Genomic DNA, 72,089 nt, shown 5'->3' with positions numbered 1-72,089 from the left:
GAAATCATGATTTGAAAAGACGTACCTAGAATGATTTCGCTTTTGCAACCATATACATACCTGGAAATCGACCACCTTGTCCATGCATCAAAGTAGGTTGCAGGGAACTTGGAGTGGAATACATACTTGATCTCAATAATCGCAGAGAGAGATTTGCTTCCTAGTATGAATCTGGAACCTTCAAAATTGAAAATTTTTAAAGGTCCAACAGTGACTCTTTCTGGGGACGTATGCTCCCTATGAGCATAGTGAGATCTCAGTTATCTCTGGAAAATCAGACTATCAGATAGCACCCCTTCTGTAGGTTCTCCTCTGAATTAAAATTGGGTGGCCCGAGGCCCCCCAAAAATTGACAATGTTCCCTTTCCTCTGTCAAATAACTAATTTTGGTTATGCAATAATATGCACCTTTTGACAACACTATTTGTTTTACCACTCCCACTGCTTGATATATTGTTCCTTTTCCTGCTATAAAACTATTTTCCAATATATTTAATTAACTTCTTTGTTATGTGATACACATAATCTCTTTCATCCTCTTTTATCAACCTTAATTGAAATAAATTATATTTCAATAGTATTTTACCCTTATTCTTACGTTCCTTCTCTTCCTCAAAATTTTTGAAATCTCTTTTGTCATATGTGAATTTCATCTGCATATGAGTTTCAAGACACGATTCAAAATTTCTATTTTTATATGTTGTAACATTCATTTAAGGGAAAATATTTGGTAAACTTTTTTCCCTTCCTTTTTCTTGCAAAGTATTCGTGTCTCCCAATGAAATGTCTAAATTGGGATTAACACAACCTATGTTGCAATTTTTCAAACTTTTTATTCCTTTGGGATTATCTTCCATATAGTTCATTTTTACCGTATCCTTAGTTTTGAAAAATATCTTATTTTCCTCAAATAGTAGATTAGGACACCCATCACATATGATTTTACTATAATGTAAATTTGATAAAACAATTTCTATCTTTAAACACATTTTATTTTTCCTTGTGTTTTGGACATAACTTACCCTTTTCACATAAAGACTTAGGGCACATGTCCCTTTGAACAATGTCATGTAGAGACATTATTTACTTTTCTCCCATAGTTCCACTATATAATGTCTTTGGAAAATTAAAATTATTTCCAAACACGACTTCTTATGTATTTTCTTTAATTGATTTATTTAAGAACATATGTAATGCCCCGCCAGGAAACCCCGAAGGGATTAAGCCATAACACAAGAATAGAGTGCAATTTTTTTTTTTTAAGTTACAACACATAAGATGCAACAAGATATCAAAGATTCAGATTACATAGCGGAAGACAACAACTAACACCTAAAGAGTTTCCCAACGAGATTACTTAAATTTCACAATTCACTAACTCGCACAATTAATCCAATAAGCTAATTATCTTAACAACGAGATAATTCATATTCAGGATAATTTCTTTCAAAGATGGAAATATAAATCACAAGCGAAGATTCATCCATTAAGATCCATTCATCAACCTCATTCAAGCTTTTCAATTTAAAATTACAAACCATACATCTACAATTTCTAATACACTAGGATTTCATCATAACATAAGAGATCTTTCCAAGCATATTAAATTCCTTAACAACAACTGAGGATAATTCATTACTCTAAGTTACATTCTTTCCATATTCCATTTTATTGCATTTTAAAAGACGATTGCATACTAGCATCTATGATACTCTCATCTAAACCACTTACGCATTCGATCAACATGGCATTCAAGAAAGAACTGAATATAAGCATTTATAGTTAATTCCAATTATCCACTTAACCATTCTAACATAAGTTAATCATACATGATAAAGCTGAATAAAGGAAACATAAGAGAATACATCACATAACACCATAATGATCTCGGAGTTCACCCCTAAAGGGCTACATCTCCGGGTCTGCGCAACTGCAAGACCCCTCTGATAAATAATAATGGTTAAGAGTACAAGAGGTTACACTATACCATCCAGCCATCAAGGCGATACATAAACAATATACAATGACCGCATCGGCCAATTAATACATAAACGATCCTTGAAAAGAACAGGATCCAGCTGAACATAATCAAAGCTAAAACACGAGGTCCATGAGAGCATCCATAAAACTGAGCCATCACCACCCAAGGTCTAACATGAAACCGACACTCACAAGGGCAGAGACAAAAGGACGACTCACAAAGGTACTCTAAACAGGACAAAACGACAACACACTAGCGAACGTAGGGACAAGTGTCATCACACGACCTCGTATGGTTACCATGGCAAGTCTTCATAGGTCCCGGTCCCATACACTAGGTCACCCTGGCAACCTAATCCGAGCTTCCGGCCCATCCAAACCTCATGTGGACCCACACATCCTCTCGTGAAGACAAGGAAGATGGTTTGCCATTTCAGGCCTTCTCACAGCATGTCGAATCTATGCTAGCACTCGTCCCATGTGTGAGGCACATTATCTTATTTAGAGATTACATTCTAATCTATTTAGGTTATCACTTATTAGACTCACTTTCGATGGGTTACCCAGCAGCCACTTTGGGCGTGGCCCCCAATCGAAATCCACTTTCCCATACGACACTAGACTATACTCGGACAAACTCAAAACCAAGGAATAGACATGGTCAGACGAACGGAGTTCAAGAAGGAGAACAATCATCTGGTCAAACATGACTCAAAGATGAACACTTACTAATGGTACTCTAATTAGAGACCTGACAACTAAGGTCAACCACAATCATCATTCGACTCACACACAAGGAGGATATGACCAACTATGACAATATCACAATACAACAGTCAACTCGGAATCGAGGACTGAAACAGGTACACCAAATCATTTCATACGACAGGGTCCTACTAAACAAGCAAAACATGCCATTTCATAATTAAAGGCGAATACAGAAATTAAACTCGCAAGGCAGTAAACAGGAAAGACAATATTTCCTCAAATTGATTTAATCAGTACAAGTCGATCAAGTTTTCTACAAGATCTAAATCAGATTACAGTTATCTACCTCAACTAGGGATAAGTTGTTCTTGGTTTTCTAACTCCTAAGGTTCAAAGCATCGAACAGGCAAATTAAGCCATAATGAGTTTTTAAACCAATTCATATTAATAAAATTCAGACAACCATTAATCAATAAAATAAGATATTTAAATCTCTAATCAAAACATCATTAACATGCTGGTCTAAAACCGACCTCTACGATTTCGTATTTTCAATCCCAATAACATAATATTCCATTCGTTTTAAACAATACTACCTCAATTAGCCAACTTCCCTAATCAGCTAGAAGGTAAGATCTAGATTTATAAATCCAAGATCAATAAGATTATAAACAACAATATTCAATTGCGAAGAACCGTTGTAGAACTTAATTAAGAAAAGGGCATACGTCACGAAATGACGTTGAATAACAATTAGCCTATAACTCCATTATAAAGTTAATCAATATCAACTAACATTGGTCAAGATCAATGCCACCTTAATCAAAATTAAGAACTAATTACGACTAAGCATTAAAATAATATTCAACATATTATAAGCTTTCTTTTTCTTTTTTTTTGAATGGGAACAAAATACATTAAATGAAAAACCCCATTATATAAACTACGATTAACAATATAAGGAACACGCGTTTGAAAACGCGTTGGAAAAACGCATGGAAAAAAAAATGCATTGACAACACAGCGAGGGCGGTCGTGCCCTAACCCTAGCCGCAGGGCAAGGGTGTGGGCGATGCTTGCGGTGGTGCCCGCAGGTGCCGCGGCCCCCTGCGGCCACCGCCGTGAGCCGCAGGCACACGGCCACACACACACAAATGGAGAACCAGCATGCGGGGAGAAAGGGAAGCAAGGGGCGAGCGGGGGAGAGGGGAGGAGGAGCGGGTGGAGCTCCGCTCCCCGCCCTCCGAACCCCAACCCAAACAACTTCGTTTTATTAAAATACAACTCGCCCAGTTCGCTTAAAACAATAAACGCACAGTTCAATGATAAAATTAAATGTTTTCATTTTCCATTTAAACACAGTCCGAACTAAAATGAACGCACAGGGGTATAAACAAATATGTTTTAAATTTTAATTAGAACACACAGTTCGTAAATAAACACAAATGCCCAGTTCGGGTTTTATGACATTTTCGCCCAGCTCGATTTCATAAAAAAAAGAACAACGCTCAGGGGCGAAACAAATATATTTTCCTTATTTTCAAAACACAGTTCGAGCTTTATAAAACAAAAACGCCCACTACCAGGTTTGATAAAGAATTCCGATTCAATACAAATTCGGTTTCAACAAACTGAGATTGATATCACATTTCCATTTCAAACAAAACTAAAATTGAGAGATAATTCCTACCTGATCTCGCGTTCCTGGCAAGATCTGTTGAGAGTCCAAATCTCCAGCTCCCAAATCCTTCCTTCTCCATCCAAAATCCTCCAATTCCATCTCCAAAATCTTTCCCAACCAAAATCTCCTCCAAAAATGTCCATCCTTCCATTTTCCCCAAATTTGGGTTATATGGAAGAGTTGACCCAAAAATTCCATTTTTGGAATTAAAAAATTTTATTTACAAATAATACTCAAAAATTCATTCTTTTCAACTATAGCAACAATTTAACTTGCTTTTTAATTCAAAAACGATTTCTTCAATTAATCAAATTTAGCCGATCTAATCTCAAAAACCAACAGAATGCAATTACGTCTAATGCGATTAAATACCAAACTTTCTTTTTCAACAGCATATTCAAAATGCATTTAATATTCAAAATCAGTCATTAAATCGAACTTACTCCCAATTTAAAACAGGCAATTCATTAACAACGAACATCGCATAACGAATTCTCAATCAATTTAATCCATTAATCATCAATGCACAAACGCATATTTAATCAAGATAATTACTAAGGACTAATTAATCAAATTAACCAAACACACCAGGCATGCAAACCGAGAAGGTCAACCAAACAGACGACTCGCAACCCAAACAAAAAGGGATTACCGACGACGACTGGCAATGCTCACTTGAGCACGACTAAGGCCGACTAGGGTCTTACGACCACCTAATCCAACTCTAAGGATTAAAAAGGGTACACTCAAACCTGCACATCCAGGTGAAGACGAACCTCGCACTCATGCGGCGTTGTACCTGAAATTCCCTGCAACCAAGAGTCATACATGGATACATATATAAAAATTTAATGAAAGTGTTAGCTCGATACTAATATCACGAAATAGGAACATTGAATAACTTGCATACAACTTGTGAGAAAATCACATCAATAGCTATGCGTAAAATCAACATCTGACTATAACATAATATTACGATAAACTAATCAAGATTAAACCAAGGTTAGAGATTGATTACGGTAGGGGTACTACAACATAGGAAAATCCTTCCTATCTCCTTGGGAATCTCCCAGTGCTTCAACATGTAAGAAATCATATGGAAAATCACAATACATACCTTTATTGAAAGTATCTTCCTGAAAATCTTCATCATTGTTCTTTGCTAAAGCTCCTTCAAATCTGTATACTGAATGTAAATACACTTCATCTTCACAAATGTCCTCTACATAGGCATCCTTTTGTGCATAGAATGTATGTATATCTATTTCACAAAATGGATTAGAAAAGAATTCATTTCTTGGAAACCTTTCTTCAATTTCTTTTGGAGATTTGTTGTACTGAAGATCTGAAAAACTATTTCCAGGCACACATCCCCTATTATACTCATCACCGTGTATGAATTCTTTTGACATATTTTTCAGAGAATCATCACTTAGTTCATCAAATACACCCTGCATGTGCCTTAATCCATTACTCAGTTTATTCTGAAACAAATTTGGACCATTTTTCTGAATGTATTTTTGATATTCTATGTCTAATAATTTGGAAGTTTCTTCCACACCGAGAGATTCATCATTTTGATATTGCATATTGTCTATTTCCATACAGGTCCCATCAATAATGGAATCTTCTTCAATCTGATCCAAACTTCCTTCTTCATCAGGGACCTATGTAAGTTTTATCCTGCATTCATTATCTTCTGCAATTATTTCATCAAGTAGATACCTGAGCAAATTATACAACTGAGAGTCATACCCTATCTTATGTATCATTTTTAATAGCTCATAAAATGAAGGCTTGAAATTTGAAGATATCTCTAGATAAACTTTGAGCATCCTCATGAAGAAATCTACTACAGATTCATCTTCTTATCTTTCTATATTTAAAAATTCATCCAAGGGAGACACATAGGATTTTGCTTCCATAGTGTATTTGTGATCTTCCTCTAGCTCATAGCACATGCTTCCTTCTTCACCTGCATCATGAAATACATCAAGGAACCATTGCTCCAACTCCCTCCATGATGAGATGCTCTATGTAGGGAGTGATTCATAAGCTTCTCTTGCATTATCCTCCAATGTCCTAATGAATAGTTTCATCACATAATCTTCTACATAAATCTCATAATCCTTTATGAATGTATAAAATACATCCAAATGATCAATTGTTGATTCATCATATTCCCCATGGAATTTTGGTACAAGTTGTGATAGTTTAGGGAATAACTTATTTGGAATACATTGAAATCTACTCAGATCCAACGGCCTGATACCATCTAGAATAAAAGGCTTTCTTCCTTTTTCATAACAAGATTTTCTTCCTTTTTCTTTATGTCCTCAATCTCCTTAGATATCCTCATAGTTATAGCTTGCATTTCATTCTTCATAACCATGTTCTCCTGACTCAATTTCTGACATTGTTCCTTAAGTGCATTTTTCTCTTCATCATCTTGATTTTGCAAAAGTTCCTTCCTCCTAGCTTGAACAGATGATAGCCTCTCTTGTAGGACAAGAATAAATTCTTTAGTAGAATTCAACTCATCTTGTTTCTTTAAGTTCTTCAATCTTTCAGCATCATAATCTTCAAGTGCCATCTCAAGCTGCTTCTACAAAGCCATATTCAATGATTCTGGTTTCAAGATCTTCCTCAAGCTGTTAAACTTCCTCCGAGGCACAAGGCTCTGATACCAATTGTTGGAAACCAATAACACTGAGAGGGGGACGTGAATCAGTGTTATACCAGAATAGTAGATTTTAGCCTTAATAAAACATTCATACACCAACCAATATACCATATAAATAGAATTGAAAGAAGTAAAGAAACCAATAAGCCAAAAACATAAATGAGAACCATAACACACATATTTATATGTGGAAAACCTAAAAGAGGAAAAACCACGGTGGGATTTGTGACCCACAATATCAATTCACTGGCCATATGAAGAGATATTACAATATATGATGGGCCTGCACTTGCAGGAAGGCTTACAACCTAGAGCACACTACTCAATCACAATAGGAGCCTCACTGACTACATAACATTCTAGACAACAATCCAGAGAAGTGTGAACTACTAAGATAACATCTTATATGCTTAGAGAATATAGCTCCAGTTTAAGATATGTCTGTTCCGGTTGAAACCCTAAACCTCTGTACCAAAATAACCCTTACAATGAATTCCTCACATATATAGTCTCTCTGATATATTTCACATCATATCACATTTACATATCCATTCCACATGCCTATCCTTATTCTTAAATGATCTAACCAATCTTCCCTATATACCCTTGATGGTATGATGAAAGAATAAGTATCTGGTAGATTATTGAGAGGGGGGTGAATCAGTAAATAATAAAACTGATACAAACTTTCCAATCTCAATCTCAATCACACAAACTAAACTTATCAATGAAATACCACTGTCAAGATAAAAACTCATAAGAAAACTGGATGACTATTACAACAACTTAACAGTAAACAACATTAAACTTGTAAACATCCAAATGCTTTATCATATGTCAACATACTTCATTTCTCAATGCTTCCAGTTATCATGCCTTATCTGAATAGTTAAGTAGTTAATCAAATCAACCATAAGATCGTAACCACAAAAACATTCACCACATGACACAAGTATTTTTGACATGGAAACCCAAATAGGTAAAAACCACGATGAGATGAGACTCACAAGATAACTATCTGAACTCTTCTAAAGTTCGCCCTCTTAGGAGTCAAGCCTGTTAAAGCTTTTACAAAAGTCCTGTTAAGAACTAATCCTGTTAGGAATCACTCGGTTAAGGGATTGACTACAAATTCCTTGTTAGAAGAAAGTACCTTGTTAGGAGTAACCTCAGTAGAGGATTTGAAAATCCAAGCTAATGGATCACCTTGTTAGAGGATTTAATAAGTAACCAAGCTTGTTAGAGCTTACCCAGTTAGGGGATTTCAGTTCTGCTATAATTGTTAGAAAATAACAGGGGTTTTCTTGATCTATCTGAATAGCACTACACTTGCTTGATTAGATCCTTTTAAGCTCCTATCTGCCTTTACTCAAACTGTAGACTCATCTTTCAGTTCGGCAACCACACACTCAACGGATCTCTGCCAACACCTTCAAATAGACAACTTCATCGACCTTCTAAACAAATCAATTAGGTCGATAACACAACAAAAACCTAATTCTCTCATAGATATTACAAACAAGTTTGGTTCAAGTATGATCATTGGATTACATAGCAATCTCTACACATCAATCAATAAAACCTCAACAACTCCTTGATTACCACTTCATTGAGCTCAGTAACTCATCACACACTTTGCATTAGATGCAATACACTTTGCTCATTTCCTAGAGAAAAAAATGCACCAAAACATTTTGAACTTGTCTTCATAAAATGACCATACATGTCACCATCATTACCGCTCAACATCAGATCATAAACCAACATAACCAATTCAACAACCTTTAGGGTTTAACAAAACAACTAGTAGGGTTTACCGGTTACATTATATAGATAGGGTTTAGCCTTTTACACTGGTTACCGGTTTATAATGTCCTTCATAAAGCTCTTCCTACCGGTTAAAAGACAATATCAACAATATCAACAATATCATTACCAGTTAATTGACATCAATGACAACATAGCATATCATTAATGCAATCTTCATTCAAATGTCAAGAATCTCCCCCTTTAGCATTGATGGCAATACAAATATCAACACCATTGATTGTTGTTGTGATTGTGAATAGGAATCTTGGTTTACATTACCAAGTATTCACCATATGCTCCATGTCTTTAGCTTGTCACTGGTTCTCCTCTTCATAATCACATAATTCTTCTCTCCCTTTGACAACAATGCCAAATTGAAAGTTAAACATGTAATGTCAAATTTTACTATACAACAACAATAATCTGCAACTCAATGCTCCCCCAATGGAATAATTTCCACAAATACACCAATCCTTGTAAAATTTTGCAAGTGGTTCAGGGACTGATGCAATCAACAATATGCTCAACTAACCTCATGAAGGGGTACAACCCCTAGTTGTCTTCTAAGATACTCAAATGTAGTCTTAGGTAGAGGTTTGGTAAAAATATCTACAAGCTGCTCCTTAGTAGAAACATTCTCTAAGATAACATCTTTGCTCTACACTTTTTCCCTCAAGAAATGATACTTCAATTCAATATGCTTGGTTCGTGCGTGCAAAACAGGATTCTTGGAAATATTTATGGCACTTGTATTATCACATAAAATCTTTATAGGTTCTGAAATCTTCATCTTAAAACTTTCCAAAATGTACCGCATCCAAATAGCCTGTGTGCAATTCATATAAGTTGCAACATACTCAGCTTCAGCAGTAGATAGTGAAGTACAACTCTATTTTTTATTACTCCATGAAACAAGCCTTCCTCCAAGAAAAAATGCTCCACTGGTTGTGGTTTTTCAGTCATCAATATTTCCTACCCAATAAGCATTTGTGTATATCTTCAAATCAAAGTTTCCTCCATATGGATACCATAATCCATAGTCAACAGTACCTTTCAGATATCTAAAAATTCTCTTGGTTTCTATTAGATGTGTTTCCTTAGGATTATTCTAGAATCTAGAAACTATGCCAACCGCATGAGCTATGTCTGGTCTGCTATGAACAACATAGTGCAATTTGCCAATCATTGACCTATATTCCTTCTCATCAATAGACTTAGATTCATCTTCCTTAGACAACTTGCAACCTGTAACCATTGGTATCCCAACTGGTTTACAATCACTCATGCCAAATGTCTTCAAGACCTCTTTCACATATTTAGACTGTGTAATGAAAATACCATTCTTCATTTGTTGTATCTGCAAGCCTATGAAAAAAATTATTTCCCCTACTAAAGACATTTCAAACTCATTTTTCATTTCATCTGCAAAACTATTGATTATGATATCATTACCTCCAAATATGATATCATCAACAAATACTTCACTGACCAGTATTTCATGTCCTTTAGACTTGAGATATATGTTACTATCATCACAGGTTCTCAGAAAGCCTATCTTCATCAGATGTGTATGAAGCCTTTCATACCATGCTCTGGGTGCCTGCTTTAATCTATATAAAGCCTTATGCAATCTACATACAATGTCTTTCTTATCAGTCAAAGCATAACCATCTAGTTGCTCTATGTATACTTCTTCTTCCAATATCCCATTCAAAAATACAAACTTAGCATCCATCTGGTATACCTTGAACTTCTTATGGGCTTCAAATGCAAGTAAAGTTCTGACACCTTCTAGTCTTTTCTACTGGTGCAAAAGTTCCACCATAACCTTCTCCTTCTTCTTGTGCATAACCTTTTCAAACCAACCTTGCCTTGTTGTGAATTACAACACCATCTTCATTCAACTTGTTCCTGAAAACCCATTTAGTACCTATAACATTCTTATTTACCGGTCGGGGTACAAGGGTCCAAGTGTTGTTCTTCTCAATTTAATCCAATTCCTCCTCCATATCTTTAACCCAATGATCATCACCAAATGCCTCCTTATTAGTTCTTGGTTCAATGGTGGAGATCATGCAAGAGTTATCTCTTATTCTCCTTCTGTTTAGTACTCCAACATCCTTATCCCCAATAATCTGTTCAGGATTGTGATTCAGTCTCACATATCTAGGAATAACATGATCATTATCTTCACATTTAGCTTCTTCGTTATCATCATCTTCTTCTGAATTTATTTGTTCCGGTTGAACAAGTGCATCAGAATTTGCTTTGTCAGTTTTAGATTTCATAGTTTCTGGTTCAAAAAATAAAATGCAAGGATCTTCATCCTTTTTCTCTAAACTAGTTCCTTATGATACTTCAGGAAATTCATCCACTCGAACATCAACACTCTCAACAATTCTCTGTGTCCAGTTGTTAAACATTTGTAGGCCTTACTCTTGGTGGAATAGCCAAGAAATATACCTTCATCACTCTTAGCTTCAAATTTGCTAATGTAATCACCTCTCTTAATAAAACATTTGCTTCCAAATATCTTAAAATAGCTAACATCGGGTGATCTTCCACACCAATATTCATAAGGAGTCTTGTCCTTGCCGCTTTTCACTAAAACTCGGTTCATAGTGTAGACAGTTGTGCTGACAGCTTCTCTCCAAAAAGTTTTCACTACACCTCCTTGTATCAATATTGTCCTAACAGCTTCAACAATTGACCAGTTGTTCCTCTTTGTGATACCATTTTGTTGTGGTGTCCTTGGTGCAGAAAGTTGTTGTTTGATATTGTTCTCTTCACAACACCTAGTGAATTCCTTAGAAGTAAATTCACCACCTTGATCTGTTCTCAGACATTTTATCTTCTTACCGCTCTCCTTCTCAGCTAAGGCCTTAAATGCCTTGAACTTACCAAAATCTTTGGTCTTATCTTTGAAGAATGTGACCCACATCATCCTTGAGCAATCATCAATGAGGATCATGAAATATCTATCACCTTGAATGTTTTTTGTTCTTATTGGTCCACAAAGATCTGTATGAGCCAAATCTAACAAGTGCTCCACTGAAAAGGATTTTCTCTTGAAAGTTGAAGAAGTCATCTTTCCTAACTAACATTCTTTGCAAAGAGCATTAACTGGTTTGTCTAACTAAGGAAAACCTCTCATTTTCTTGGACTTACTCACTTTAACAATGTTATCAAAGTTTATATGACAAAATCTCCTATGCCAAATCTAGCTATCATCTGTTTTTGCAATTAAACATTTGCTAACTTTAGGATTAAGGTGAAATAGGTTACCTTTCATTTGCTTCTTGGTTGCAATCAATTCACCTTTATTGTCAAAGATTTTGCACATACCATTTTTAAACTCCAGTGGGTATCCTTTGTCATTGAGTTGTGCCACACTCAAAAGATTTTTCTTTAGACCTTCAACCTAGTAGATATCATCTGAACTACTCTTCCCATTAAGAGAAATAACTCCCTTACCTTTAACCATGCAGGGTGAGTCATTGCCAAATCTAACAACACCGCCATCAAATTCCTTCATGGAAAGAAATTTTCTTCGATCACCGATCATATGATGTGAACAACCACTATCAATGATCCAATCATCAAAGTTATCCATCCTAGACACTAATGCCTTCTAGTCTGATATCTCTTCCTTAATAGCTACAAACACAATATCTTCACTTACATCACCATCATATTCTTCATCAGTGATACCACTATCAACAACAATAAGACAATATCTTTTGCCTTTACCCTTATACTTCTTGAATTTCTCTCTCTTGTGTTCATTTTCACCATTAGGAAAATTAGCAGCTATGTGGTCAATCTTGTTGCATGCAAAACAACTTAAAGGTAATTTACCTCTATATTTATCAGTGCCTCTAGGAAACCACTTTGCCAACAATGCTTCAAGATCCACTAAACTATCTTCATCATCAACATCTCTATTGGAATTGGATTCATAACCATGACTAATATCTCTACTTTTTCTCATAGATGGGTTAGAAACAAAAGCTCTAAATGCAGACTCATATTTCTGTACACTACCATCATAATCGTTTAATTCAAAAGCAGTAAGTTTGCCAATGATGGAGTCAAGAGTTACCTTAGTTTTGTCTATGGACTTCAGCTCCTAAATAGATACAACTCAGATAGCATAGACTAGTAGTAGGGTTCTCAATACCTTACTGATCACTGTGGCATCTTCCACTTTCCCTCCTACACTCTTATTTTCACTGACTATCTCTTTTATCCTTTGACCATACTACTGGATATTCTCACCTTTAGCCATCCTCATGTCATCAAACTTTCCTCTTAGATTTTCCTCTTTATAAATCTTAACATGTTCATCACCGCTATAAATCTCTTCAATTTTTTGCCATACCTCTGGTGCAGTCTCTAGACCATGAACATCTACATATTCAGCATCAAACAAGGAACTAATAATGGCCTCTAATGCTTGATGATTTTGTTGTTGTTCTTTCTTCTGATCATCAGTTAGAATCCCAATGGGTGCAACATATTTCATATTGACATGTTCCCAATACTGACTTCCCAAACTCTTGATGTAAATTTTCATTCTGTCACTCCATATCCTATAGTTTTCTCTGTTAATCTTTGGACCTTCCTTCTTCATCATGATTTGCAAGATCTTTTCCTCAAGATGTTAGGCTAGATCTTAGAGGACCTAAGAAGCTCTGATACCAATTGATGGTATGATGAAAGAATAAGCATCTGGTAGATTATTGAGAGGGAGGGGTGAATCAATAAATAGAAAAACTGATACATACTTTCCAATCTCAATCTCAATCACACAAAGTAAACTTATCAATGAAATACCTCTGTGAAGATAAAAACTCATAAGAAAATCGGTTGACTGTTACATCAACTTAATAGTAAACAACATAAAACTTGTAAACATCCAAATACTTTATCATATATCAACATACTTCATTTCTCAAAGCTTTCGGTTATCATGCCTTATCTGAATAGTTAAGTAGTTAATCAAATCAACAATAAGATCATAACCACAAAAACATTCACCACATGACACAAGTATTTTTGATGTGGAAACCCAAATAGGTAAAAACCACAGTGAGATGGGACTCACAAGATAACTACCTGAACTCTTCTGAAGTTCGCCCTATTAGGAGCTAAGCTTTTTAAAGCTTTTACAAAAGTCATGTTAAGAACTGATCCTGTTAGGAATCATCTGGTTAAGGGATTGACTACAAATGCCTTGTTCGAAGCAAGTACCCTGTTAGGAGTAATCTCGGTAGAGGATTTGAAAATCCAAGCTAATGGATCACCTTGTTAGAGGATATAATAAGTAACCAAGCTTGTTAGAGCTTACCCAATTAGGGGATTTTAGTTCTACTGTAATTGTTAGAAAACAACAAGGGTTTTCTTGACCTATCTGAATATCACTACACTTTCTTGATCAGATCCTTTTAAGCTCCTATCTTCCTTTACTCAAACTACAGACTCATCTTCTGGTTCGGCAACCACACACTTAATTGATCTCTTCCAACACCTTCAACTAGACAACTTCATCGACCTTATAAACAAATCAATTAGGTCGGTAACACAACAAAAATCTAATTCTCTCATAGAGATTACAAACAAGTTCAGTTCAAGTATGATTGTTGGATTACATAGCAATCTCTACACATCAATCAAGAAAACCTCAACCGCTCCTTGATTACCACTTCATCGAGCTCAATAACTCATCACGCACTTTGCATTAGATGTAATATAATTTGCTTATTCCCTAGACAAAAAAACTGCACCCAAACATTTTAAACTTGTCTTCATACAATGACCATACGTGTCACCATCATTACCACTCAACATCAGATCATAAACCAACATAACCAATTCAACAACCTTTAGGGTTTAACAAAAATAACTAGTAGGGTTTATCAGTTACATTACATAGATAGGGTTTAACCTTTTACATTGGTTACCGGTTTAACTCACAAACTTACATACCGGTTTACAATGTCCTTCACAAAGCTCTTCCTACGAGTTACAAGACAATATCAACAATAAAATCAATATCATTACTAGTTAATTGACATCAATGACAACATAACAAATCATTAATGCAATCTTCATTCAAATGCCAACAACCCTATACAAATTTATGCCTTATGTCAGCTTATAAGGATATACATATTATTAGATTACATGTCGCCCATATAACATAAATGAATAAACATTAAAAACAAGTTGTTGATGCCAGATCCAAGATGAGTCGACCTCCAATACCGATAACATTTACTACACCATGTCGGCCTGCATTGTCGGTGACCAAAGAAATCTTCTATCCTTTTGGTGTCGGTGCGGGTGTTGGTGTAGAGTTTGTGAAGTGACTGTCGGTACACCATATGAAGCTGGAACCCAAAATCATGTTTCCATCAATGATAACATAGTGAAACCTAACCAATAGAGTGTCAATTGCCAACACAGTGGACTTTCGATGGAGAATCAAAGGCATTAGATTGGGTTTTTTTGGATCCCCTCTATTGGTGGTGGTTGTTTTCTTTTGCATATGTTATGATCAACAATAGAGAACACCCCTTTTTTGTCAAGCTATGATGGGAGGAAAGATGTCAGGGGTAGAAGTAATGTGTTCATAAGAACGTCTTTCTGTTATTACCTTCTCGTTCATATGCCTCTCTTTTTTTGGAGGCAAGTTCTATTAGGTGTAGGTTTGTAATCATTTTTGGACATTTCGAGGGGATAGATGTCCATCCTTGCTTATTTATTCTTGTAATCTCTATATTATGATATATACTTGTAACCTCTTTTATTTAAATATTTAATCTAATATAGGCCTTATCCTTTTGTCTCAAAAAATAATTTAAATAATAATAAAGTTTTTATTAGTATTAAGTTTGAAATGAAATGGTTGAATAGATCATTTAGACATTACAAAAAATAGAAGATTTTCAATCAAAGTTTGAGTTATGTATTAGTAAATAGATACATAAAACTATAAATAGTATTCAATTGCATTTTGTTTGGATAATTTTGAATAAATAGTAACAAAAAATAGAATGACTTTGATCAAATTATTTGTCACAATATAAGTCATTGCTAAGTGTAAAAATTAGGGAAAATGAAAGATATTAGAACAAAATTTCAATTATTTTTTATATTAATAAGCAGCAAAATAAGGTTGTTGTTACTATAAACAACAACCTAGAGGATGTAAATTTATCAGCAAAAATAGTAGTAGCAAAAATATATATTACATCAATTATCTTCTAAAAACTTTAATTTGTTTTCTTTGGCCTTTCGCTTTGCAAATTGCTTACCAATTTTCATTTTTTCGTAATGCTCATGTGTGAATGTTGCCATTATTCTGAGGCCTTCTAGATATTTTACTCGAGACACTGCAACAAATGTCAATCCTATTCTTTGGTGGGCAAGGTCGTTGATATCACAACTTCCACCATTTAAATTATTTTAACTATTGATCTAGGGTGTGTCTGAAAGTTGTCTATGATCAGGAGAGTTTCAATTGTGAGGGTTTTGCACTATAAAATAGTGACTGGAGTTGGATCATGCTCCGTTAGGAGCTATCAGGAGCTAACTTCTATGACTACGGCTTATAACTAAAAGACACTTTGCAAATTTAAACTACGAAAATCTAACTATCCTATCAAGAATTCGGATTTGATACCAAGAATTCAAATAGAATAAAGTTGATATTTAATCATGGAATTATCTAATAAAAAATATTGAATAACTTCTGATTTCTTATGAAATCAAATCTATAACTAAGTGTTGTAAAATAAATCTATGTTACGCTTGCAAGAAATAAAACCTATGTTATGATTTGTAGAAATAAAATCTTTTTAAACAAACATAAAAGCAACAATATTCCATGAGTTAATCCAACAATGTTTTTGTTCTTTTCTTGATTTCAAATTAATCATCTTACTAAGTGGAAACAAACTAAATGAAGATAGAATTTTGAGACTTCTTAACATTCACTTAATGAAACAATATCTACATGAAGATTGAACAATTACAGCTTCTGAAATCAAGTTTTAAATCTAATTAAAACTTACTACCATGTAAACTAAACAATGTGAAATCAAATTCAATGCATTGAACTTAATGTGTAAAAGTAACAATACAAGGATCACCTCCCTTCGGTTGAGCGGGCCTTGCTCTTCCTCTGGTGGGATCCAAAACACAGGAATTATTAGATTAACTTCTAATTTTCATTGAAATGTACTTCCAACAGGAAGTGAAACAAAATTGTTGGTTACAAAATACGAAATTCTACTACTGGCTAACTTACTGACTAATTTTCCTATTACCTTCTACATAACTCAATGGGATATTTATACATGTCCTTTATTCAAATTCAAACTACAGTTACCCTCTTAATATAGAGTAACGATTACAAAACCAAACTAGAGAAGACTTAATATCAAGCTAACAAACTTCAAGAGGAAGTTAAAGTTCTAGAGACAATTGATAGAATAGATGCAGGGAAGATCAAGAGGATCTTCTATCTAGAGTTCTTTAGGAGCCGTCATCATGCAAGTGGCACACAAACTGGAGTTTTTAGCTCAGTTCGCTTGTTCTCTTAAATCAAATTCAAAAATACATTTATGAAGATCAAACAAAATAGAGTGACATAATTATGATTTTTATGACATTTATACTTGCAAATTAATCAAAAAGTAGTAGAACATTTAACCAAAAGATATCACATAATATTTTACTTCTAATAAGCAGAATATATAGAAAAAATGAGTAAACATGCAAGTCATAAGAATGTTGTCAGGGATATTAGTTCACAAATCATTAAAATTTTAGACCATAAAGTATGATTAAAAGTATAAAGATGAGCCACTCATCATTCTCCCCCTCCTATTTCCAACCATGTCCTCATAGTTGATCTGGTAAATTTTTGTTCTGCCTTTCAATCCAAAAAGTCAAATCTAACTTGTTGAAATTGTACTCCTCATACTTTTGAGGAGGTACATAGTTGTAAAGCGGAAAATCGCGATCGAACCCTAGTTGCTCTCCCCTCTTCCAACTCCAAGGAGAGAGAAGGGAGATTCACTAGGGTTGATGGTTTTCACTTAGGGGAGAGACTTTACATTCAAAAGAGGGGTTGAAATCCACAAGATCCAATCCCACGCAATGCAAGATTGGATGCTAAATGATTTTTAAGGGTTATGACAGCAAGGCTACCCTCTTTTGTAAAGAATGTGCATAGAAGAATTAAGCTAGGAATGCATAGAAAGTGAGAAAGATTCGCTTATAAACTGAGATAGGAATACCGTATGAAGCTGCGGACCTGGAATTAGCAGTAAAATGTCGATACGGCGCTGTCCTGCAAATTTGAGCAAAAGTTGCCGGGACGATGGTGCCTGAGCGCCATGGTCCTCTGAAAAATCCGCGAAACGAAGGGGGATCTGTTCGTCTCTGCACAAGGTTTCCAGATCTTCAATTTCAGCCGCGTACCTGCAACCTACACACAGAAAAGCGAAGACGATTGGGGGGTTAGGGATTAGGGGTTTGCCTTTAGGTCAAACCCCAGTTTTGGAATTAACCAAGAAATGAGCAATGCTGTAAATGTAAATGTCTGTAATGTAAAACAAGTACTAATACCTTGTTGTAAGGATGTTTGTATCCTTATGTGAGAAGGTATAGATGTTGTATGTTGTAAGTGATCTCCTCTTCAATGGTTGAATCCTTGTCTTGAATGCAACACTTAGCCTTGAATGGAGACTTGAAATGATCAATTGCTTGAAGGAATGCTTGAATGCTTGGATGCTTGAGTATAGTTTCCACGCTTGTACACATATGACCTTCTTACCCAAATGGGGGAGGAAAATGTAGTTTATATACTTGCCAATTAGGGTTAAAAGATTGATTTTTGTGACCTTAGGCCGACCAGGAAATATTATTTCCAATTTGCAAACAAAAAGACCCGAAGTCCCATAGGAGACCGGGCCCAAAATAGGGCCAGGGACCAAGGCGCTGGGCGCCATGGTCCTAGGGGACTAGGGCGCTGGGCGCCCTGGACCTGAAGGACCAGGGCGCTGGGCGCTCTGGACCTGAAGGACCAGGGTGCTGGGTGCTCTGGTCCCACCTCCCGGGACAGCAGGGTGCAAAGGAGGTTCGGGCCAGGGTGCTTGAAAATGCAGTTTTTGATGTCGTGGACAAGTTTCGGGGTCTCCATTCAGGTTCCGTGTTGCATCGCCATCGTGAAGACCGAAATGTAGTCGAAATTGCAAGTGTCGCAATTTTAGGACGCTACAATAGTCATTCCATTGCTCAACTTCATATGTCCATTCTCTCAGAGTTGTTCCTGCAAAGTTGTTTGGTGAATCAAGTTGTGGTACAGACATAAGGATCAATGGTGGTCTGAATCTCATTCTGACCCACTTTTTCTCTTGTTCTTCTCTCATTCTTATAGCCAACCTTACCCTGCTAATACTCTAGGTAATATTAATGGGAGAAATAGGTTCTTATCTCCTCATTGGAATTGGAATGATGTTATACTTGGCTCTTGTTGCTTGTAATTCTCTATATGTTAGCTAGTTCTGGACATCTATGAATGGTCTAATACTGACTTCCAAATTTTTGATGTATGTGGGTTGCACCTGCTCCAATTGTGCATTTGAAACAAACTTCAACCAAAAAGATGAGGAATTTGGCATCGTATCACTAACTAGAAGGCCTAGTCTATTTTGTGTGTCTCTGTATTGATCCACTATGTTTTCTCATTCTACTCGATTCTACAATAAAGACACAAATGCTCTACCTTGCACATCCCCAACATAGATATTCAGAAAGGATTGATAATAATGGCCCAATAAAAATCCATGCAAGGAAAATTCACACATTTGATTTTGATATAGAGGATGACTTCTATAGAAATCCTCAAGAAAGTCATCATCATCCTCATAATATGTCTTCTTTCTAAGACCAACTGATTGTTTTTCCACTGGAGGAATCTTTCACAAAGAAACAGACAACACAGCCTAGAAGGTTTCCTCATTGCTATTAAAGCTGATGAAAGTTCTTCTATATTCTCTACCCGTTGAATTGCTTTACACTTCTATTCCTTTTCTGCTTCAAGTTGTTTTGTCAGTTCAGAATTTTCTTGCTTCTATTTATCAATGATCAAGGAAAGTTCCCAAGGAATGGAAAAACAAGTTGAAGTTCCTTGAATAAGTTTTGGTGGTTTTTTATTTCTTATTTGATGCTCCTTTATTGCCAACTCCTATTTCAATTTCTCGATCTCCTCATTATTTTGCAATACTTGAGTAGTTGTCTGAATCAATGCTTCCTTAGTTTGTTCCATAATATTTTTCCAGTTTTCTTCTTTCTCTTGAGCAACTTTTTGTGGTGTTTCAAAGTTTAAAGTAGCTTTTCTTATTTCTTCATCTTTTTGTTTCAAAATTTCCTTTATAAAACTTATTTTCTTTTGTGCTTAAGAAAGCTTTGTCTCCATTCGAGACATCATCATGGCCTTAATCAGTTATGCATCCTCCTCCTCTCTCCCTTTATCTACAGCATATGGAATTCCCTCTTCTACCAAATTTTCTTTTCCTTCCCTTCTAACAAACTGTGGAGAGGAAGTAATTTAGGTTCAAAGTTATGAGAGGGAGATGAGTATGTTTGAGCAACCTCAAATCCTTCAGAGGCTTCTAATATCTCGATATCTACTCCAGAGGGTGTATAATAATGAGGAAATTATTGTGCTTCAACATCATCAAAGGAGTTACCATCAAGAGAAATTATTTTAGGCAAAATTTGATAAGGAATTTTCTCAATTTCTTGTTTTTTCAATGATAGATTGTCAACACTCGGTTGACTGGGCTTAGTGGACATAGAGGGGTCTATATCAACACAAGTATATTGAGTTGGAGGGGTTGATAAGGGAGGTTCATTATCAACATAATGTGTAGTAACAGGGCTTTAAGCTGGGGTATGCCGAGCAGGTTCCTTAGGCTCTGTTAAAGAGGGGTCATCAGGAGCCCTACAATTATCAGAAGGAGGGCTATGTCAACTACTCTTTTCTTGTTTTGGTGTTTTATGGGAAGAGCTATGAGTAACTCTAGTTATCATGGGATCCTCCCTTTAAAATCTTCTTTTTTTGTGTGATGGGCCCTCTTCCATAATTTCAACCTTTCTAGGTGCCCTTTTTGTCCTCTTCTTTGAGGGTTTCCCTTTTTCTATTTTTAAACTCTTCAGTATTGACCCTTTCTTGGCTTTATTAACATGCGAGGATAGGAACACTAACCATTTTTCTTTTCCCTCTTCCTTCTTTAGAAAAATATGTTTAACAATAATATGGATCAAACCTATAGTGTCCACCCTTTACTTGACCTATTTTGACTAGAGTTGACTTTTATTTTATGCTTGATAGACTTATCTAGACTATATTTGATGATTTGGATGATGATTACTCATGTGTTTCAGTTACTTACTATTAATGTTAGACACTATTGGACGTATTCTATTTTGATGATCTATATGGATGTTGATACTATCATTATTGATCATGTGATTTGATGGATATATGTATTTGATGGTTTTCATATGCTTACTATGTGATGGACCATTGATAGATTATGTTGATCATGGATTTGATGTTGATTATGGTTACACTAACCCAATTTCATGGTTACATATGATGATATGTTTATGAGATGTGTTTTACTATTGTATGACTGTCTTCATGAGAGGGACGATGTCACATCACTCTTTGCGAGTGGGATGTTTACGATTCCCTATCACTTGTCTGTTATGAGATATATGCATATGTTGTATCGTTGTTTTGTGGTTACGGGTTCTTGCAGGTACTAGACATTAACTTCACCTGGCTTCACAAGTTTGAGTGTGTCTTTAATTCCAATGGCTTATGTGGTTCGGAGATGACATGAGTTCCCTTCACATACACTTGATCTAAGATGTGCACCAAGTGTTGTAAACGTCTTGGCATAATCTGCCACGTCAATTAGTGAGTTTGATCTTTTCAGTATTGTGAGTATGTTTAGAGATGGTTAATTTATTTGATTATGTTTAGATTAACTATATGATCCTTGATGTGTGATTTTGTAATGAATAATGCTTATTTTAATGTATTTAATCTATTGTCTTTGAGTATTTAATTATTTAATATTTTATGTTTATTTATTTCATGTGATTTTAATATTTATTTGGTATTTATTATTTAATCTTTATTGTTGTTTAATATTTATTTAATAATGGTGGTTTAACCTTTATTGGTATTTAATTATTTATTTATTTCCTATGGTTTAACAGTTCATTTAATATTTATTTGCCCCTTTATTCCATTTATGAGCTTTCAGTTTTAACTTTCCTATTTAATTTATTTATTTAGTTATGGCTTATGTTTTATTTATATAGTTTACTTTTATTTATTAGTGGGAGTGTATAAACACATTTGAATAAAATAATAATATCTTCCCACTTAGTTGTATAACAGGATTTTATATTATTTTCACTTACCCTCCATTCTCATTGGCTGAATTTGAAATGGAAAATATATAAGTAAACTAGCATGGGGTTGGTAGAAAATATTATATTTTGGTTTATTTTCATTGGCTAGAGTTTTGTTTTTTATTTCTTTTTATTCGGTAGTCTGGGCTTGTTGTCGGGTTACCATTCTTGGAGATTTTCAGCAACATATGGATTTTGATTTGGTTTTTGGATTGCTGGAGCTTGTGGTTTGGATTTGGATTTGGATTTGGAGCTCTTTGTCAAATTTCTTCCATAACTTCTATTGCCAGGTTGGAGCTCTTGTCTCTTGTAAAGATTTTTATTTCTCTGTATTCTCCGTGTCTGCAGAAATTGTTGTTTGTGGGTTTTATGTGGGGAAATGATTTAATATAAAGTTTGTACTATAGTTTTAGAAAAATATTTATGTGCATAGAATTTACTATAAAGTTCAACTATAGAGCTTGGGAAAAATACTTTATTTTCATTGGCTAGTTTTGTTTGTTGCACGACTCTGCATATTTTTGATAAATTCAATTCTGTTAAAATTTATTTCTCTTCTTCTGAGAATGATGTCTTTTGGGTGACTAGTGGGAGATTTGTTTGTCGGTAGAGAATTTGGGTGAGTTTGTATCAGATTTGGAGAGCTTTGATTGATTTTTCTATGAGGGAGTTTTCGAAGATTTTTCTATTATTTTCTGATTTTGGTTTTGATTAAGGGATTCCCTAGTTCTCCATGAGTGAAACTATGATTTGGGAATGAGTTTTATTTGGTTTAGAGCTCTCCGTGAATTGATTTTTGTGTGAATTGAGTTGGAAGCTCTTGGTTTTTTTAGATTCAATTTCTCCTTCTTAGGTTAATGATTTTGCATTCTGTTTGTTGTTGGTATTGTGTCTTTTCAAGGTGACTTTGAGCCATTTGATTTCAGTACTTAATTATTTTTCTCAGATTTTTAATTTAAGTTTGAAACTTAGCCATTTTTTCGTATTTTATGTATTCTAGAGCAAAGGCTCTAAAAGGTTGTGCAAACGTGCTAAAAGATTTAGTGTATGCGCTAATATATATGCACTAATCTATTTAGAAAATGTGTTAGAACAGTGAACAAATACGCCAAAACAGCGGACAAACGCGTCTCAAGATTTCATAAACCCGCTAAAATAAAAGACAAATGCGCTAGAACAATGAACATATGTACTAAATTGTCCTTTTTCCTGTGTTTTTGAGTTTGTCATTTGTGATGTCATTTTTCAGATTTGGATTTCATACTAGAGGTCGTTTTGGATGTTTTATGATGATTTCTAGATTATGCATTTGATCTATTTCATGAATATTTTATTGTTTTGTCTTCTATGTTGTTGTGGAAATCTCTATGTTGAATTTATGCATATATCATGTTTAGAAGCCATGGTAGAGAGAGTTGTTTATTGTGCTCAGTCTAGCAAGTTGATGTGCCTTGTTGTTGATATTATTTCATTTGATGAGAAGATTTGATTATCTTATTGATGTGTTTCTATGTTATGAGGCTCCTTGATGTTTATTTGGCTTTATGACCTTTGAATGACCATGTATGTGTGGTTGTATGGAGATAATGATTTCATATTTAATTGTTGGCATGAGCCTCTTGCTGCATTTATTGTTTGGACCATGTTAGGGGGAGTGGGCTTCCATGTGATGACCACGGTCACAAGAGATAGGCTTGCATGAGGTTCCTTGTAAGGATGCATGAAGTCTAGACCACTAGGGTGCATTGGGAGTTTACAATGATTGTAAATAAGTGATAACCTAATAATTAATGGGTTGGGTAGCTAGATTCATTAATAAAGATAATAATTGACGTGAGCCTCATGACTTGATCCTAGGGAGGATATTTTAGGATAAGCATGAGAAGTCCATTGCGATGGCAAGTCAATCTCCCTTGATCTCTCATAGGTTGAGATGGCTCCACATGTCCATCAGGCTAGTGCCTTATGTTGTTATGTTTTGAGGATGGCATGTGATGACACTCCACTCCTACATGTGTTCCCTAATGATTTATGATTATGCCTTATTGGATGCATTTATGTCTTGTTAAGTTGTAGGCCTCTGGGAGTTTATTCTTGTTGTATTGTGATGGTTCTTGCATGAGAGTCCTTGTATGATTAGTCTCTTTGGTTATAGGTACCATCTTGGGTTTAGAGTGTGTGTTGGGAACTTGTTTCATCTCCTAGCATGGGGGGTGGTTCCCTTGGTTCCACATGGTCGGGTGGTTGGTGGTTTTCAGCCATTGGGATGTTCTCTTGGATTCTCCTTGCATGGATGCGGATTCTTCTTCATGTTGATTATGGATGTACCTTGTAGTAGATGGAATTCATGTAATGTTATATTCTTGTATGTGGTAGTTCGGATCTTGTAGTAGGAAGAGCTATGCTCATGATGTATTTTATGTACTTGTAGTTGTAAGAAGGTTGTAATTGTAAATTAGGACTATGTCATAAATTGTAATGAGACATTAGTGATGTAATTGTATTATTGTAAAGATGTGATCTTATGTACCTTGGAATTAAAATGGATTATGATTGAAATAGAAATGGATTTGGCATTGTGGTTTAATTGTATTATTCTATGAAATGTTTAGGATGTAAACTATAATGTAAAGGAACCTTAGAAGAGGATTAATCGTAATGTAAGAATTGAATATGTTAAAAGATGTTAACTAGGACTAGTGAGGAAGAATGATTCATATAGATGCATTGATAGAAGGGAAGGCATTAATATCATGTAAAGGATTGTAAGAAAGAAGTTTGCATTAATATTCTTGCATTATTCATTTGGAATTAATGATAAAGAATATGACCATGTTAGTATTAGATGCATTTGATGTATGTTTAAATGGATTAGTAAAGATGGATTATACCTATTCATTAGGAATGCATTATCATGGAAAATGGTAAAGAGCATGTAGATAGGAAATGTTGGGTTAAAACACATTTGGATTTGGTGCATAAAATGAATGTAGGATTAAGGGGTTGTCTTGCATTTTTAAAGAAGGAATGTACTATGCTAGCAGAAAGGTATAATGGTATGCATATCATACTAGATAGATAATCTAGTAGGTTGCATATCTCATGGTTAGGAAATTGAATATGATACATTAATTTGGGATGGAATATGTTTATCATGTGAGTAGGATGCCATTATGGTAGTTAGTTAAGTAATGACGTTGAAGTACCCTAGGGAAAGGCTAATGATGTTATGTTATTTCCACTTGCGTAAATTAATGAAATGTGTAATGATGCATGCTCATAATGGTTAAATGATTAATGGATGTAGTTAGATGGAGATGTTCTGTGTTACATTAGTTGTTAATAGATGTTATTTAATTTTGTTTTTTTAATAGTATGTTAGATTTTTAGTTTCTCTAGAGTATTTTGGCAGGCATTACAAAACTAGGGTATTTTATATGACCATCTTTCCCCTTTACCCTAGCTACCATAGAAGAAATTTTTGAAAACATAAAAGAAGGAAGATTAACCCGAACTTTAAGTCTGGTGTTTGCATACCACAGATGAATTAACAGTTGTATTTATGGGCCCAACACTATTCCATATTGTCCTTCACAAGTGAAAAATTTCACGAGCCAAAGGACTGTGGTTTTTCATGGTTCATCAAGGCTCCTTCTATTTATACCTTCCGTACTACCCTTGTGTATCTGTAAAATAGGGTGCCTCTCATTCCCTTTATGGAATTAATTTATCACTTTGTCAAAATTTATATGAACCTTGTTTATAAGCTCACCTTCCGCAAGAATCCCTGAAATTTCACTTATGATTTGTGGTGTGACTTCAACTATTTTCACCCCTAGTCTGGTAACATTGACACGGAAACTTTTCACAAATTCTTCCACAAATTTGGGCTCAAATCCCTCATACATTTTGATGAATCTTAGCAAACCCACTTTCTATAATAGTCTTTCTATTTTTGGGTCCAAGCTAAAATTCTCAAGTTTAGCAATTCTTTTATTCCCCATTTTTAGAAAATTCTACTCTTCTCAACTCTGCAACTGAACTTAGCTTTCAAAATGAGAAATGAAATGAAACAATTTATGTTCTCTGAATAGAAATTATTCCACAAATGATCATTAATTGCATACCCACATGTTTCATTAATTTCATACAAAGCTAGATGATCTGCTCGCCATCATTTTGTACTTTACTTTCAGATTTGTTGAGTTGGCGGTGGGTCAAGTATGTGTGACGATCACCATAATCATTACTTTTTAGATTTTGAAATGACAAATGACGTTAATTCAATCTATCTCAAATATTTTTATCTTTAAACCTTAACTTTTAATAATATTGTTATTAATAAGCCAACGAAAACTTATACAAGGAAAATTTAACATCCCTGAATTATATCTACAAAATCAGAAAATAATACTTCACAAATAATGCTTATGATAAATGTCTACCTTTTAATCATTCAATGTATTTTGGTCAGGAGTCATCATGCAATACTGATCGTCTTGCTTCTTAAAAGAAGCATGTTGATCAGGAGCTATCAAGAGTGCAAATATCAACTTGTCAAGATGACAAGCTAATCATGAATTACTTGGAGCTCTTTCTGCATATACCAATAAAACATTAAAAAAAGGAATGATTTTCAAAATCATTAGCAACTATCAAGAAAAAGAGTGGTGCTACTTCAACAAAGAATTATTCATGGACTTTGAAATCCATTAGGAGCTATCAGGAGCAAATTGGAGTTGATCAGGAAAAAGTTGCCATTTTTGGTTTTCAACTTTTTTCATAGGTATGAATTGCCATTTCTGGTTTTCAATTTACCCTTGAGATAGACCACCATTTCTAGTTTTCAATCTTCCTCAATTTTTTTGGGCGGAGATAAACCACCCTTTTAGGTTTTCAACTTATCTCCTTTATTTTGTCTTTTGCTGAAATTATTCATAAGAAGACCTCATCATAGAAGTGATGTCTTCCATGATGAAGTGTTCAATCTTTGACTGTAAGTCTTCAAAGAATTCTTCTTTTGATGATGGTTTGTGATATAATTTAAGACGATGACCATTAACCAACATCATTCTCTTTTCCCCATCAATAGGTACTAATTGAACTGCACCATTATCATAAACTTGACTGATTTCATAAAGTCCCAACCATATTGTATGAAATTTTCCTTTAAATTCGTGGAACCTAGAGTCAAATAATAGTGCCCAATCTCCCTTTTTAAATTGTCTAGACATAATATGTTTATCATGCCATATCTTTCTCTGATTATGAATTAACTTTGTATGTTGCATGGCCTCCATTCTTATCTCATCCAATCTATTTAGCTACAAAATTGTAGCCTTCGTTGCTTTGGAAAGATCAATCCCAATTTCCCATGTCATTCTCAATGTCCTTAATTCAAATTCAATTGGCATAACAGGATTTTTTCATATACCAATTCATATGGAGAAAATCTTGTGGTAGTCTTCCATGTTGTGTTGTAAGACCAAACTGCTTCATCTAACCTATCTGACCAATTTAAATTCCTCAAAGAAACAATTTTTGTGATTATATTTTCGAATTCCCGATTAGTAACCTCCACCTAACCATTAGCTTGTGGATGATATGGCGAAGATTTCCAGTGTGTCATTTTATATATGTGCATAAAAGCTTCCATCATGGTGGACATGAACTGTGGTCCTTGATCAAATATTATTTCCCTCAGAGCACCAAACCTTTGAAGAATTTGTTTGTACAAAAAGTCAGCAACCTTCTCTTCTTTAGCTGTTGGCAATGCTTTCACTTCAGTCCATTAGGTAACATAGTTTGTGAAGACCAAAATATAGTGATACCCCTTAGAAGGGGGATCTATAGGTCCTACAAATTTAATTCCCCACTTCTCAAAAGGCTCATGAACTATATGTGGTTGAAGAGGCATCTCCATTGTTGTTGTTGGTCTCCCCATGTACTGGCATTCATCGTAATGTGTCACATAAAATGAAGCATCTCTAGTCATGGAAGGCCAAAAATAGCTTGCTCCCAGGATCTTATGAACTGTTATGATTGTTGAATAGTTTCCACCTTCTGGTTTATTATGAAATGCATGAATAATGCCATAAACACCAATTTCTTGTACACATATGCGAAGAGCATGGTCAGGGCACATTTTAAAGAAAAGTCCATCAATCCATTAAAATTTAGAACTTTCATGAATTAATCTTCTTTTTTTAGGATTGAAATGATTTGGGTACTTCCCTGTCACAAGGTAACTTGCAATATCACTGAACCAAGGTGCCTATACTGAGATGACAAACAAGTGTTCATCTTGAAAAGTATCATTAACCGGTTCATCATTTCCTTGGAAAACCATTCTTGAAAGAAAATCAGCTACAACATTATCCTTCCCTAGTTTATTCACAATAGTTATATCAAATTATTTCAAAAGTAACAACCATGTAATTATGCAACCACCTACAACAACTTTGTTCATTAAATAACAAATGGTTGCATGATCTGTGTGAATAAAAAAAAATTCATTAGTGATATAATGCCTAAATTTGTTTATTGCATACACAACAGCTAAAAAATCTTTCTCAGATGTATAATTTCTCTTAGTTGGACACAAATTCTTACTGATATTATATATAGCATGTATTGATCCATTTTCATCGTTCTATCCCAGGACTGCTCCAATAGAAAAATTGGATGCATCTGCATGTATATGAATGGTTCTCCCCAAAAAGGTCCCTTAATTATTGGTGAGATACTCAAAGCATGTTTTATAGTTTCAAATGACTTTTGATAGTCATTTGTCCATATAAATTATGAATCCTTTTTGAGTAATGTAAATAATGGCTCAAAAATTCTATTGAATCTATAGTAACCTGCATGTCCAAGAAAACTTCTAACATCGGTTTGAGTTTTGGAAACTTCTATTTGTTAGATGACCTCTACCTTCTTTGGATCTACCTTAATGCCTTCTTAAGAGATATGGTATCCCAACACAATCCCTTATGTCATCATGAGAGATCATTTCTCATGGTTGAGTGACAATCTATGATCTTTACATCTCTACAACACCTTATCTAAACTTTCCAATGCCTCATCATAAGTTTTTCCATGAACTAAAAAGTCATCCATAGAAACTTCTACACATGAAGTGGTTAAGTCAACAAAAATGGCTAACACGGCCCTTTGAAAAGTAGCAAGTGAATTACAAAGTATGAAAGGTAAGACTCTATATGCAAAAGTTCTCCAAGGATAAGTAAATGTTGTCTTATCTTGATCCTTAGGAACTACTTGTATTTGGTTGTAGCCACTAAAACCATCCAAAAATGAGAAATAATTGTTTCTTGCTAAATTATCAAACACTTGATCAATGAATGGAAAAGAAAAATAATCCTTCTTAGTGGACTTATTTAATTCTCTATAATCAACACAAGCATGCCACTTCCGATTCTTTTTCCCCACTGTGACCAATGGTGACACCCATTGACTATCTAAAATTGGGTAAGTAAACCCTACTTGTTGTGTGTGTGAAAAGTGGAATAAGTATCTGCAAGCTGTAAGACATAACACTTCAATTAAGTCATTACATGTATCATTAGACAGCTATAAGCATGAATAATAAAACCATAACAAATCGACCAATTGTCTTCTAAAATCTGTATATGAGCAATACCAGTGATTAGACTACACCAAGATGAAGGATTTAATCTATATGAGCATGAGATTAATCTAAATGGATGCAAGATTATCCTAGATGGATGAATAGTAAGCTATATAAATTCAAGCAATCATAATTGAACTAAGTATGCAAAAAGAGCTAAACTAAGATGCAATAATCTCAAAAAGCAAGCAAAATATCTTCAATGACTCTAGAGCAAAAATTGTATAATAACAATAAATCTCTAGGGTGTTTTGAATGAGAGATGAAGGCTGAATTTATAGAAAAACAAAATAGAGACAAACGGTCAAGATCGATTAGCAACGAGCGGTTGAGATTATTCAAGAAAAAGCACATTTTAGGATAATTGAAATAATTGAGAGATCGGATTAAGTTAACCTTGAGATGGATTCCAATTATAGCTTGATTGAAATGCATTCAGATTATAAGTTCGAGTTTGCATTGAAGATAAAATTCAATTAATTCCATGCACTTGAGATAAAAATAGGTGATTCCATGCATATTCTTTGATTTATTCAAGAAAAGAGTCTTTTCAATGCAACTTAACTTTTTTTCTCAAAAGCTTTGAGTTCCAATTTTAGAGAATGATTAATAATTCACTTTAATTGCTTTTCTGATTTCAAGTTCTCAATTTAGAAGAAGAAATAATATCTCAAGTTTGATTTCTCTCTCAATTCAATTCTTTTATTTTATTTTCAATTTAACTCTTGCTTTGTAATTAATTCCTCTTTTATAATAAATTAAATTCCTTTTTTATGATTAATGGCAAATTTATTCATTAATTAAATATGCTAGGATATTTAATAAATTAAATAGGATAATCTATCAAAATGATTTTCTTGGAATGATTTAATTAATAAAGAATAATTCACTTGCCATGTGACAGTTAATGATTGAAGAATTAATTAATTATGTGCTCAAGATTGATTTAATTGCCTTTGGTTAGGGCCTTTGTGATGTTGTCGAGATTAGGGGCCCATGGTTTAGATGACCATTTCTAGGGTATTACATTTGCCCCTCTTTGAATTAATGTGCGAGCAGCGCGTTCGTTTAAAGAATAGTTGATGTCTAGGAGATACTACTTCTGAACTTTGATTGATCATGAACTAGATGAAGAGCGAGGTGTTTAGCTTATGTGAAGTGATGAAGCTGAACAAAGTTGATTAAAGCAAAACCAATCCCAAACTTGATTGAACTAGGAGCGATGAAGAGAAAAGATACCGAACTTGAACTTGATTGATCAAGAAATAGATCTTACTGATCTAGGACTTGATTGAACTAGACGCAGTGAGCGAAGATAAAATCGATCTCGAACTTGATGGATCAAGACATGATGAGTGAAGATAAACTGTCTAGCTTGATTTGATGCAATGAAACTGAACACCTTCTTAGATTGAGCGTGTGATCAAAGATACTCTTTAAACTTTTGATTGAGTTTAAATGAATAATCAGCTTAATGAAAAGTGATGAAACTGATTAATGTTAAGAGACTGATTCAGATGAAGGCAAATATTAGCTTGATTTGAAGCGATGAAACTGATATGCCCTAGCAATTGATTCAATTCAGATAACTAAGAGATCTCAACTTGATATGAAGAGATAAAGCTGAGATGCAATAATGTTTTATTTGACTTTCTTTAGTTGAAAAGATTTTTGCTTGACTTTTGATGAAGATTTAAAAAATTTCTCGATATTGAAGATGTGAGGTCAAGGTCATGACTATGCCCCCTTATTAGTGAAATCGAAAGATAGCAAGGGTACATGATTATAGGAAATTTTTTAGTGGTGATAATTATTTGAGCACAAAGATTTTGTCAAAGGAATATTTGAAGATTTAGCGATGATTGATGAGAAATTGAGTGCTAAGTTGATTCAAAGAATTCAACAATCGAGGAGAGCACTAAGTGGTTCAATTTGTGCAAAATTGACTAGGAGAATGATCTTGTATTTTGATTTCAATCCTGAAAATGGAATCAAGATGGGAAAATTAGCTAAGGGTACAGTTTTCTTGTCCATCGGAGCAAGTTGAAAAATTAGGGTTTTGGCTATATAAGGGGTCCAAGTGTCATTTTCAATTCATTTTAACCTCCCAAGTTTGAAATTCAAAAAGCCTTCTGCAAAGAAAAATGGCCATTCTGATCCAGGAGCATCGATTCGAGTGCCAAAGATGTCATAATCGACCGCAGAACTACGACCCAGCAGTAAGAGACTAATCTTTTGCCTTTTGATTTCATCAATTTTAATTTTTTGTTGAATTTTTTACTTTTTCATGGCGTTAAAAACCAGTCAGTGTCGTTTTGTCATTTGAGATGATACTATGTCTCGTATGATAAACTGTCTTTTATTGTTTCATCATTTTAGGCCATTAGATTTATCATCTGGGACCTCCCCGCGTATGGTACGAAAGTTTGCTTGAAAGACCATTTTATCATGCGAGTACATGTAATTTATCATATGGGAGTCTTTTGTCGTGCTATATGAATTCCTAACTCATACGAGTTTCTTCTTAGACTATGAAATGTCATATGGAAAATAGTGAGCATTTTTAAGGGTCCAAACATGAAAATTTGATTTTGCAATTGATGTATTTGGATTTTGCGTGATGTTTAATTTGTTGTGTAGCATGATGTGGATGATTTTTTGATGCTCTATTGTTTGATTCTTGCAGGTTTGATTGCCACATGTCCTTTTTTCAGTGTGTCTATCCTCTTACAATGAGGATAGTTTGTGAGTTATCCAATATAGATAGAGCACATATCAATTTGTGTGGGTTTACTCACCTTTTATAGATGCCAGATATCTATGTGAATCACGAGATGCTTACTGCAATGGTTGAGAGATTTCATTATGAGCATAACACCTTCCATTTACCAGTTGGGGGGATGACCATCACTCCAGAGGATGTTTACAAGATATTGAGGATTTAATTTGTTGGGGATAAGGTTGATTATGATTCTGCTTAGTGTCCTAGTATATTAGCCTTGAGATGCATTTTTCATGATGAGGACATCCTTACGCAAGCTATCAGTTGGGATGATATGATGGCTAGGTACAATGAGCAATTTCCCTTGGTAGGATTCATTGGTTGCTTCATTATGCCAAACAGAGGACAATAGGGTTTCTTATGTGGCTGGGCTAGGATGCTCGAGAGACTTTTGGATAATCCTAAGAGATTAGGGTGGGGTTCTTGTCTATTAGCCCACATGTATCATGAGATGCATGAGGTTGTATATAGGGAGGGAAAGAGCATGGCAGTAGGTGTCTTGGTTTTACATATATGGGCCTAGGAGTATATCCCAGTTTGCATACCTATTGTGGATGATGCCAGAGATCCACACCAGTTGATTGTTTATAGATATTCTGGATATGTTACTCAGCCCCATCTAGGAAAGACAGAGTATTAGCGATGACAACTTGATGATCTGATCATTGTTGTATGGAGGCCATACAGGGGTCTTGAGTTGTGGGATGACTAGAGAGCTGTGTGGCATGACATGTTCATGACTCATCCTTTTATCGATAGGTCGGTGATAGTTATTGAGCGATTTGTTGTATCTCGGTTCATGAGGAAGGCCTCAAGGGATTTAACAGGAGTTTACTGCCTACACCCATTATGCAGACAAGGAGAGATGAGGATGGGACCCTATGTTGTCCTATGCATTGAGCATGCAGGTGTTGGTAGGGCTACAATGACTTCGGTGGGACTACCTGGATGACATTGCAAATGTGGTGATATTGCCCCAATACAGGGATTAGTTTCAGAGTCATCCCTTCCCTAGGTTTATAGATCCAGTTGACCATGTGCCTCTCATAGAGGAGGCTAAGGATGAGGACCCTGCATAGGCACAGGTACAGGGATAGGGACAGGGACAGGGATGGAGAGCAGAGGCTCCTAGGTGGGCAGGTGGTGATCCTAGTGTGAGTAGCAATAGGGTACCAGCTGGGGGGAGATAGAGGCAGAGAGGAGAGGGTGGATCCCTTGGAGCTATTGGTGTGGGGGTTAGTGGTTCTAGCACAATAGAGGGTAGAGGAGAGGAGGAGCGAGCAGCTCCTAAACAGGTGTGACAGCGGAGGGATGAGCAGGGTAGAGATGGTGGCAGAGATGGAGGTGGAGAGCCTATGAGGGAGTAGGGGGAAGCTGATAAAGCATGGTCTATGAGATCAAGATTAGTAGGTTTGCAGTCACAGTTGACAATGGCTCAGACACAGCCTATAGAGAAGGATCAACAACTGGTAGAGGTCAGGGCAGAATGAGATGCTCTTTAGTGAGAGGTTTTACACCAGATGAGTCGAGCGGCTTGTTATGTTGTAGCATATAGCATAGCAATTCCTGTAGCGTAGCAGGTTGTCCCATATTCTCAGTATATGGCTCAATCTGAGGGAGCTCAGGCACCTAGGTAGGATGCTGGTCAGCAAGCTCCACCTCCTCCACCACCTAGTGATGAGGGAGAGGCAAAGAGCTAGATTTTCGTAGCTCTTAGATTTTCTTATATACCCCATTTTTTGTAGCCCATGAAATTCTTACTCTGATGGGAGATTGTAGATGACAGTTGATATCATTTGTACCCTGAGACTTTTGTTTGTACTCTGAGATATTTATGATGATATATATGAGATATTGGTTTGATTTCATCGTACTTGTGTTGATTGATTATGAGATGTTTTTCTATATGCTTTATTCTATATGTATGCATATTTGTTTACGATTGGTGTATGTAATGCAGATGAATATGGATGTTTGTTTTTGTTTCTTTTCATATGCGAATAAATGATGAAAATGTGTAACTAGTAATGCAATTTTATATTTTTCTTATGCAATAATATGAATGCAGATGAGTATGTAATGAATCTATATAAGATGCTTATGTATGTAGCTAACATCTCAATACACAAGTACTCTATCAAAGAAATGATGAAAAAAAAAAGAGACCACTTAGCTGAGAAATGATGATACTTCAAACTCTCATTCAACAGAGATCATTGTTATTATGCAGAAATCACTCGAAATGCACAAAATGCAAAATGAATGCAAACTAAAAACTAGTCACTGGATTCGAAATGCTTACTTTTCATCACTGAGCATTTACAAACATAGCACACATAATAGAGTTCCTTTCTTTTCATGTGCAATATTAATTATCTTGTCCGCAATGACCCAGTTTTTGTTCATATCCTTGGAAAAGTTACGCATGCATCTGGATTGCACATTTAAAGAAATTTCCTCAAAAATAGACAAAGAAATGATTCCAACCTCCCTGTAGCATACAAATAAGTGGAGTTGAGGTATGTGTGGCAATTTCACCTTAATGTGAAGGCACTTATCACAAACACCCAGCTGATTAGATGTTTCCAAATCATCAGAATCATTCCTACAAGCAGAAAATAAAGAAAATATTATGCCCCCAATCCTTGCTCCTCTTAATCAAGATAGACTTCCTCAAGTTACTCAAAGGGAATAATAATCAAAAACCAATATAAAAGACAACACATAGAAAATTTCATCCATATCTCAAACTGTTTAGTGATTGTTTTTTAGTAATGTTGTTTTTCTTGTTTACTCAGTGATAAAACTCTTCAGTAGTTAGGAGGTAGGTGACAGATTTAGATTGCATGACTGGGTATCACTTAACATAAAGAGGAATTGGTTGATACTTCTTAGGACATGTAAATTGCTCAGTCGATTACCCTAAGACTAGGATATTGATTAGTTTCAAGCCACAAGGGTTCTAAAGAACTAGGATGTCACAAAAGTGACTAAAAGATATGTACAAGTGAAAGCGTAGATGCATGAAAGCGGGAAATGACAACATTGTGTTGATAGATGGAGTGATTGAGTACAAGAGGTGCCTGTTTGCCAGGTTTTCACCTGCTTGGCAAAGATTCTTTTTTTCAGGACATTTTAGGATTTTTACGATTTTTTCAGGACTTTTTAGCTGTACAGGTTGCTGGAGCAAAGAATATTAAGTGAAGAATTTCTTCAAGTGGATGGTGTTGATCAGTTCACGGAGCTTTTCTCCTTCCAATGTTGAGAGCTGATAGGCACTAGAGCCAAAGACTACAGTAACGATGTAGGGACCCAACTAGTTGGGTTCAAACTTCCCTTTGTTGTCTTGAAACTGTTGATTTTTAGGATTTTCTCTTAGAACAAGATCACCAACATGAAATTCTCATTGTCGAACATTCTTGTTATATCCTTTAGACATTCTCTTTTGATACACTCTTAGATGATCAAACACCACTTGTCGACATTCATCCAGCAACTTGAGTTCTTGCTATCTAGATATTTTGTAGTCTTCATCAGTAACGAGACCTTGCAAAGAAACTCTTAGAGATGATATTTCCACCTCAATAGGTAAGACTGCTTCAGATCCATACACCAAATAAAAAGGTGTAGCCCTAGTAGGTGTTCTAATACTTGTTCTATAAGCCCATAATGCAGGATTGAGCTGCAAATGTCAATCCCTTATAGATTTATTTATTGTTCTATGTAAGATAGTCAACAGATTTTTGTTAGATGCTTCAGCTTGTCCATTACCTTGAGGGTAATAAATGGATGACCAGTGTTTTTTTATTTTGATTTTTTCATAGAACTCATCTAGATCTTTATTTTTGAACTGCCCTCCATTGTCAGTCACAATGGATGAAGGTATACCATACCTACAGATGATATAGTTAAGGATGAACAAAGTTACTTGTTTATCGGTTGCTTTGATGAGTGGAACCGCTTCTACCCACTTAGTGAAGTACTCAGTGGCAGTTATGATAAACTTGTGTCTGTTAGATGATGCAAGATATATTCGGCCAATGAGATCAAACATCCATTGTTGAAAAGGCCAATGTGTAATGAAGGGTATGAGATCCCTTGCTGGAGCATGTATGAGATTCCCATGTAGCTAACACTTCTCACAAGTTTTAAAAAACTTTATAGCATCTTTCTCCATGCCTGGCCAGTAGTAGCCAGCTCTTAGTAGTTTCCAAGCTAAAGTTAGACCATTCGAATGAGATCCAGAAATACCTTCATGGACTTCCAATAATGCACATTGGGACTCTTCAGTTTCTAAACACCTAAGCAAAGTACTATCCAAGCCTCACCTAAATAGATCGTTAGTGATGATGATGTATCGTGAAGCATTTTGGATTAGGTTCCTTTTCTCATTACGGGTAATATTTTTTGGGATAATTTGGTCTCCTAGATAAGAGTAAATGTGGTTGTAGCAAGATGAGTCATGTCCAATAATAGAACAGACTATCTGGGACTCAGAAGAATCATAGGCAGGGTGATGTAACTCTTCCACTAGGAATTCAAAGTGAAAATTATATTCTTGTAACTGTGGTATAGATGCCAAGGTGGCCATAGCATCTATTGCTCCGTTTGTTGATCTGGGGATCTGCTGAAATGATACAAAAGTAAAATACTTCTTTAGATCATCAACCATTCTCTTATAAGGCATCAGTTTCTCATCTCGAGTTTGATATGTATCATTGATTTGACTGATGATTAGCTGAGAATATCCATAGATGTGTAATTCTAGAACCTTCCATTTGATGGCCAGTTTGATCCCGTTTACCAAAGCTTCATATTCTACAATGTTGTTTGTACAAGGTAAAATAATCTTGTAAGCCTTCGGTATTGAATATTTTTTAGGAGTAATGAAAATTATTCCAGCACCAGAACCATGTTCATTAAAAGACCCATCAAAGAACATCTTCCATGATTGTTGAGTAAGGTTCATGATTGACTCATCCAAAAATTCTATATGCAAAGGTTGAGTGTCTTCAAGTGGAGCATCAGCAAGTTGATCTACAATTACCTATCCTTTGATGGCTTTGTGTTCTACATATTCAATATCAAACTTTGTAAGAACCATGACCCATTTAGCCAATCTTCTAGTAAGTGTTGCTTTGCTAAGAAGATATTTGAGTGGATCGATCTTAGCCACCAGCTTAATTGAATGTGCCAACATGTAGTGTCTCAATTTTTGTGATGCAAAGACTAATGTCAAACAAGATTTTTTTATTATAGTATAGTTCATTTCATAGGACACCAAAGTTCTGCTGATATAATATATAGCTCTTTCCTTTTTATTCTTATCCTGTTGTTCTAGAAGTGCCCCCGGTGATGTATCGGTAGCTGATATGTATAGAATCAATGGTTTACCTTGAATTGGTGACATCAATATTGGTGGATTAGATAGGTATTCTTTGATTTTCTGAAGATGTTGCTCACATTCTTGATCCCAGTTATATGTTACTCCTTTCCTTAATACTTTTGTAAAGGGTTGAGCTTTATCTGCTAGCTAAGAAATAAAGTGTCTGATTGACTGGAGATGTCCTTGTAAACTTCTCATTTGACTAATATTCTTTGGAGGTGGCATTTCCATTATAGCTTGTACCTTCTTAGGATCAACCTCAATTCCTTTCTTTTAAATAATATAACCAAGTAATTTCCCTGATGTCACTCTGAATGCACACTTTTTAGGATTTAACCGAAGCTTGAATTTTTCCATTCTATCTAGTATGAGACCAAGCTCTTGAATATGTGTGGATCTCTTCATAGTCTTTACTAAAGTGTCATCAACATAATCTTCCATGTTTTTATGCATCATATCATGAAAGATAGTAGTTACTGCTCTTTGGTAAGTTGTTCCTGCATTCTTTAGCCCAAATGGAATGACATTCTAGTAGAAGGCTCCCCATGCATAGGTTAAAGTTGTCTTTTCTTGATCTCCAAGAGCTATTTTGATTTGATTATAACCGGAGAATCCATCCATTAATGAGTACATCTCATATCCATCTTTCATATCCACTGTCATATCAATGTTAGGCAATGGAAAATCGTCCTTCAGACAAGATTTTTTGAGATCTCTGAAGTCTGTGCAAACCCTGATAGATTTTTCTGCCTTTGATATGGGTACTATGTTTGAAATCATTCTGCATAGTCTATAGCTCTAATAAATCCAACTTTTAGCAATTTTTCTAGCTCAACTTTGACTAGCAGTGCCACATTAGGGTGCATCTAATGGAGTTTTTGCTTGATTGGTTTAACTCCTGGTGTAATAGAAATATGGTGCATGATGAGATCAGAATCTAGGCCTGGCATATCAGAGTACATCCATGCAAAGTTGATCTTCTTTTCTAAAAAGAGATTGCTGAAATCTTTTAACTCTTTTGTTGATAATGATTGAGCTAAGTGGATGATATGTGGTGTCTCTTGACTCCCAATATTTAATTACTAAGTTGGTTCAATCAATATAGAAGACCTTTCCTAGAAGTGACTTGGCAGTATATCAAGTATCTCACCTTCAGGTGCCTCAGAGAGGTTTTTACCCTTAGGTACGTCCTTTATTTTCTCTATTTTTTATTTTGACACTGCCACAATGTGGTTTTCACCATCAGATCTTTTATTTTTCTTTCTTTGATTTTTGCGACTAAGATACTTGATATCTGTTTCAGTCATGTTCTCACTTTGTTCGTTGGTGGAAGAGTCCATTGGTTCAACTGCATCAAGATAGTAGGCTAACGTGTAGTCATTGGCAAAGATAGGTACATTCATAGGTTGGTCTTATAGACTACAATCAATTAGTTCAAGATGTATCAAAGATAAGGTTTGAATAGGTTCGAGGGAGTTCATGATATTATCATCATAACTGTGGACCGAAAAGTCAAGTTCCAGAAGACTACCTTGCATAAATGTCTCGATACCAAGAGTTACAACATGATCATCAAAACACTTTTTATATTTAATTGACCTAATCTAATATACCTACTCCTAGCACCATTCTCTATGCCAGACTGGACTACATATCGTGGTTTGACAGTAATAGGATCAATTGACAGATTCTCGACATCCGTGACAGAGGAGTCAAAGTTTGATGTTGAATAGGTATTGTCATCAATAGGGCTTTTGTCGGAGTCATCAAAGTCATAAGAGGAAGTTTTTGACTCTTCTTCAAGTGTTTGAGTGAATGTATGTATAGTGTCAACACCTACATCTTTAATGTTGCAAGTTCCTTCATGATTTGGTTCATTTATCACTTGTATCTGACATACCTGTTGACATAACCTTGATGGTTCTGTGAATCTCTGTCATCTACTCCATTCAACTTCTTCAAAACTAATGACTGGTTTTGTTTCTATAGCTTCCAATTCTTCTTGTGTAGTTCCACACCTGAGTTGTTTTGTCATATTAGATGGAGATATGGTAGGTGAAGGATTTTCTTGTGTTATTCCCTCTTCTAGCTTTCATTCATAGTCTTCTTGTTTTTTTAGTCTAATTTCTTCTATCTCTGTTTGTAGTTTTAAGTGTATTAACTCTTATGTGTCATCTCTGATATCAGTATACTCTTCTGGATTTTCTATAATAGATATATCTGAGAGATGGTCTGGACCCCATCATACTTATTTGAGTCAGTTTCTGATTCATCTACTTGTTGTCTACCAGTATATGTGACTGGAATTTTCAGTGGTGCAAACAATTCTCTGATTGTTTCTACTTCTTCTCTCATATCCTTTGGGACCTCTACTTCTTGTAGTGTTGTAGCTGATACCATTAGAACTGGAGTACTGGCTGCTTCCTCCCTCTTGATTGCTAATTCTTCTTGTTCTTTTTCACACTCTTCTTGAATTTGTTGAGTAATTACTTCCTATGTAGTTGAAGGCAATATTTTTTTCTTCCACTTAGACTTAGAAGCATTTTTTTGGTCTGATGTTTTTCTTGGGTTGTATCCCAATCCATGTTTATCATTTTTAGACTTAGTTTGCAATTGAATAGGTTCAATAATACCTTCTTGACGTTTGCCCAGAGGACCTATACCTAAATATCCCATGCATTGAATCATTTTATATCCTGGACCATATTGTGTCGGAGAGATCTCACAATGTCTCACTTCTTTGTTTTCACTATCTTCTTTGAAAAACCATTTGAGAATAGCATCCTCTTCTATTTCATTTGCAAGAGAAGTAGAGGATTATACAAAGAGACCATCATAAATGAGATTAGGAGTGGAAGTACGTGGCTTCATAACCTCTAATGGTTTTCCTGACTATCCTGGTGATGGAGGAAGAGAGATGAGTGAAAGTACTGGTTCTACCTTGTATCCATCCATGCCAGTATTTGTGATTTTCAATTTCTTTTCTAAATCCTTCATCAAGGTTTTTGAACTTTCAGCTATAGAAGCTGCTCTATTATAAGGAACAAAGGTGTCAGCACTCTGAGTTAATGCATTACAGGGGTAGTTTGTGTCTGCAGGAATACTGACCTCAACTCCATTATAAGGAAATTTTAAGCACTGATGGTATGTAGATGGAACTGCCTTCATTTCATGAATCCATGGCTAGCCCAGTAGGATGTTGTATGACAGAGGAAAATCAAGCACCTAAAAAATAATATCTCTTTCTATAGGTCCTACCCTAATTGGTAATAGTACCAGACCTTTAGAGGTTCTTTCTTCTTCATCATAGGCTTTGATTGTTATTTTCTTTGTTGGATCAATGACATTTTCAGAAAAGCCCAGTTGTGTAAGCAGATTGTAGGTACAAATATTCAACCCAGCACCTCCATCTATCAAAACATGTTTAACTCAGTGTTTATGGATCATAGCTTCAATGTGCAATGGTTGGTTATGTGGGTGATTCAGCGAGTTGTCATCTTCTTTAGAGAAAGTGAGATAATGAAGCGAAGTCAGGTGACCCAACATAGATTGAAACCAATCGATATCTAAATCTTTTGGGACATTAATTGTGAGCAACTCTTTATCCAGGATCTGTTTATGAGTAGAAGAGATTTTGAGCAATTCAAAGATGGAGATTTGAGCGTTCGTTCTTTTCAATTGTTCGACAATGCTATAACCAGGAGAGAATGATGAAGCCAGCTATTTGGATTTAGGTATGGTTGTATCTATTTGTCTGTTTGAAGAAGTTGGTAGATTTGATGTTGTTTGAGCAAGAGTTGAAGAACCATCTCCTTGGAGAGTAACCTTCTTTTGAGCATGAGTCACAACATTTTCAATTTGTGATTCAATTTGTTTATCAATAATTATGATCACATTGCAATATTTTGGTTGGGAAAACTCAATCATGTTGATCACATTGTCATTGTTGGTATAGGTGCAATTGACTTTGGCACCTCCTTTTGATTTTGAGGAATCTCCTTGTTCATAAAAAGGTAATGGATCTTTAAAAGCTTTGTGATCATAATTAGTTGTGTGATTTCCAACCATGATTTTACCAGTGTTAATGAAATCTTTAATCTCATGTTTGAGCTTCATGCAGTTGTTTGTGTTATGACCTTTGTTTCAATGGTATTCACAATATTCATTTTCTCTCCACCATTTTGGTTTGACTTCTAGATCATATGGCCTAGAATTGTCTAGTAATGTTATCAAATCATTTGCCAATAAAGTTTTAAAAGAGGATTTGTATGATTCTTCTAGAGGAGTAAAGTCACATTTAGGCTTTGAGAGCCAAGGTTTCTCTTTGAACCACTCTTTTACTTTCTTCAGTGGATTTTCTGTTGCAGTTTTAGCTGCTTTGAGCGCTTGTGTGCCACTAGCCTAGTTAAATATCATGGGTTTTGAGTTTGTCCTAACAGTGTCTACCACTCTGTCATTAACAACGTTTATATTACTGTCTTTGCCTTATTTCCAATATTTGTTCTTTTCTTTAGAACTGGAGCCTTGTGTTTCTTTCCAAAGTGAGATATCTCCTTTCTTTATAAGTACATCTTCCATTCAGAGGGCACTATCTACCATTTTGTTGAATGATGGGTACACTTGCATTTGGATACTATATTTCAATTCAGGGATCAAGTTATTGATGAAGATATCCATCTTCTTAGAATCTAGAATAGGCCATGAATATCGAGAGAACATCTTTCTCCAACATTGGAGAAAAGTGAGAAAGGGCTCTCCTGTTTTCTATTTGGTATTGCAAAGCTCAATCATAGTGACTGGGTGATGAATATTATAGGAGTATTGTTGTAGAAACAATTGGATTAATTCTCCAAAAGTTTTCATTCCCATAGGTAGGCTTGAGAACCATTCCATAGCTTGTCCTCCTAAACTCCTTGGGAAAAGGCGCATGATATATGTTTGTTCGTGCATGAACTCCATACATAAAGCACAAAATTCTCTCACATGGTCTTGAGGATTTGAGTTGCCATCATATTTGTCAAATTTTGGAATCTCGACTCATGAAGGAAATGGAGGCATGTAAAAAATTTTGTCAAATGGAAATGGGCATATTGTGTCTAGAGAATATTGTTTTGAGGATTTATCCTTGGTTTTCAGTTCTGTGATCTCAGTTCATAATGCTTCTAATTGTTTGTTTACCATTGCTAAGGGTGTCTCTTCCTCTTTAGTGATGAGGGTCTCAACATTATAACCAATAGGAAGTTTAGCACCTTGTCTTGCTAGTTCTAGAAAATAGTCTTCTTTTTCTCTAGCCATGATAACCTTCATCATTTTTCGGAAATCTTTATCCTTTTGACATTTATGTATATCAATTTATGGAGGTTTAGAGGCTTTAGATTCATATGATGAGGATTCACTTGTTGGGACTCATTAAATTTGAGTCAAGTTTTGAGCCCCATTTCAAAATTTTGATATTGCATTTTCAGAAAGGCACCTAATCTCATTCAGGTGGCCTAGTTAGAGAGAGGGTAAAATGGAGCCAGTTGATTTTCAAAAGGTAAGGCTTTAGAAAATTGTTGTACACCTTAATTTGACCTATGCAGTGTGTTGTAACTTTCAAAATTCAGTTTGGATCAGTTTATCAGGTACCCATTTCAAGGGGTGAGCTGAAAGTGCATTTTAGGCACAAATGCAGACTTTACCGAGTAGCCTATTTTGAGTGTTTATATCTTTTTCCCTATTGATCTTCATGGAAAAATTAAAAATTGAATGAATTTTATGCATAAATGTGAGCCTCCGTGCAAAATTTCAAGTCTTTGTGAATCCATTTTCTTAGTTTGCAAGTTCAATCCGTTCGCAGTATGTGTTGTTTGACAAGTCCCTGTTTCAGCAGCTAGTCGGAGCCCTATTTTTGCATAAGTGTAAAAGTTGCCTCGGTGAATGTCGTGTTAGAATTTTTTTTCTAGGCTATTGTTGGTATAAATGACAAGCTATGTTTCTAGTTTCAAGCTCTTTCCAATCCATTTGACCGGTTTTCAAAAGGGTTTCTTAGGCCATATGTTTTCAATGATCCGTACTTTCATTGTCGTATCAGTTAAAGTAGCCATTTCATGAGCACACCATTTGCACCCAGTTAGACTTTTGGTCAAACTGAGAATTCTAAGTTTTGATATGTACTTCAAGGTACCTATGTCTTAGATTTGAGGGTCTATACAGATCATTTGATATTTTTAAGAAAGGCATCATGAGTTGCCTAAACATTGACTTCATTAGGTCTGCAGTGCCGACAAAACCAGTTGGTCATTTTTGACCATTAATATCTCTTCACTCGGGATTCATCTTGAGAAACCACTTGGTAGAGTTCATTTTTTTATATCATAGTACACACCTACCATATGGCGAGGTCCAGAAAGGTGTTTTGACTAATTTGAAAATTACGTCTTCGCGATTAAATGCAAAAATGTGGTGCAAGTGCCTAAAAGTTGCAAAACTTAGTTTGATGATCCAAAAATGGTGTCGATCATTTCCAGAGGTATGTTTAAGATTTGTAAGGCATTTCAGAGGTTAGTTGCATGAAAACAATTTTTTTTTTTAGTCGGACCCACTTTGGGGCCTGACCTAGCTCATGGTCGTGCATTATTTTTTATGGCAAAAATGTTCTTAGTACATGACTTCATGATGCATAACGATATGGGATTGCATAGTAATGTTACTATAAATTCTTGTCGAATATTCTAGTCCTGGTATGGAAGAGGAACAGATTGACATGGTCAATGAGACAATTTCCAATATGGAGAAGAGTATAATTTTGGAGAATAGAGAAGTCCTTTCATACTCTGACAATAGACAACTTTTAGAATCAAGCTTATGCATTGGCAATTGAAAAAGGAAAAGCACAGATCGTCTAATTACTAACAACAATCAATCTTCAGTCCCTGTTGTGCGTAAGTTGGAGCGTGGCCATCAAGATTTCAAGTAAATTCAATTTGACAAGTTTAATGTCAAATTCTTCTTCAGCAATAGAGATTGATATGAAACCCCAACCAAAAATCTGCCATAACCAAAATCTTCCTCTGCGCAGTGCTAGGTTGGAGCCTAATGAAAAATTCTTTAAGCAAATGCAATTGAGGCATAATGCCCACGTCCTTCCCTACTGTGAGTTATTACTGGCTATAGAACTTTTCAAACAAATGCCATTTGCTAGCATCTTCTCTCCATTGAAGGAGAGGCAAATGAAACTCCAAGCTGTATAAACCATCAAGCAAATGATATTGGCATACATGGCATTTCAAACCCAGAAACTTTCAAATGTGATTGGAATTTTAAATGGAGAGGAGGGGCATTTAAAAATTTGCAGCAAATTCCATTAGAAAGTGTATTGCCCAAATCCTCCCTATTGTGCATAGTATGGTGAAAAGGCAATCAATGAAATTTCAACCAAATTCATTGCCATGTTAAGGCAGCTCCTCCCTGCGTGGTATGGAGAAGGTTGTAGAACTCTTTAGGAAATGCTACATGGGGGTTTTCAGACTGTAGCTGAGTGTATTGGTAGGCATAAGGTTCACGTAGTATGAAGAGGAGACATTGCAGAGATCTCTCAACCAGACTTATTCCTCCCTCATCTGCATGAGCTTGCTGAAAAGGCTTTAAAACATGTTCAAAGAAATATGCCCTGCGTGGAGGATGAAGAGGGCAGCGTTGAAATCTTGAATCAAATAGCAAAGTCACATGGTTGAAGGGGCTGCAGAAGCTTTCAACAAATACAAACAAGGTTTAAATTAAACTCCAACATCCTCCCCATGTTAAAATAGAGGAAGGCATTCGAGTTTCAGACCAAAGGCGCCATTAAAGCTCAAGGGAAAAGCTCAAAAAAATGTTGCCAAGCTAAAATGTATTATCCCACATTGGCTGGGGAATGGGACTTTTTGATATTTATAACCAAAGCTCCACACAAGTATAATGTCAAAGCCTCAAGAGGCTTTTGATGGATGGTGTTAGTTGTTCACCCAGGTGGACCCCACGCACGTGGGCCCGCTTCTCGAGGTGACCAAGGAGACTGAGTGGTGACCAAGTGGACCCCACATAGGCATGGATCCTAAGGCAGACAAGTTTTGCAGAGAAAAAGCGAGTTAAAGATCAAGCAAGTTGCCGAAGATCTATGGTGCACGTGGATTCGCGTAGGGAAGATGCTCGAAGAATACCCTTCATGAAATAGCGAAAAGCATGTGCAAAAAATGAAGGTTAAAGACCCTATAGGTTCAAGATGACCTGACAGTGCGCATGATTTTGGAGCCTGAAGATGCACACACATTACCCATTGTGAAGCAACGAAAGATGACGTGGCAGTCCAGGTGGAGATCCAGCTCGCGGGTCCCAATGATGTGGCATACAGGTGGCGATGACATGGTGCTGAGGTGGCAGATTGATGAGGTGTCATCTGAGGTGGTACCCAGTGGACCCCATCAGCCAATCAGAGGTTGCCACGTGGTAGGACGTCAGGGCAAAAAATGGATGAAAAATCAAATTTAAATGAAGTGCACATATGAAGGATTAATTCGCCCAGAGGTCCATTTTTGTCCGAAATAGGAAGTATCATATATCATCGGAAAGCTCTCGGAATGAGGAATGCAGTTATGAAGTTTGTTTTAACAAATATGAGATATTTCAAAAGCAGTTTCCATGGGAAGAAGAGGAGATATTTTTGCAATTAAGGAAAAAGAAGACACGTGGCATTTTTTGATGGATTCTGATCTTTTTCCCTCTCCTTCTTATTCCCAATTCTTCTCAATTGTAAGGGTTCCAATTTTTGAGAAATTCTCTAAGGGAGATTTCCAAGAGGGGTTCCAGTTTGGTGCATTTTAATTTTATGGGTTGTAATTGTTGATGTTCTCATTCTTTCTGTCATGGAATAGACACGTTTAGCTGCAAATTCTTAGTTGCAGGCCATATATATGCAAGGCATATATACATTTCCATTGGATTGCCTTCAGGCATTTTTTTAATTTCAATAAATTCAATCTTCAAGGGATTTTGAATTTATCTTCTCCAAGGGAGAGTGTAATTCCTGTTCTTAGGCATCCTTTACATAAAGGATTTAAATTCAATGAGCAGAAATTGTGAATTCTGAATTAATGTTTGGATTTGTATGATCTTTTGAGTTGAAGTTCAGAATGTATTAATGCCAGGAATTAATACAGGGATATCTTTTCAGTGAATTTGATCTGCAACTTGGATTTCGTTTGTGGCCATTTGTGTTGACTCTATGCCTAGATGAAGGCACTGATTTGTTACAATTAGAAGTTATTTGCACAAGAAATTTAAAATCAAATCAGAATACCTTTCTTTGTTTTATGTTCTGTGGGAATGTTTCATCCATCTCATGCTTCAACTTAGTTGAGGTGTCAATGTGGATCTAGCCTATCTACAGTAACCTCCTAGTTGTTAAGCCCTTGTGAGATCTATCTGCTTTTGTTGATGTTGTCATATGTGAGTAAATGAATCTGATTCAATGCATCAAAGGGTGCCCCCCCCTAGGTCTAGCAGAAACTGAAGTGTAGGAGGATCATTAGGATCCTATGTTATGTTGTCCAAGCCTTGAAGTGTTTCATTGATTGAGATTGGCTTTCTCATAGATTGATTTGCAGGTGATCTTGGGTTAATCAGTTTTGATGAACAACATCACTATCGGTAGTATGGATACTAAGATTGTCATGAGCATCGTGTTTAGTAGCTTGTTTTTCTTGTCTTGTTCCAGATATGGTGGGAGACAAGGGTTGGTCAAAAACTGGTATACTTGATGATGAAGGTTTATTACTGAGAGGGTCCTCTACATAAAATGGATTATCCTGATAATAAAAAAGATGGTCCTTTGCCTTTTTCAGCTTTCTTACGAGCACTTCTGGTTTGAGTAGGCATTTTTACTAACTGATGTGACCTAGAGTTGTTTGTGATGTATAAGTCAAGATCAAATTTAGAGCTAGTTGTTTGTTTAACGTATTGTTTTAGAGAGACAACTAAGATTTTGTCTGGTTTCAGGAAAGATCTATCTTGTGTAAGACGTTATCTAAGTTCCCTAGTTTGATTTGAGAGAAGTGACTAAGACTTGGTCTAGTTTCAGGAATGATCTATCCTATGTAAGACGTGATCTAAGTGACTTAAATTTGATAAGTAGTTGATTGAACTAGCTGAAAGATGATCAACAAAATCATGCAACACAACAACAGAGGTACACTTGTTTAAATTTGTTTATGCTCAGGATGATGATAACCAGTTTTATGTTCATTGTAGATAGTTTGATTGTTCTAGACTGACAAAATCAGGAATTCGTATGACAGGTTTTACAGACCCAAATGACAGTTTGATAGCTTCAGGACGATGAACATAGTATTTCATACGAGTTGCTGCCTAGGTTTGTACGACAAGTGGGTATACCTCAGATGACAAACTGATAAAAGTGAAGATATTTCGTATGACACAGAATTAAGGTTCAGATGAAACTTCCCTAACCGGGATGATAGTTTATCAGATATTGTATGACAACTAATTCAGGGTCTGACAACAAACTGTAAGACTTGATAAAATTTTGCACGAATGCAGGTATGTAGCAGGATGATAAATCAGAAGACTCATACAATAGTTTACTAGACAGAGATGAAATTTTGATAGACTGAGATGTTCAATGACTGACGACGACCAGTTTTGAAATGGACTGAGTTTTGATGGCTGAAAATGGACTAGTTTTTGACACGGGGCAAAGTTTTGATCATTGAGTTGTTTATTGTTTTCTCCAATTTTGGTATTCCAATTTCAGTTTCAGGGATGAAAACACAATAAACACGCAATATGTATAATGACTTCAATCACAATACACTAACCCTATGGAAATTGGTGAGAGAAGAAAACCTTTTCTTGCTGACTTAGGTACACACCCAATAGCTAATCAAAATAAGGCCACTAAGTCTCACGTAATGGATTCTCAATGCCATATTAGCTGACTCCAAATGCTAATGGGGGCATGATGTGGCAAGTGTCTTGGGAGAGTTACTATCTCTCTTGCACAAATATTATCCCCCCTTTCGGAGGTCAATTGGGTAGCCTCTGTCTTATAGTTATTAGTTAGGAATTCCATTCGAAATTACCCCTTGAATTCTTGCAAGAATGATTGAGGCCTATAGCCCAACAAGGTACCGAAACAAGCTGTAGTCACGTAAACGTGATTAAGACCACGAGGCCCTACCAAATGCTCGATATGAGAGATCTCAAAGAGAAAACTCAAATAATCTCGTCCTCTAAGACTTTAATCACTAGAGACCTATTTATTATAGTGAGTTGGAATGCCCAAGTTCGGCTGTACTCACTTGGGTTGTTCTCACAGGGTGATTACTTTTTCCCACTGTGATAGGCCCACTAAAGGTATACAAATATCAAACTTAGAAAAAGCCTCAAGGGTCTGGATTTCTGATTGTCTATGCAGACAAGAGCATACTCTCCTACCTCTTAGAATTTTCTTAAAACATGAAAGACAAATTTGTTCATTAACCAGATGGCAATTTAGGTGCCTAAAAATAAATTTAAAGAATACATGATATTTACTTGAATCTCCTCAAGCAACCTACAAAGACAATGAATCAGTAATCATATTGTCTTTCTTTGACAAGCATATTCTTCGACAAGCAATCTGCAAAAAATTGATTAGGTTGTGAAAATTCCTCAGACAAACGAACAACAAGCCAGGGTTAGTGTTAGTATGATCAAAATTGAATAAATAACTTGAAGAATGAAATATGCTTTTAACATAGAAACACAAAATGTTGTATGACGATTCTCACCGAGTCATATGATAATTCATATGAGATCATACGATACTTGCATTTTGTCATTCGAGCATATGGAAAATCTCGTACAATATTTCGTAGTAACCGTATGGACAAAAATCCGAAAAAAAAAATCTAAAAAATAAGAAAAAGTTAGTCTCTGAGGCCAAAAAGATGTAGTCGTTGGCTCCATGGTGGGCACCATAAATATGTGTGTGTGAAAAGTGGAATAAGTTTCCGCAAGTTGTAAGACACAACACTTCAATTAAGTCATTACATGTATGGTTAGACAAATATAAGCATGAATAATAAAACCATAACAAATCGACCAATTGCCTTCTAGAAGATGTGAGTATAGACTTGCTCTCAGATTTGTATAAGTAATACCAGTTACTAGACTACACCAAGATGAAGGATTTAATCTATATGAGCATGAGATTAATATAAATGGATGCAAGATTATGCTAGATGGATGAATAGTAAGATATATGAATTCAAGCAATCATAATTGAACTAAGTATGCAAAAAGAGATAAACTAAGATATAATAATCTCAAAAAGAAAGCACAATATCTCCAATGACTCTAGAGAAAAAATTGTATAATAACAATAAATCTCCAGGGTGTTTTGAATGAGAGATGAAGGTTGAATTTATAGAAAATCAAAAGAGAGACCAACGGTCAAGATCGATTAGCAACGAGCGGTTGAGATTATTCAAGAAAAAACACATTTTAGGATAATTGAAATAATTGAGAGATCAAATTAAGTTAACCTTGAGATAGATTCCAATTATAGCTTCATTGAAGTTCATTCAGATTATAAGTTTGAGTTTGCATTGAAGATAAAATTCAATTAGTTCCACGCACTTGAGATAAAAATAGGTGATTCCATGCATATTCTTTGATTTATTCAAGAAAAGAGTCTTTTCAATGCAACTAAACTTCTTTTCTCAAAAGCTTTGAGTTCCAATTTTAGAGAATGATTAATAATTCACTTTAATTGCTTTTCTGATTTCAAGTTCTCAATTCAGAAGAAGAAATAATATCTTAAGTTTGATTTCTCTCTCAATTCAATTCTTTTATTTTATTTTCAATTTAACTCTTGCTTTGTAATTAATTCCTCTTTTGTAATAAATTAAATTCCCTTTTTACGATTAATGGCAAATTTATTAATTAATTAAATATGCTAGGATATTTAATAAATTAAATAGGATAATTGATCAAAATGATTTTCTTGGAATGATTTAATTAATTAATTAAATATTTAATTAATATAGAATAATTCACTTGCTATGTGACATTTAATGATTGAAGAATTAATTAATTATGTGCTCAAGATTGATTTAATTTCCTTTGGTTAGGACCTTGGTGATGTTGTCGAGATTAGGGGCCCATGGTTTAGATGACCATTTTTAGGGTATTACACTTGCAGCAGTTTTTCTATTTCTGTCTTAACAAAATCTCTCAAAGTTGGGTTGATTTGTCTTTGTCCTTGCCTTATAAGCTTGGCCTCTTCAGTCTAAATGTGATGCGTGCAAATTGATGGATGAATTCTTCGCATATCTTTGTATTCCTAAGTAAATTCTTCTGAATGTTTTTCCAGTGTGAATTTTAACTTTTCTTCTTGTTCAATAGGCGAAGATGAATTAATGAAGAGGGGTCTATTTGCTGAAATTGAAATTTCCTTTGTTTGATTTTCCCCTTCAACTGGATCTTTGATAGGAATATTAAGAGGGCAAGGGTACTGATTACTCTGACATAAAATTTCTCTGTGACTTTCATCCTTATCCTCCTTTTGAGAAGAATTTCCCCCAATTCCTTCATAAAGCCTTTCAGTGTTATCCAGTTTTTCTACTTTATCAACATATTCCTCATACTCTTAAATATGTTCAATTAGAATGACCATGGCTAATTCAAAAAATTCACCCCCTTCTGAATCCATATCCTCATCAATCCATTGTTGGGTATTAGAATGCATTTGTAAAGTGGAAAATTGGATCCTAGTGACTCCCCACCTAGGAGAGAGAAAGGAAGCCACAAAGATGATTTTCACTTGGAGAGGAAATTTACATTCAAAAGAGGGGTTGAATCCACTAGATCCAAATCCAAGGGAAACAAGGATGTGAATTCTGAGTGGATTGCAAGTGATTGAAGTGTGATTTACCCTCTTTTGTAAATGAGAAAGTTGACTTGTTGATTATGCGGAAAAGATAGAGGAAATGAGTGAAATGGGGTGCTACCAGTTTGGGATCATGTTGTAACTTCGGATATGAGATAATCAAATCAACATTGATCTGCCCTGTAAATTTGGATAAAATTTGACGAGACTGTGGCAGGAATGTACATGGTTCACCACAAAATCCGCGAAACAAAAAGGGTTCTTCTGTCTCTGCAAATGAAGCTCAAACTTGCAATTACAATTGCGCACATGTAACCTACACATAAAAGAGAAGAAAGGGGGGTTGTAGATAGGGTTTTGCCTCAGTCAAACATCAGTTGAGGAATCAACCTAGAAAGAAAGTAATTGCAAATGCTTGAATGTAAACAATGGAGATGTATACCTTGTAGATTTGCAACTTGTTGATAAAGATTGCTTTGCTTCTTGAATGTAACCACAAGTGTTGTATAAAATGGAATGTAACATGACAAAACCCTAACACACACACATGATTGCAAGTGAATGTTGTAATGTTGCTCCAATGGATGAATGAAGAAGACTTGAATGCTTGATGATGACCTTGAAATCTTGTATCTTCTCCTTATGCTTTGTTATCCATCTATATGCTATCCATCTATCTCTCCTTTGTACTTGAATAAGGGTATTTAGTTCCCTTTATACATGCCTCAAGGATTAACTTTCAACCACCAAAGGCCGATAAAGAGGAATAACAAAGCCTGAAGACAAGAAGTGCATAGGAGATCAGGCAACCCACACATTGGACCACCCTAGGAGGTGGGGATAGGGGCACCATGCCTCTGTCCTAGAGGGGTAGGGGTGCCACACCCTTTTCTTAGGGGGGACACTGTCCTGCCCTATTTTGGGGCCCAGATAGGGTCTAGAGAAAATACAAGACATGAAGGAGTAAGGGAGAAGGGTTGGAAATACAAGAATAGTTCCTAGTTAGGGAAGGAGATGTCATTGCCAAGGTGAGGACCCCAAATGTGGTTAAAATTGAAAGGGTTGCAATTTTATGACACTACATTTAGCCCCCACTTTAGTAGGAGTATGGCCTATGCCACTACTACCGGTAAAGTAGAAGAAAAGAGAGATGAATATAAGAGATGCAGAGCAATACCACAAGGAGTGTAAGACATGACTAATATTGAGGAGAAAAAATCCCCCAATCTTAGGGTCTTAACTCATGATGACATATGCAAGAGCACACAAAACAAAAAGGCACAAGACACACAAAACAAAGACAAAGCGCAAAAATACACACGACAAGAACAAGACACAAGATGACAAACTAACTAGCTGAAGAGACCTCGAGCTCAAATGTCTCAACAACTAATCAGGACACAAAGACCAATGCCATCACATAAACACGAGCAATCACATAAAAGAGCAAAGGTGATATCATCCATGAACTATCAACAGTAAAACTATGAGTTCATGAGAGGAAGAAAAGAGAGAACATGAATACACACTTTGGTGATCCATGAGAAGAAAAGAAAAGAAGAAAGAAACCATGGATGTCTTGCCCCTAAAAATAGCTGACCCATGGAGAGGACATGGAAAATATCACCCCTAGAGCTTGCCTAGGTGATCCATGTAAAGATAGAGAGTGAGAACTCTGTTAGTTCCACTCAACCTCATGCATGTGTGTGTAAGTGAGGTTTGAAGTGCCTCATAGGGTCTATGCCTGAGTACGCTACAATCTGTATAGGATTTATAGTACAAGTTTCAAAAAAGGTGTGATATCTCGCTCTAAGAGACCATGCTCTAGTTCCGAGAATAACCAACCCTCATAAAAGAAAAGTGGCATCATCTTTCTCTAGGAGACCGTGCTTTGGTTCCAAGAATGACCCACTGTACAAGAGAAAATTGAAGACATCTTTCTCTAAGAGGTTTCCCTCTGGTTCCAAGAATGTAACACTATACAAGACACGAAGAAGTGAAGACATCTCGCCCTAAGAGACCGTGCTCTGGTTCTGAGAATGACCCACTATACAAAAAGTGACAACATCTTTCTCTAAGAGGTTTCCTTCTAGTTCCAAGAATGTCCCACTATTCAATGCATGAGAGAAGTATAGTACAAAAGAGCAGTGTGGGTGCCCCCCTCTTAAGATGTCAACATATTTTAATGTTGATATCTTAAGGAAAGTAGAACAAGGATACCTACCTTCGTCACAAATAAGATATCTGCCATCAAACAATGTCATAAATCCAAGAAAGAGAGGGAATACTCTTCAAGCAAGGATAAGATAGTTGAAAAGAGATATCTTGTTGTAAGTGTAAAGGTGATCCTTGGATGAGGAGAGGAGATCTTTGTTCAAAAGACATCTACCCCCAGCAGGAGTTATCTTAGACAAATATAACATTTTCTAGAACAAGAAAAAGGAAAGAACAAGAATGCAATCCTTCCTCCTATGTCTAAGTGAAAGAGATTCTTGTTGAGGGATGACTCATGTTTAGCCCCCAGAGGGATGGTTGGATTTACCATAGATGTACATTACCAAGTGTAAAAATAGGTCGTAGTCAAGGATTAACACTTCTTATAGAAGAGAGAATCCTTAAGCCAATAACCAACAATTCTCCACAAGGAATGACATTAAGTAATAGAACTCACACCATCCACATAATAGGGAAAAGTGGATCCCTAGAGAAAGAGAGAGAGAGAGAGAAAAGGATCATTGCCTCCCAAGATAAGGGACAATGAGAAGAGCCTACACAATATACTAGAGAGAGATTAAACATAAGAAAATGTGCAATGAACTTACATGAATGCAAGAAAAGACATTAGTAGATGTAAAATACACATCTCAAGAAGTGGTAATCTTCAAAAAGAAGAGAGAAAAAGCATCATACATTCCCCAAGGGGGATTAGTCATAAAATTATACCATTGTAAGAAATGATAATCACATATCAAAAATGAAACCCCTAAAGGAAATAATGATACAAGGGAAAGGAGCGAAGATCCTTGCCCCCAAAGTGAGGAGAACAAGGAGAAATATTACACATTTTTTTATGGTGATTATTTTCAAGTGATATGTCATCCTAGTGGAACAAATCCTCTCAAGGAAAGGATACATACCTCTCAAGAGATCATTCCTTTCTAAAGGGCATATCATACTTGTGAATAATTGAAACCATAGAAGAGGTAAGATTTCCAAGAGAATGAATGAAAGAGAAGAAGTGCAGTACTCATTAAAGATGCCCCTCTCCAAGAAAATAGGAAAACCAAAGAACAATTATATGCTCACATAAGGATAACCCTATGCAAGAAAAGAGATCTAATAATGAATGATGCACAAAGATAGAGATAAATGTATATAAAGAAGAAGACAAATAGACTTAATGTTTCTGCCCCAAATTATGTTAAAGTAAAACACTACCACCACTAATGATAAAGAACCCCTATGAAATGGGATAATTATGCCATAGGATGAAGAGCACCATGAAGGAAAAAGAAGTGCTAAGGCATGATGTTTTTACCAATAAATACAGCAAGATCATATTATAGTTGAACAAATTTCTTAAATGCATAACATTTTCCAATAGAATGTGAATATAAATCATGAAAAATGCAATATTCAATACCTTTCACTTGCTTAAGATTTTTGTTTTTATTGTGAGGAGGAAAGGAAATGTTCTTGTCATATTTCAATCTCCAATATATTCTTGCAGCTAATCTGTCAGGATGGTAAATATCATCTTCCCATGAAGAAGAAGGTTTGTGAGAAGAAGAAGTTTCATTATCCACAATTCTAATTTTGCCACTTTCTATACCATCTTGAATAGATTTTTGAAAATTAGGGCAATAAGTAGCATTATGGTCATGGGTTTGATGAAATGAACAAAAAGGACGCTTTGAAGAAGAAGCATTCTTGCGGGCTCTCTTGATTTGTTGTTTTTGAAGGTAATATTTAAAGTTTTGAAGCCTAAGGAATTCTTCCATAGAAAGAGGGGTACCACTTCCTAGGCCTATTGTAGTAGTTTTTGTAGGAGGGTTTATAGGGACACGAATTCCATGCTCAAATTTCCCAATTCCTTTTCCTTTAAAACCTTGTTTTGTAATTATATGAAAGCCATGACTATAAGAGTTTTGCAATTGACTAGATGGAGGAACAAGATCATGAATTTCTTTGAAATCTGATGTGTAAGGAGGTAAAAAAGGATGTGGAGATGAAGGAGGAGTATCATGTGGGATGAGAATCTCTTTGCCTTTATCAAGCTTATCCTTGTTGGAAGATTGAGGAAGTACATCTTCATCATCCAAAAGTTCATTTTTAGTGATTTCTATGCTAGGAGAAAGGACATGAATAAAATGCATGACATCTTCCTCTCTACATATACTTTGATGTTGAAGATAGGTCCTAGCAGAATAAGGAGGATCTAAAGATGTAAGAATGTTGATGTTTTCATATTGCCCCCCTTGCTCAAGGGTGTGTGTAGAAGAAGAAGATGCATCCATATTACTTTCCAATGCTTTCTCTCTTGTAGAAAGATCATTGGGTAAAGAATTAGATCTCATTTCCCTCACAAAAGATACCCTAGGAGAGGTATTAGGGTTAGGGTCTTTAGGTTTAGGATCTACAAAAGCTTTAAGATGATTAACATAGGAAATGCATTTTGTTAACAACATCACCATAATGTAACATAAATGATACATGAAATCTTCTAGCTCTAATAATTTGGAAATCCTAACAACACAATATAACCAAGTGCTATGAAGAAATAGAAGCAACAAGAAATGAAAGAAACTCTTATCCGACACATGATTAAAATAAGCAAAAATTAATGTAACCACATGTGAAAGAGCAAATAAATCCAAATTATTAATTGCCATTAAAAGTCGCTTAAGTGAAATCTGAATTTGCTGAAAAAACAAATCTAAAATTAGGACTTTTTTATGAAAATTAATTTTAAGATGTGAATTTGATGAAATTTGAATTTGTGCTTGACCTTAGAGAGTGATAAAATTGATAGAGTACGCTGATTTTCTAGATATGAGTAGAAAAATATAGTCAATTCCGTCTCCTGAAATTTTGGGAAAAAAGTCGAGGACCCTGGCGGGAACGCACACGGTCCGACCAACTTTTTTTAAAATTTTCAGGGATGGTAAAGATTATGATTTTAATGTGGAATCCAAAAAGACAGCCGATCTGGAGATGTCTAGATCGCTCAAACTTACAATCAAAGGTCGAAAATAGAAGAATCTTAAAAATTAGGGTTTTATTATTTAACCACTGAATTTTCAAAATAAAGCGACAAATTTGAATTGCAATTTTGAAATAGAAATAAGATTTGAAACCAACAATTACAATTTTGCACTTAACAAGCTTAATTTTCTCAAAATGAAAAATTAGGGTTTTTATGCAATTAACCTCTAAAATTTGCAAATAGATCAAAATTTAAAATGAAAATTTGAAATTCAACTTGAAATTAATCAGATCTAATAATGAGAAATCATAATTAATGTGCAAGATGTCAGGTTCACCAAAATGTAAAGTGGAAAATTGGATCCTATTGACTCTCCACCTAGGAGAGAGAAAGGAAGCCACTAGGATGATTTTCACTTGGAAAGGAACTTTACATTCAAAAGGGGTTGAATCCACTAGATCCAAATCCAAGGGAAACAAGGATGTGAATTCTGAGTCGATTGCAAGTGGTTGAAGTGTGATTTACCCTCTTTTGTAAATGAGAAAGTTGACTTGTTGATTATGCAGAAAAGAGAGAAGAAATGATTGAAATGAGGTGCTACCAGTTCGAGACCACATTGTAACTTTGGATCTAAGATAATCAAACTGATGCAGATCTTCCCTATAAATTTGGAGAAAAGTCATCAGGACCGTAGTCAGAATGTACATGGTCTGCCACAAAATCCACGAAATGAAAAGGGTTCTTTCATCTCTGCAAATGAAGCCCAAACCTACAATTACAGTTGTGCACCCGCAACCTTCACATAGAAAAGAGAAGAAAGGGGGGTTGTGGTAGAGGTTTGCTTTAGTCAAACCCCTATTGAGGAATCAACCTAGAAAGAAAGTAATTGCAAATGCTTGAATGTAAACAATGGAGATGTATACCTTGTAGATTTACAACTTGTTCATGAAGATTCCTTTGCTTCTTGAATGTAATCACAAATGTTGTATGAAATGGCATGTAACATGACAAAACCCTAACACAGACACATGCTTGCAATGAATGTTGTAATGTTGCTCCAATGGATGAATGAAGAAGACTTGAATGCTTGATGATGACCTTGAAATCTTGTATCTTCTCCTTATGTTGTGTTATCTATCTATACGCTATCCATCCGTCTCTCCTTCATCCTTGAATGAGGTTATTGAATTCCAATTTATACATGCCTCAAGGGTTAACTTTCAACCACCAAAGGCCGACAAAGAGGAATAACAAACCCCAAAGACAAGAAGTGCATAGATTGGGCAACCCACACATAGGACCACCCTAGGAGGTAGGGACAGGGGCACCACGCCCTTGTGCTAGTGGGGACAAGGGTGCCACACCCCTATCCTACTCTATTTTGGGGCCCAAATAGGGTCTAGAGAAAATACAAGACATGAAGGAGGAAGGGAGAAGGGTTGGAAATGCAGAAATAGGTCCCAATTAGGGAAGGAGATGTTGTCGCCAAGGTGAGGACCCCAAATATGGTTAAAATTGCAGGGGTCGCAATTTTATGACACTACAACATTGTTGGTTTTGTTGGGGGGTAAAGTGTTAATTCCTTCTATTTGTGACCATTGAAAATGGTCATACTACCATATTTGCAATCTATGAGTGCAGTTGTAATTACTAACCATAGTCTCCCTAGTATAATTGGATATCCTAATGTTTTTTTCCTAGGCTTAAGTACCAGAAAATCTATTAGAAAATCCCAAGTATCAATAGTTACTATGACATTTTTCAAAACACCTTTAGGTTTAGCAGTAGACTGATTTGCTAACTAAAGTACAATCTTTGTTGGTTGAACTTTAGTCATTTTCAACATGTATGGCTTCTCCTAAATTGATTAACACATTTGGTATTTCAATTCCTCTTATGCTCAAAGTAATCATGACTCCTAGGATCACTATATTTTTTAGGAAGCAACCTTCCTAACAGTACATCAATAATCTTAGTTCCTACTTGTATTGTGGGTGGAAATTTATGTTTCCTTCTAGGTGTCTTAACATAGAGTGATTTAATAAGCTGGTTTATTTCTTGAATATCCTTGATAGCCTGCAACAAAGGGATTTCTATGTTAATCTTCTTCAACTTTCAAAGAAGTAGTGAATCTACCAAATTGGCATGGTCAAATCAGGAGGAATTAGGAGCTTTCTATGGTATGGCCAACCATTCTAGATATTGGGGTTTATCAATCATTTCCTTTTCTTTGTCTATATCAGGTTCTTCTTCCCTTATTTCCTTTGTCCCTTTTTATCCTTGGTATTATCTTTGGAAGGAACATTACAATTCCTCAATTGGATATCATTAACTTCTATTACATTTAAACCAGGGGGATTGATATCAGCATTAAATTCCTGTTGAGGATGATTATTCTTAGGATTTGGAACTTCTTGTGCTAGGATATAAGGTTGATTAACCTACTCATTAGCAATATTTGGACCAGTGATAAGAGGTTGAGGTTGTCCCCAAGGTCACTTCAGGCCTTGATTTTTCCATGGTTGAAATTGAGATTGGTTTTGTTGCCATGGTTGTTGATTATGTTGCCATTGTTGGTTCCATTATGGTTGATTCCATTGTGGATTAACCCACTCTGGAGGTCCCCATCATGTAGGAGGTGGTTTCATTGCAGAAGGGGGGTCCATTGATATTAATTCCAATTATTCCTAGGACCATATTGCTCTAAATAAGCATTAAATCTAGTATTTTGTGATCTTTGGCCCACATAATTTATCTCTTCTTCAATTATAGGTGGCTTCTTCAAATGATTCTTAATTTATGGTAAGAGATTGTAAGAGCTTGTAGCTTGATTCTTTTCACAAATTTCACAAAGACCGACTTGATTCAATGGATATTCCCTCAAAAGATGTTTTCCCCTACATTTTTAACAATAAATGGCCAATGGTTCAGTGCTTTTCTTATCTTCTTGAGTATTAAGATGGAGGAGTATATTATTTTTCAAATTTTCTAACTCTTCCATAACATGTGACACATCAGGTCATAAAGCTTTGTTTCTTCTAGATCCTCTAGTCCCTACTTTTGTCCTAAAGTAATTTATACATATATCAATAATTTCCTCTAAAGTAATTTTATAAATATATCCTTTCCCCATTAGGTTCAAAGATTATTTTGATTCACCATCAACTTCTCATAAGAAAATTGTTTGACTGATGTCATCATTAATTCCTTCAGCGCATCTTTTGTATACAAACATGAATCTATCAACATAATCCTCTAAACTCTCATCTTCTAATTGCTTCATTTGAAATAGTTCATCTTTCCTATCTCTTACTCGACAATAATCTTGGTATTTGTCCAAGAATATTGTTTACATTTCAGGCCAAGTTAAGATAGAACCATCTCGTAAACCCATAAACCATCTTAGTGTTGATTCCTTTAAGGTAGAAGAAAATAATTTCAACTTCTGATTATCAGATGTATAGTCATATGTCTAACATAGGACTTTAAACTCAAAGAGAAACTGATCAGGATCTTTAGAATTTTTCCCTCTAAAAGTTGGTAAAACTGAGGGTGAAATGTTTTTCATAGGAGGTTCATGATCCCCTATATTCAAGTTAATTGGATATGAGAATTTCCTATTTGGTGGAGGATTTTCAGTGTCTGCTCTATCACCCATTTCGTCTTGTTGTTGTTCAATTTGTTCCTCTAACTCCTTTTTTTGTTCTTCATGTAGTCAATCAATATTTTAATGTCTTGGAAGAAATATTCCAAATTGATCTCTAGATCTTCTCATCAACTGTTTGAATCTCCCTTATCAACACTAATGTTCTAACTTCAATAGCTATATCTTTTTAATGTTCCCCAGCAACGACACCAAAAATGGTGGGCAAGGTCATTGATGTCACAACTTACACTATTTAAATTCTTTTAATTATTGATTCAGGGTGTGTTTGAAATTTATCTGCGATAAGGAGAGTTTTAACTGTGGGGGTTTTGCACTGTAAAACAATGACTAGAGTTGGATCATTCTTCATCAAGAGCTATCAGGATCTATTAGGAGTTAACTTCTATGACTACAATCAAAACTAAAAGACACTTTGCAAATTTGAACTAGAAAAATCTTAGAAATATCATATCAAGAATTTGAATTTGATACCAAGAATTCAAACAGAACAAAGTTAAGATTAATCATGGAACTATCTTAAAAAAAAGCTTGAATAACTTCTAATTTCTTATGAAATCAAATCTATAACTAAGTGCTGGAAAATAAATCTATTTTACACTTGTAAGAAATAAAACCTATGTTATGATTTAAACATACATAAAAGCAACCAAATTCCATGAGTTAATCCAACAATGTTTTTGTTCTTTTCTTAATTTCAAATTCGTCATCTTACTAATTGGAAATAAAATGCATTTACTCAAAAGAAACTAACTGAAGATAGAAAAATGGGACCTCTTAACATTCACTTAATGAAACAATATTTGCATGAAGATTGAACAACTACAACTTCTGAAATCAAGTATTTAATCTAATCAAAATGCACTACCATGTAAACTAAACAGTGTGAAATTAATTTCAATGCACAAAACTGAATGTGTAAAAGAAACAATACAAGGATCACTTCCCTTCAGTTAAGTAGGCCCTCCTCTTCCTCTGGTGGGATCCGAAACACAAGAATTCTTAGATCAACTTCTGATTTTCATTGAAATGTACTTCCAACAGGAAGTGAAATAAACTTGTTGGTTACAAAATACAAAATTCTAATGTTGGCTAACTTACTAACTATTTTTCTTATTACCTTTCACAAAAATCAACGAGATATTTATACATATCCTTTATTCAAATTCAAATTGTAGTTACCCACTTAAAACATAGTAATGATTATAAAACCAAATTGGAGAAGACTTAATATCAAACTAACAAACTTTAGGAGGAAGTTAAAGTTCTAGAGACAACAAATGGAATAGATGCAGGGAAGATCAATAAGATCTTCTATCTAGAGTGCTTTAGGAGCCATCTTCATGCAAGTGGCACACGAACTGGAGTTATCAGCTCAATCCGCTTGTTCTCTTAAAACATATTCAAAAATATATTTATGAAGATCAAACAGAACAGAGTGACATAATTCTTATTATTACAACATTTATACTTGCAAATTAATCAAAAAGTAAAACATTTAACCAAAAGATATCACTTCTAATAAGCAGAATTTAATAGCAAAAATAAGTAAACATGAAAGTTATAAGAATGTCACTAGGCATATTAGTTCACAAATCATTAAAAGTTTAAACCGTAAAGTATGATTAAAAGTATAAAGATGGGTCACTCATCATTCTTTATGTTGATCTTATGTCAATTGTGTCTTTTGATAGAGTCAACCCTTGAGATTTATGTATAGTCAATGCCCATGTCATTCTCAATGGTAACTAAAATGTCCCGCCCCTTTGTATTGGTGTTATTGGAACTATATTTGGATGATGATCTTCAAATGGTATTCCTATATAATTGTCAAATTCAACCATGACATATGATGGTGGTTCAGGTGGAGAACTTCCTAGTTTATAGATAATCTTTCAAACATATCACAGAGCTCCATTTACAAGTCCTTGTATCCAAAGATTTGAGGTCAAGATCACCTTTGAATTCTTGTTGATCAACATCTCTAGGTCAAGTTCATCATTTGAAAAATCTTCTACTTGATTTACACTTCCTACTTTTGTTGTGAGACTATACGTAATAGGATGTTTCAATGTATATAACTTTTTTTTGTTATGATTATGAGGATTTTCATTTGTGGAGACAAAAGGATAATATTGTCAAACTCAACATTAGTTGTAGCATCTATGTTAATAGGGGTTCTTATCATAATTAATCTTCAGTCATCAATTTGTGGGTTTGCATCTCTTAGATTTGTCAAAAGTTGATGAAACTTTTGTTGTTTATTGTTTTGTCCATCTTGTCTAAACATTTTATCTAATGTAACCATAGTTTTGAATTCTTGCCATAATAACTTTGTCTATTTGTTGATGTCATATGTTTGTCTATCATCGACTGGAAGCAATTGGCCCGAATCTCCAACAAAAATCATAGATATACCTAAAAGAGGATTGACAAAAAATATTTTAAAATTATGTAATAAAATTATAAAAGTTTCATAAATATGAATTATAATAAATATAATATAAAATAGTTGTCTTGATTAGTCATAATGGAAGATCAATCTACAAAGCTTATGTGTGCATTTTGTGGGAGTGTTTGTTGGAGCGAGAATCTATATTTTGCAACATGTTTTGACCAATGAAGCTTATTTCATCAATCAAAATGTATTTAATATGTGCCATATCTTCTTGAAAGCTTATGAGTTTTGTTCCTTCTAGCTCAGAAAAGTCGCGTATTGGGATTATCAATTTTGAATGAATTGTAGAGGCTCCTATATTTAATGTTGCAACTCCTATTGGTGCAAGTAATCGAAGGGGACAATGACCTGACATTACCTCATTTTAGAGGGCTTAACTAATGGCACAAATCAAATACAACTTTCTTGTTCTTATTGTTCCTTGTACTTTTCACCTTGATATTCATGAGACCAATCTATATGTCTGTCAATGTCTCTTCCTCCCAACATATCTATTTTAGAAACTTGTATATTTTGACCTTTATACAACATAGATAAAATTTCTCATTCACGCTCTATGGTATTTCTTTAAACAGGTTCATTGTCTTTGATTTCAGAATCATTGGTATTTTCAACATTTTATTTATCTATTGTTCATTCCACATGCCAAGCATTATAGTTGAATGACTCTCACTTTACTATTATGGAGTCATGATCATGACCAATATCTCTTTCTATGGTTTGTAAAACAATAAATCTGAAAAATAAAATTCAATCTATTTATTTGAGTCGTGTGGAGGAATTGATACAAACCTAGGGATAACATTGACAATAGATGCACTTTTCCTTGGCTCTCATTTTTTCTCTCTTTTTCATTTAGGATTATAAATCCATGATCTAGCTGTATCAATCAATGAGACATTTTCCATAGGAGGCCTTGTTTTATATCCATCAATGAAAGCTATTGTTTGTCCTCCATCATTCTCTTCAATACGTACAACTATAGGTTTAGAAACCTCATGTTAAACATTTAGATTAACAAATATTCTACCACTTTCTACTAATGAAAGTTCTAACATGTGATGTTTCTTGAGCTCCAATGTCTCTTTCTTTGAATGTCTTGGTTAGAAGCCTTTTATATGCTCATGCAGCTAAATCATCAGGGTTTTCCATGTTTGAAAGACACATCAATGCCTGGCTATATGTTTTTGAGCTTGTAGTACCCCTGCCCTTATCAGATTTTTAAAACTAGTTTGACCTTGGTTGACTTTTTTAGTGGCATTCTTGAATGGTTGATTTACCAAGTTGTAATGTTAAAGTTGGGTATAATGCTTAATGGGTGTACTTGTAAATGTTGATTTCGCATCGATTATTATGTATGATTAGTTGTCCATCTAATTTGTGTTATTAATCTCGAGCTAACACTTTCATTCAATATATATGTGTGTATATGTGATTTATTGTGCAAGAGATTGCAGGTGTAGTACCGCATGGGTACAAGGTTTGTCTCCACCTGGATTCGTAGGTTTGAGTGTACCTTATGGGTCCTAAGGAATTGGATTAGGTATTCATAAGACCCTCATCCTTCCCTAGTCATGCTCAAGTGAGCATCATCAGTCATCCATCAGTTTCCCCCTTTGGTTGGGTATGTGGATCGTGTGTTGGTTTGGCTGTCTTGGGTTGCGTGTTGTGCATGTGGTAAAATTGATTAGTTAATCCCAAGTATTTAATTTGATTAAATATGTTCTTTTACACATTGGTAAATTAAAGGAATAAATTAAGTAGGACCCCTTGTGTGATTAATCATTAATTAGAATTGCTCAATTCATGTTTGTAGCAAGTTCGATTAAATGGGTAATTTTAAATAATGAATTAATTAAGTTTATGTATTTTTATAGAAAGGTTAAATGGTATTTGAAAATAGAAATATATTTACCCTCTTTGGCTTTTTGAAATAGAAATGTTAATTTTTATTCAATTAAGAAATCAATTTTTGGAAGAAAAAGCAATTTGTGCATATTGAATTTATTGGGAAAATGATTTTTCTTTTGTATTTTTGGTTGAAAAATATTTTAAACCTAAAATGGCCTTTTGGTCAAAGATATTCCTTTTAACCTAAGTTTTGAAAAATATTTGGGGGAGTTATTTTTGGAATGGAGATTTTGGGCATTTAGGGAAGAAGGAATTTCTTGAGCTTGCAGGTTGGGCTCTTCATCAAATCATTCTCCAAGACTGTTGATTGAGGTTGGACTCTTGTTTATCTCCTTAGTTTTTGCTAAACCAGATTGTTTTGATTTGGAAGAAATCTGAGTGTATGTGTGGAAAAATCTTTTAGTTTTGTGAATTAAGGAAGAGATGTAGTTAAATCTTGTGTTTGAAACCTCTTTGCTTCCATTTTCAACCTCCAGATCAATTCTTGTTTGCTCAAATTAATTTTCTATTCTGGAAATGGGTGTGTAGGTTTTGAATATCAAATTTCATTTGAATCTCTATTTTGGTTCATGAATTGTGAAATTAGTTTGTATTGGGCATATTGGTTGAAGGATTGTGAGTAAATTGGTTCCATTTGCCCAAACATGGAGCTTCATTGGAGAATCTTCCCAGTTTTACTTTCTGGTTCTCATTTCTTTTAAAAAATAAAATGGTAATAATGACATTGGGAATCTTTGTGATTCTGGAATTAATTTATTTATCTCGTTATGCCTCAGTCTGAGACTGTGCATATTGGAGAGGGGGATCTTTTAAAAAGAAATTAAAATATATATATATATATTATGTTGACCCATGTGGCTAGGAATACCCACCACATGGGCAAGTAGCTGTTGCTTAGCACTACCAGGTAGTGTCTGCTACCGGTCGGTAGCAGTACTACCGGTTGGCAGTGTCTGCTACCGGTTGGTAGCAGCACTACCGACAGGTAGCTGCCCCCCGCTCATTCCCTTTTTATGGTGTGCATTTGGTCCGCACAAACAAGAAGATAATGTGTGACTATAAAGTCATTTTTATATGAATTTTAATTTTAATTAAAATATATTTAATTTAGATTAGATTTGTGTATTATGTTATATAGCTCGTTAAAATGAATAACATATGGTTTTTGGTAATTTTGGAAAGTAAATTATTTCTATGTTATTCAGTAAATTGCAGAGCAATAAAATGATATATTTATAATGTTTGGAAAATCCTAAGAAAGGAAATAATATTGTATTTGTAAATTGGAAAAAAAGGAATATTATACTATTTTCTATCCTTGGAAATTAAAACAATGAAATAGTTGGAAATTCTTGGAATCAAATAGTATGTTAATTAGGGAATCTTGAAGATAGATAGTTTTGATTAAGTAAAAGTAGGTTTTTGAAAGGAACCCAAACCTTTTACAAAGTAGGAGATATCAAAAGAACTAGAAAGATTCATGCCTGATCACTTCAAAAACTAAAACAGATCCCTACCGAACAAAAAGGGATCCCAACACACATTACATAACATTACATAAAAAACCAGAAAAAGATAGCAAAAAGACCACTGCCAAGACAAAGACAGAGACAGCTAGATACTTTTCATGATATCCTCAGCATGGACAACCATCTACTTCATGTTGTTCGTTGATGTCTTTAACTAGACTAGCTCACGACCTTTGATGTTGCCCTTGATCCTAGTATTAGCTCTGGTCCTCTTCTCATGACCTTTTTTGTCCGGTTGTTCCTTGTCACCATCCTTCTCTATGTTGTTCTCAAATCTATTGATCAAGATATCTATGTTATCCACCAATGCCTTGAGGATCTAGAAGTTTTTTTCTACAATTTTCTTAACAGTGAGTTCCATCTTATCAATTCTGCTACCTAGATTGTTCATAGTAGTTTCCATCCCTTTCACCTCCTTATTTTCTTCCATCTCTTTAACCTTTTTTCAGTGGCAATAATTTTACCCACCATACTTTCAATGGCTTTTGCATTATTAATTGCAACTGCCAATTCTTTAACATTTTTTGTCAGGGGTTTCTCGCCCATCGTTGCTCTTTTGACAGCCATCATATGTTTCTTCAAGCTATCTATGTTCTTCACCATTGTACCAACGGTCTCACAGAAACCCTTTATAGTCACATTTTCACCAACATAGTCACTAAGCTTACCACTTTTGTCCTCTTGATCCTCTTTCTGCATACCTTGGGTGTTCAAACCCTCAATGTTTCCCATAACCGGATTCTCCTCCCCCTCCTTATCCTATCCCTCATCATTTTTATTCTCCTCTGCCTCCTCATCAGTCAATCAGAATTTGGTTAATATCTTTATTGCTTCCCTTGCTGGTCTTCTTCCTCTACATTTGCTTTCCAGTAACTTTCCCTTTCTTTTTTTAATGAATTTCCCCTTGAAGGATTCAACCTCAGACTCCAAAATATCCGAATCCACCACTAGCCTTTTCCTCTTAGCTTTGTTCCTACCTTTTTTACTAGTCTCATCTGAGTCGCCCTCAGTCTCCAAATCAAAGTTAAAGATAGATAGTTATAGATAGAGAATTGATGACATTTTCTCTTAATGAAATATGGACATTAGATGAGTAATACATTTGTTAATGTTTTTTATTTTTATGAATTGGATTATAGGCACGATCATAGGATTGCAATATTAGTATTGAATTTATTATGTAATGGTGTCCTTGCCAATTATTTTAATTGGAAATTTAGATCAATTAGAAAACTTGATCGATCTGTATTTCTAAACAATATGGAAAAATATTATCATTTCAGAATTATGTCAATGCATGCTTAATTTTTTGTATTAGCATTTGATTAAGAAATGGCAAGCCCTTGATGGTGATTATTGGATATTGTCATATGGTTATTTTGTAACTGCTTATGTCCTTGAACTCGAGTATTGACTGTTTTCATGTGATGGTTTTGTATCTGGTCACATCCTTGATTGCAAGTGTTGGTTGTTGCTATGTGGTTGACTGAAGTTGGTCATGTCTCTAGTCAGAGAACCATCAGTTAGTGCACCTCATGTGAGGATTTGTTTGGCCAAGTAGGCATTCCTAACATATTGAACTCAGTATGCTTGTCCTGGTGTATACCTTGGTTTTTTTTTGAGTTTCGTTTGATTATGGTCTAGTGTCATATGGGAAAGTGGCTTTCGAGTGGGGGTCGCGCCCAAAGTGGTTGCAGGGTAACCCATCAAAAGTGTGTCTAAATAAGTGATAACCTAATAGCATATTAGAGAGTTTTGTAAATGAAAATACTAAGTAAGATAATTGTGCCTCACGCATAGGATGAGGGCTAGTACAAACTCAACATGTAGTGAGAAGGCCTGAAATGGCAAACCAACAACCTTGTCATCATGAAAGGATGTGTTGGGTCCACATGTGACTTGGATGGGTCGGAGGTTCGGGAAAGGTTGCCAGGGTAACCCAATAGATGGGGTTGGAACCTATGGAGGCCTGCCAGGGTAGCCATACCAAGCTATGTGATGACACTTGTCCCTTATGTTCGCTAGTGTGCAGTTTGTGTTGTCTTTGCTAGGAGCACTATTGTGGAGTCATATCTGGTTGTTTATGCCCTTGTGAGAACCTGATATTCATGCTAGACCATGGGTTTCTTATGATGGGTTGTGAGGACTTAGTTTCGTGGGTGCTCCAGTTGTTCCTTTGAGACTGCTTCTTATCATGTTTAGTTGGATCTTTTTCCTTTTCTGGGATCATTCATGTATCTATTGGACCGATGTGGTTGTATGTATTATTGGTTTATGTATGCCTTGATGACAGGATGTATTCTTCACCCTATTATTGATCAGAGGGGTCTTGCAATTGAGCAGACCCGGAGATGTATCCCGCTAGGGGTGAACTCTGATATCATTTGGTGTTTTGTGGTGTTTGTGTTCTTCTAGTTCCTTTTTATTTGCATGTATGGATGACATTATGGTTAAAATGTATAATGTGGTTTAGATGATGTTAATCTTAAATGTATGTATGCAGTTATCTTATTAAATGCAGTAATTGGGATCATGCAGAATGTAGATTGGTATAATGGAAAGAATTCATTATCTTTTAATGCAATTAAAGTATGTAAGGAAATTTGGTGCATGACATATGTTTTATTGTAAGATTGGACGAATTGTATGGTTAAATTGTAATGGATGAACTTATCATGTTATCTATATTTTAACCTACGAAAGAATTTATCCTTGTTTAAAGTATTATCATGTCATTAAGTTAATTAACTTAATTGGTTTTGTTAGCATGAGTTGAGTTAAGTGTTGAATCAAGTAATCACGTTGGGAAACTCTTTAGGTGGTGTTTAAGTCGTTTGTTGTGTAATCTGATCTTAATGATTTACTCATTGTATCATTATGTTGTTTTATCTTTAAAAAAAAATATTTGCACTCTGATTCTTGAGTTTTAGGTTTATCCCTTCAGGGTTTCCTAGTGGGGCATTACAAAGTTTTTTTCATCTTTTGCAACATTTTTTGCAATATATTTGATTACAACATGCTTGGAAAGAACAGGTTGCCAATCTATATTTTCTCTCCATAATTGCAATATATGGCGATTATATGAATTGACTCTCTTATCATTTCTTTCTAGTTCAATTTTTTTGTCTCATGTCTCTATGTCTTCATATAATTTGGATCCTTCTAGATTCAATGACCAAGGAGCTTTATACCTACAATGAACATGAACTTGTATATTTAATTAATTGGCATAATTTTAATATATTTACATATGTGATTTTTTTTGACTAATTAAATAGTTACCTGCAAATTATCATGCATTCTTTTTTCCTTAGGCATGCACCCTCCCTACAAACTATGTGTCATTCTATAGAGTTTAGTATCTCTTCGTAGTCACACTCAATATCTATCTCTGCAAGTTGTGCTATATTTTGAAAACATGGATGTTGATGATAAATTTGGAAGGCCTACAATTGAAAATACCAACGAATGTATTAGTTATATCATCAAGTATAAGTAGTTTATGTGATATATTAGATATATATTCAAAAATATTTATGTACCTGCCTACATACTTTGTTGATGTAGATCTTTTTTCTTAGTTTTTTTGGTTTTTGGTTTGTTTCTTCTTTTTGTGGTCCTGTCAGCCTCCCTCGATCCTTGTGCCTCCTCCCTCCTTTTTAGCTTCCTTGGAGTTCCTCTTAGTCATCTTCTCATTCTACATGCTCTCTTTTCATCCTGATGATGGATCACGGAGTGTGATCCGAAACATTGATGCAAAAAATCATACACAATCTAATCTAGAAGCACTCTAGATGATGTGGATCTTGTTTAATTTAATTTAATTTAAATTAGTTGAGCTATTTTGTTTTAATTTTTAATTTAATTCAAGTTACTTAATTTTAATTAATTTAAATTATTTAATTTAATTTATTTATATTATTTAATTTAATTTATTTATATTATTTAATTTAATTTATTTATATTATTTAATTTAATTTATGGTTATTAATTTAAGTGAAGTTGTTTTATTTGATTTAAAAAAATTAATTAGCTTAAATTTTACAATGTTTATTTTATTATTAGTTTTTTAATTAACAAAATTCATTTTGTTTTATAGAAAATATATGCTTTTCTTTTGAAAATAGATGATTTCTTAAAAAATATTATTTTAATATTTATTTTTTAGTATCCTAAAGTTAGTTTTTAGTTTAATTATTACATCGAGAGGGGTAACACTACAATGACACCCAAAAAAGCATTCGTAAGAAAAACAAAAAGTCATAAAAAATTAAAAAAACAAATGAAGCAACAACATATCTATTTTTAATTCAATAAAAAATGAAAAAAACATGAAAAAATATATAATTGTTGTTTTCCCAACCACAATGGTACCCAAAAAAAGCTAAAAATAATTCACGATGTTTCTATAATTTATTTTATATTAAAAATAACTTTTGTATTTCTAAATATAAATATAATAACAAAATTATTAAAATATTAAAAATTTATTTATTTCTATTATATATAATCTTTTATGAGTAAATTAGATAAGTTAAATAAAAATATTAATTAGAGAATAAAGATGTATTTATATTTTAAATAGATTAAATAATTGTATATCATTTTTTTATATATAACACATTTTTATATATAATTCATTATATATTATATCATAATTAAATAACATAACTATTTATTAAATCTATTATTAAATTTTTAATATTAAAATATTGATCAAATGAATTAAAAATTGTAAATTATGTTAAAAACAAATTTTTAATATTTAAATCAAATTGAACTCTAAAGCTAACACAAAACCAAAATAAATGGGCTAATATTAAATCATATTGAAACCTAACACTAACCCAAATAGAATGTTGACTACAAACCAATTTGAACCCTAACATTATAGAAAATTAAGCCCAAACCCTATACTAAATTGAACCTAAACCTTTTACAAAGTTAAACTTAACCTTAACACTATACCAAAAGAAACTCTAACCCTAAACAAATTGAACCCAAATCCTAAACCAAATCAAACCTTAACCCTAACCCTAATTGAATTGTAACTCTAACCCTAAAAAAAAGGCAAAATTGAACACTAACCCTATACCAAATTTAATGCTAACTATAAACCTAGTCAAACCTTAAATTGAAGTGAACCCTAACCTTATACAAAATTCAAACCAAACCTACCACCAAATTGAACCCTAACCCCACCAAATTAACTCAATTAAATCCCAAAAC

This window comes from Cryptomeria japonica, chromosome 5 (assembly GCF_030272615.1).
Source record: "Cryptomeria japonica chromosome 5, Sugi_1.0, whole genome shotgun sequence".
Classification (NCBI taxonomy): domain Eukaryota; kingdom Viridiplantae; phylum Streptophyta; class Pinopsida; order Cupressales; family Cupressaceae; genus Cryptomeria; species Cryptomeria japonica.
Note: the sequence above shows the minus strand (reverse complement) of the source record.